The 72,089-nt window shown below is 30.0% G+C and overlaps 1 protein-coding gene and 1 long non-coding RNA gene across 2 annotated transcripts; both read right to left on the bottom strand.

Annotated features, from left to right (window-relative positions):
* Positions 1-51,102: 51,102 nt before the first annotated feature.
* LOC107439986 (dnaJ homolog subfamily A member 2) lies at positions 51,103-71,709 on the bottom strand. The gene is made up of 10 exons (XM_043040783.3): positions 71,556-71,709; positions 68,539-68,598; positions 68,368-68,467; positions 64,186-64,303; positions 62,312-62,392; positions 61,711-61,844; positions 56,720-56,862; positions 56,395-56,593; positions 54,156-54,283; positions 51,103-52,399 (listed from the first exon to the last, which is right to left on the bottom strand). Exons 1-10 carry the CDS (start codon positions 71,622-71,624, stop codon positions 52,211-52,213), a joined length of 1,221 nt encoding a protein of 406 aa, XP_042896717.2. The 5' UTR covers positions 71,625-71,709; the 3' UTR covers positions 51,103-52,210.
* LOC147810808 (uncharacterized) lies at positions 60,644-61,338 on the bottom strand. Its single transcript, XR_015432964.1, has 2 exons — positions 61,014-61,338; positions 60,644-60,975 (listed from the first exon to the last, which is right to left on the bottom strand). It is a non-coding gene; the product is annotated as an uncharacterized LOC147810808 (long non-coding RNA).
* Positions 71,710-72,089: the final 380 nt, after the last annotated feature.

The raw sequence follows: 72,089 nt of genomic DNA, 5'->3' as shown, positions 1-72,089 counted from the left end.
TCACATGATCATGAATTAATATAAATAAATAAAACAGTAGATATAGCTTGGTTTTGTGTACAATTTCAAAATTTATTTAAAACTTTATGTCAGTTATATTATGAGATAGTAGTAGTAAAATATCGCAGCACAAGTTTAAAGGTAATTAAGCAGCTTAGTCTTGCAAATTATTGAAAATTCATTTTATTGCCTTTTTCACAATATTTCACAGGAAGTAATAATTCGGTAAAAATTTAAAAATAATCATGTTTAAGTAATTATTTTACAGGCTTTAGATAAAACTCACTGACAGGTGAATAAGAGGAAACCAGACACAAATTTCGAAATATCCTCAGACGTTTTATTTTGCATTTTGAAAATACAACATTTGAAACAAATAGTCTGCCTTCTAATGTCTGATTGTGTAAAGCTTCATTTATTGTTCTATCAAAACCCACGCAAACTGTAATGAATGCTGCATAAATAATTAGAACAAAAAAGGCGTATATAATTTATGAATTATTCTTGTTAAGCAATTAATATCACATCAATGCTTCTCCAAAAGCAATCAAGATTAAGCAATATCATTATTTTCCAGTTCCTTCTAAACGGTAAAGGAAAACCTTACTCTGCCTCGAAGAATTCCCATGGTGTCGCAGTTAGGTCATCATTATCGTTTTCGTAGAACAAATATATAACGAAGAAGATCCTTGAAATGGTCATGGTCCTTATTTTTCAAAACCAGGTCAAGGGTACAGGGAACTGTCTCCGGTCGAGAGTGTTGAATCACTTTCTTTAATTTAACCTTTCTGTAACACTATCTTGTAAGTAGTTTTTGTTTGGTTGTATCTCATTTTCAGTTCTAAAGAAGAACACAGCAAAAGTTAGCTCGAAGCTCATTAAGCCCAAGGTAATATCAGGAACAAAATACTCTTTTTGTTTTCAATTTATCTTTTGAAATCGAATTTAGTATGCGTTTGGAATATTAGTTCATTCGAAAACAGGAGTGTCAAACGCGTGAACCATAGGTCAATTGTGCCCCCACTATCATAAGTCATAAAAAAAAGTCATAGTAAATTGTGAATGTCATAATAATAAAGTCATAATAAAATGTGAATATAAATAAAGCGATTGATATAAATGCTTTTTTAAAAATTTATTTCACCCTTGATTTGCATATTTACATATTGTATAAAAAATAAAGCAAATTAAGTAAAAATTAAAAAAAAAAAAACGATAAAGTATAACCATATTCTAATGCAAATTTATTATTACATAGCTAATAAAATTATTACATAGTTTTTATTAAGTGATTATTTCCTAATCTACTTAACTGGTATAAAAACAACAACCATAACACGTTGAATGCCATGGGGGTCACCGGTGACACGCGAAGCCAAGATTATTAGAAATATATAATTCGAGTAAATTTTTAATTTTTTTTATGTTATTACCGTTACTAAAATGGCTTGAAGAAATTAATGCAATATAGAGCACACAAAAATAGTTTTATTTATATACACAGAGATGCTAACTTGCTCCAGTCAGCGAATAAATATTTTCAAGTGGTATTTTATTAATTGTAATTATTGGTTTAAAAAATTCGATTTAGTTGATATTTGTACACCACTATTTCTAAACAATTCGTAGGCTTATATAATTCGCCATTTTTATTTCGATATGTCGAGCTAAACGTTTTAAAAAAATAACAAAATCTGTCTAATATTTGCAAACTTAGTTTGTAATTATTACTGTTTGGCCAGACGGACAAGCCATATAAAATTAGCGTGGCATTCAACATGTTAATTTTAAAAGAACTATATCTCCGTGTTTGCAGATTTAAATTAGAAGCATTTTGTTTTCAAGATTGATTTTTAATGATATAAAACAAGCAATTTGTATATGAAGGAATAAATAGAAGAAACAAATATATTTTTTATATATGTGTTGGAAGATTTTATTAACTAATTTATTTTTTAAAATTGTACTAGAATGTATGCCATAATTTTTTTTGTTGTTGTCTTAGTTTAACAAATTTGATTTACATTAACACCCATACTCATAAATGATTCAAATAACTATAAAAAAAGTAAATTCTAACAATTTCCAACGTATCCATTCTTTAAAAATATTAGGTATTTGCATGGTTTAAATAATATCTGCTTACAATCACAAAAACAATTGTTTTGTGTCTATCCCAGCAAGGAATTTTAAGCAGAAAGAGTAAAAAATGGTAGTTAATGTCAGTATAAGTAGGTCAACAGCTCCGTTTTTCGTAAAATGTTTTATGAAATGATACAATGCTAAACAGTAAAATTTTCAGAAGATAGTTGACCTTAGAATTTTTTTTTATCTTACCATGTAAAAATTGATAAAACGGGGGATAATATTTATATATGTTTAAAGTCTTTATGTGCAATGTAGTGGTGGGCACAAAAAAAAATTTTTTTTTTAAATTTACCGAAACAGAAATTAAATGTTTAACCACAAAGAAACAGGGCCACTACTTAGTCGGGAAATATTTAAACAAAATCTGTCCAACAAAGGATAGGGTATACCTTGTGCTATGTAGATTTAAGAAAAAAAATGTGAATAAAGCACAAATGAAAGTACATAAAAGGACATACTATAGTTTCAGTTTCATAAACAAGAACCGTCAGCAATTTCTAAACACCAAATGATGGTAACGAAAGTAAAGAGACAAACACGTGTAAAGTAGTTAATTGGTTAAAATATACTTTGCAGAGGAACATGTTTGATGTTTGGGGAGATAAGAAACAGGTGAGAGGGGATTTGGCGAGAACCCCCAAGGTGTAACAAATTAAATTGAAATTGACTTCCAAATATTGGGAAAAAAGGGTAACCTCGAAAGATTATTAGCTACATTATTAGAATTTTTAAAAATATAGAATGGCTCTCACAAGTCTAGTTAGAAAAATGAAGAGCAGTATTTAATTTTATATTTGTCATTGAACAGCCAACCCAATTTTTGAGTTTACGACTACTAATGTTCAACTCCGTAGCCTTGTAATCTTGAACCAATCCAGAAGACAAGGAAACTCCTGGAGCAGTACCATCACCTCCTATATCAGAAAGCCTCCACACGGTTTTTCATAAGTAGTCCGCGCAGACAATTTAAAAAGTGAACCGGTGGTGAGGAAACAACCCAAATTCTATTTTAAAAGTACTTGGGAGAAATTTATCATCTATATTTGAGAATTGAATCTGTAGTCGTATACTAGTAATTAAGTGAATCTGTAGTGGTATCAATCGTATTCATAAATTAAACAAATTTTTTGACATATAGTTGCTACCACTTTCTTATTTTTACTAGATTTTCTCTTAAAGTGCTTTTTCGTAAATTGGTATACCTTCATACTGGTCTGATCGGACTACCTATAAAAAACAGTATGGAGGCTTTCCGTTGTAGGAGGAGTTGGCAGTACCCCCAGAGGTATTGATTTGTTATGGGAACATGGAAGACTTTGCGACTCGACAGATTTAACGTGCATCAGTCACCATTTACTACAAGAGGTTTCTTCGGCCGACGGAGATCGAACCCACGAACTGTTGAACATGGGCCCAGTGCCCTACCAAGCAGGCTATCCCAGCCATGAGCAGTATTGAATGATTTTAGCAGAAGGAACTTGCAATTTGAATTCTAACGATGTAGAGCGATGGTCGGGATAGCCTGGTTCATAAGGCACTGAGCCCATGTCCAAGAGGTCGTGGATTCAATCCCCGCTGGCCGAAGAAACCCCGTGTAGTAAATGGTGACTGATGCACGTTAAATTTGCCGAGGCACAGAATCCTCCATGTTCCCATAACAAGTAATACCTCTGGGGGTATTGATCCAGGAGTTTCTTTGTCTTCTGGATTGGTTCAAAATTACAAGGCAACGGAGTTGAATCTTTGTAGTCGTAAATCCAAAATTGGATCGGCTGTTCAACGACGGTTATAAAATATGTAGAGGAGATCGATCAATGTCCTGATTTTGAACGTATCTTTCGTGTTCTTTAAATCTAAGTTTAAGGGTACGATTAGTTTATCCAACGTACTCAAGATCACATTAACGTGAAATTTCATAAATACCCCAGCTATTAATATCAGCAATAGGATCTTGGTTGGTTAAATTTAGTTTATTTACAAAGGAAAAAACGACTTTCAACTCAAATTTATTCAAAATCTTAGCAATTTGAGTGCTAATTTTCTGGTAATAAGGTAAAACAATCAAATTGTTAAAGTTTGAGTTAGTTTGGTGGATTGCGAGATTTATCTTCGATGGGTGGAATCAATAATATTCGAAGGAAAATAGCGGTCTATAGCAGATACTCTTCATTGGGGACATAACGATTTGAACGAATTTTGGAAGAACGGTAAACAAGTGTGCTAAGGGTTGGGGGATGAAATGAATGATTATGAGGGGGGGACTACAAATGGTTTTCGATAAACTGTTGTGAGAAAATTATCGCAATTATTTCATTTATTATTTTCTTGTTGAAACGCAAATTGTAGACAATGATTTACAGAATTCATAATATTAAGAACACAATCAATCTCAGCATTGTCCATCAATGTGAAACAATCGTCGACATATCGTTTATAAAAAGGGAACTTTAATAAATAAAGGAGTTTCATTTCAAAGTAGTGCATATACAGATCACTTAAGAAAAGCTGAAAGGATTACCCATAGCTAAGCTATCAATGATCCGATAAAATTTGCCATTTAAAGTATAGATGCACTGTTCTAAACAAATGCGAGTAAGATTTACTAGATCATCAATTTCAACTTGGTCAAAGTGGAACTCTTGTAAGCTCTTTTTAAGGCAAAAGGGCGTCATTAATGGATATGTTAGTGTAATAAAAATTTTACATTAAAAGAAACCATTTCGTTTTCTTAAAACCCTTTTTTAGGGGGTTAGAGGTTAGATTGTATTTAGCTATAAACAGTATTTTACGAGTTTCTGACAGCAAATGAATTCATACTAGAAAGTGGGGACAAAATTAAAACAAGATGCTTAGCTAAGTTACAGGAAGCGGTGCCAATATTAGAAACAATGGGTCTAAAAAGAGCTTTTTTAAATTGCTGCCCCATGCTTGTCATGCGTTACTGATAATTGGTCTAATCACTGAAACATTCAGGGATTAAACGAAATTATGGGATCACTTCCATACGCACACTTCGTAAACAATCTTTAAGTAGCGAATGTTTCGAAAGATTTTGCGTTGGAAAACTGTTCCACAATTTGAAAGATTGAAGCTTTTAGGAATGGAATGATGTCTTTTTATTCCATATAAAATTTGTATCGACCAAAATAAGCGCAGAGAACTTAGCAGTTTCTTTCCTTTTTCACTCTATATCGCTATAATTAAGAAAACATTCTAATATAAATATTGCAATCCTATACAAGTCTACAAACTTAAAGGGCCGCAAGGCCTCAGACGCCCAGTTCCATTACAATGAAAGAATGAACGAAGGCTGCAAACTTACGATGCTTTCTTTGAAAAACTTATTCCAGTGGTAGCTATGTTTATGTTTTAATATATCGTTTTTTATTCGTCTAAACTTGTTTTCCTATAACCCTACTTATGAGTGATTTAAAATCTCATATGCAACTTCGTTCTAGCTCTTACGTGGTGAAACTTAAGAAATGTTTTTCAATTTATCAAAAAAATTCTGAAAGCTTTGGTTTTGAAATATCTACCATTCTATAACATATTTAGCAAAAAGCGCAGTAGTTGGCTGGCCTGCATTCTACATACATGCCAACTTTTACGCATTTGGCGTAAAATTTTATTTCTATATTTAAAGTGGTAGTAAAAGGTATGCTTTCTATATATTCCTTGCATTTATAAACTTAATTTATAATATTTTTGATCCACCATTATTTTTAAAAAAATTACGCATATATATAAATATGTAATACAGTTGTAGTGGATAGCGTAAGCTAGTTCAAAATACAGCTTATTTTGCTGCCTATAGTTGCAATTTATATTTCATTTGTCTACCACTGGCGAAAATCATCCTTGAAAGGATTAAAAGTTGGCAGGTATGCATTCATTACTACTCCAAAATTGATGGTATTTTAACTAAAAAAAATATTATTAACTTCCCCTTCTCATTTTGGCAGATCCGACTTTTGCATGGGTAAATATGACACCATTTCTAAAAGCTTCAAGAATGATCTTTCAAATTATAACAACGGTTTTGCCATGTAAAATCTTCCAAAACATTTGTTTCTTTAAAAAAAGGATTGTTCACAGAGATTTGGTATAGAGGATGCTCCAGAATTTCGTCCAACCCTCTAAATTAGTGGTTTTAGCTTAATATCTAATTTCGATTTGAGGTGACAAAAGCTTGAAGTTTACTTATTGCTGCAGTTGATTTATTTTTTATCTTTTTTGCATGGTCATGCCAAAATAAATTTGACTTAAATGTGCCAAACCAATTCCTAGGAATACTGACATTTAAGAGAGTTGCATGCTTGTAGATTGATGATGAACAGTCTGGATTCTTGTACAATGATTTTTTATTTTCCAGAAGAATTATAAAATTTTCAGTTTCAAAAGCAGTTCGAATTCATCTTGCAGTTTCGAATTCATCATGTTTGAGTTTTTGAATTTGTCTACAACAACAGTTTCCTCGGCATGGAAGGTGGTGAGGTTTTTGATATCATCTCGATTTACTGATAACAAACATATGTGAGCAGGATATTGAGTATGGGGTAAAGAATGGTTCCTTGAGGCAAGAACATTTTGTATGAAAGGTTTTGTTTCATCAACTTTGATAATGAAATGTGTATAGGAAAATTTAGTTGGATTGCTTTTACAAATAAGTCCGTCATGCCAGATTTCCCAAATTTCGATATATGTTTTAAATATACGATATACCTATGCCTCTCAAAGTCATTCTAATTTAAATATATAAATCTAAGAATAAAAATGAAAAAAGTTATAAATTTTGCTATCGTTTTAAATAAAAATATTAATCTTACACTTAAGCCATAAACTTTTGAACTAAATGGTTTATTAACATAACTCTTTTAACCCTTTGCACTCCGATGTTTCCCCTGAGGCACCATCAACAGTCACCACTTTAAAATAAGGAAATTTTATAGCTTAATAATATTAGCAACCACATTATTTTAGGAATTTTCAAATTTTATAACAATAGTACATTGTGTATTCTAAATGCTATAGGGCTGATATTTGATCAAACAGCTTTTCAAAAAACTCGGAGTGCAAAGGGTTAAAAGTAAATTGTTGCGAGCTATATGTAGAATTTGAAGAAGTTTATGGAAATAACTAGTTGTGCTTCGTCTAATTGCTGTTGCGAACTATTCAAAATTTACTTACAAAAACTACTACGTTAGGTTTAAGGACAGTAGAACTTGTTTTTGAATTATAAGAGAAAGTAGGTCATAATTTGAATGCGTTATAGGAATCAGCTGTTTTTTACCTGACAAATATATTGAGACAAAAATGTATGATAAATATTAATAAATATCTTAGAAATAACTAATATAACAAGTTATAATTTCTAGTACTTTCCTATCTGTCCTTTAAACATTTACATCATATATCTTATTCGAAATTTCCACACAGTTAGCTTTATTATGAGACTTCTTAAAAAATCACTTAGCATTGACCCAGTTCAAAATACCCATACTTATAACTTCATCAAAAAAGGCCACGAGCAATTATTCCTAAAAAGTAAAAGTTCAGATTTAGTAACTTACAATATTATCATGTTCCTTTATTTGCTAATATCAAAACAACTTGAGTTTCGAAACATATTGATTCCCTTGAAAATGTAAAATTAATAATATGTCTTAACCCTGAATCCATCAGAAAACCAGGGTCTCGCCCTAAGGCCCCCATCACTTCTTCTGAAGCTCTGCCCTTTAACCCTTTCTAACAAGATTGGCTAAGAAAATGCCACGCCAAATCTACAATGTAACTGGCTTACGTCTCTAATGATATGCGTTTCTAGAATGAAAGTATTAGTGTTCGTGGCATTATTATGTCTCAGGGTTAAACAAATGTTGCGCAAAAATTGACCTGAACGAAGGTGAATAACACCAACATCTGTCTGCAGTTGCTGAGTAACTGTGTCAGTTACTTTGGCCAATTAATTACGCTCGTTGCAAAGGTGAAATCGTTTGAAAGTTTAATTTTTGAAGTCGTTAAGGTGACCGCGCAATTAAAAAGAGTATCTATTAAAGAGATTTATTTCACATTTTTATTTAGTGTGACTCAATTGTTATAAGGTATTTGTAATTCGCAGTTATCACTAAAATAACTTATGATTTCATAGTTCCTTTTACTTTTTTATTGATAGTAGTTATTAAAAATAAGCAAATTATGAATAATACTTTGTCAAAAGTACTTAATTTATAATACTCTTTATATGCTTTTTGTTGTAGACATTTTTTTCAAGATCAACTTTTGTTTTTAAAATGTCCTTAATTTTTGTAAACTTATAAAATTCTTTTAACTCTCTTACAAGAGCCTGTTAGCAAAGAAAGTTATTATTTTGGCACTAGGTCATTTAGCAAAGGTTTTACCCACTTTAAATTTTTAGAACTTTTCAAGTGGGAGGATGATAATGATAAGTAAGGTATAAAACTGGCAGTAAAAATATTTTATATCTAACTTGTTCTTGTAAGAAATGTAGAAACCTGCTGAATACACATAATTCGAGCAGCAAAGGTTACCCAAAAATACACATAGCAAAGGTTTTACCCACTTTAAATTTTTAGAACTTTTCAAGTGGGAGGATGATAATGATAAGTAAGGTATAAAACTGGCAGTAAAAATATTTTATATCTAACTTGTTCTTGTAAGAAATGTAGAAACCTGCTGAATACACATAATTCGAGTACATTTTTAATTTTTTTATTATTATTATAGTTACTAAAAAGGTTTGAAGAAATTAATGCAATATCGAACACACAAAAATAGTTTTATTTATAAACACAGAGATGCCAACTTGCTCCGGACAGCGAATGAATATTTTCAAGTGCTAGTTTATTAATTGTGATTGTTAATAAATTCAATTTAGTAGATTTTTATCCACCACTATTTCTAAGCAATTCGTAGTCTTATATAATTCACCACTTTTTGTAGTTATGTCGTGCTAAACCTTTTAAAAAAGTAGCAAAATCTGTCATATTTGCGAATTTAGGTTGCAATTATTTAAAATTAGCATTGCATTCACATACCTGCCAAATTTCACTCTTTCCAAGAACGGATTTTCAGAGTGGTTGTAAAACAATAAACGAAAAACAATCTGACTCAAAAATATATTTATATTTTGATCCCGTTGAAATTCGCTTGCGCAAGGATTATTATGCTTTCATATATTTATTGTAACTATTTATATGTAGTGGTGGTCAAACTCATTTACAATTACCATTATAATTCAAAAAGTTTATTGGAATAACCTGAGTTTTGCTACCACTTTAAATATGAAAATAAAATCTTCCGGAACAGTTGGCAGGTATGCATTCAACGTGTTAATATATTTGGTAGACAAAACAACTTTGTTTCTGGAAAATTAATCCTAGCAATGAACCACTACCACTTTTTTCATTTTTGAAAGAGTAACAATGCTTTTTAACGGATGCCAGTCAAAAATGGATTAATATATTTTTTAAATTCAAATTACTCTCTACGTTTCGGCACTTGCCACCCAGAGCTGCAAACTTCATAGCTTTTTTAGAAACATTTTATAGTTGCAGATAATTAGAAACTAAAGCATTCAGAATTTTCGGTAATTTTGAAAACATTTTTAAAGTTTAACCGGACTTAAAACAGTATAATTTTGTTATGAAAATAATTCTCTCTATTTCTATATTCTTTTTTCTTTTCTTTTTTTAACGCTCTAATTTGATTTTATGATGATGGATTAATTCAAGCACTAAACCTTATAAAAATTAGACATTAATTCTCATATTTTAAGAAAGTTCAGGCTTTCCAACTTCAGCGCTTTTTGCTGAATATTTTATATAGTGGTGAACAATCAAAAACTAGAGATTTCAAAAATTACGGTTAATTTTGATAACAATATTAAAATCTAACCACATGATATTTAGTTCAAAATGGCTTTTCATATGAAATTTAAAACCATTCACTTTCAACTTCAAAACCATTTACTATTTAAAACTATTCTTAATATGACATATTTTAACCGAAGTGAAAAAAAAAAAAAAAACAGAATGCGATGAGTAATACTTTGTTGTTTAAGAAAAACAAATTAATTTTTAAAATCAAAAAAATTTAGACAGCCTGAAATAGTTAAACAAATTAAAGGAAATGGAACGTAGTAACGGTAAAAATGAAATCGTACATTTAATTGCGTGTTCTTTTTAATATTAGAAAGCTTTATGAAAAAAAAAATTATTTTTTACTTTCTTTTTAAGAAAAATAAATTAATTTGTAAAATCAAAAAATTTAGACAGCCTGAAATAGTTGAACAAATTAAAAGAAACGGACGTAGTAACGATAAAAATGAAACTGTACATTTAATTGCGTTTTCTTTTTACTATTAGAAAGTTTTATGGAAAAAGAAAAATATTTTTTACTCTCTTTTTAATAAAAACAAATTAATTTGCAAAATCAAAAAAATTTAGACAGCCTGAAATAGCTGAAAAAATTAAAGGAAGCGGAACGTTGTAACGGTAAAAATGAAATCGTACATTTAATTGCGTTTTCTTTTTACTATTAGAAAGTTTTATGAAAAAGAAAAATATTTTTTACTCTGCACCGGACGCATTAGATAAAATCAATACAATACGCACGAAAAATTGTAGAAACAATGGAATATTTTCGACATGTACGTTTTTATTTTTATTTAGTTATAAAACTGATACCAAGAACTGTTTACACACAGACGTTATAAAATAAATAAGTTTACATTGTATCCCATTAAGAACGAGGATGTAGTTTTGTTTGGTTATTTGAAAGGAAACGGTATAGCAGTTAAAACAAAGTCTGTTTACATCTTATTCATTCTGTTGGTTTTAAAAGCAATCATTCACATTTTTCTAGAAAATGCTGTTTTTATTTTTGTATCAAAAGCTGGAAGGAAGTGACGACGACTCACTGTTATGTTCCTTATCATCTTCTGTTAGATAAGGATAAGTGATGTTTCAAAAACTTCCTGAATATAAGTTATAAATATACTGACAGATAAAGAATATTTTAATGAATGCAGAAATATCCTATTTATATAACGTATTGAATATAAAATAAGTAGTAATTAGAATAAGTTTTGATTGACTTTTACCAATTGAAGTGCTCAAACCAGCGAAGCTCTTTCTACAAAGAAAATATAAAAGGTGAAAGTTTTAATTTTAAGATATTTATAATACAGAGGTGCCAACTACTCCGAATTCTACAAAATATTTTGAAAAACTGTAGGAGCTATAAACAAAACTTTTTAAATCTTCGGTTAATTTTGTCAATTTTTTAAAAAACTCAACACGATATACACAATGAGTTAACCAACACTACACTCATAGTTGACATCCTTGTATTTCGTGTTTGCGCATGGCGCGTTAACGTTACAGCTTTAAGACCTGGATTTGCTATTACGCTGAAACAACGCCTCCTATAACTGAAAGCCTCCACACGGTTTTTTGTAGGTAGTCCGATCAGACCACTATGAAAGTAAACCAATTAGTGAATGAACCATTTACTATGAAATCTACTAAAAATTAGAAAGTGGTAGCAAATATGTGTCTAAAAATTTGTTTAATTTATGAATATAATTGGCTTGTTTTATTTACTTGTCAACCACTGCAGATTCAATTCTCAAATATATATGATAGATTTCTCTTAAGTGCTTTTAAAATAGAATTTGGGTTCCTGCGCATAAGTGGCTCGCTTTTTAAATAATCTGCGCAGACTACTTATACAGAGATGCCAACTTGCTCCGCTTTGTAAAATAGTATTTTCTAGTGGTAGCGAAATTTAAGTTACTTTTAGTTCAGTACTTTTCATTTTAAGTAATTTTTTCACCACTAAGTAACAAAAATTATAAGCATCATATAAAATGCAACGTTTAAGCATCAATCAACTGGTTACTCTATTGAAAAGTAGGCGTAATTATCCTTCTTCACCGAATTTTGCGACATAATTTGCTACCACTTTATTAAAACTATTCCAGAAAGCGGAGCAGTTGGCATCCCTGCTTATAAGAAACCGTGTGGAGGCTGAACCCATATTTCGATAATTTTTAATTGGATGCATGCAAGCAAACGTCACGCATGCAAATGTAAAAGTATTAATTTTTTATTCCTTTTTTAGCTATTACTTTTCAGAGATAAAGTAAGACCTAGCTGCAATAGACCTAGAGCATTGCCAGACTAAGAATTAAAACTGGAGTTTTCTGTTCCGCAGTTGGAAACCAATAAAAAGTCTCAAAGAGCCAGTACCCTCTTAACCCTGCACAATCGAATTAGCATACGGGTTAGATATTAACCCAATAATGCATAGTGGTAAGACATTCATTTTAAAACTAGTTTAAGCTAAGTAAAAAATGTCTTCTTTTAGCTTAGCTACCGTTTTAAAATAATAAATATCCTAGCTAAAAAAAATAAAATTAGAAATGTAACTTGATAGCTGCAGAGATGCCAACTGCTCCGTATACGCCAAAGTAATTAAAAAGAAACGGTAAATAACTACAAAGTAAATTTTGCAAATATTTGACAATTTTTGCTTTTAAAAAAAGGTATAGCATGGCTTAAGTACTTAGACTGACACTCCACTTCTTCATGATGCAGAGATGCCAACTTGCTTCGCACAGCGAGTAAATATTTTCGAGTGGTAGTTTATTAATTATGATTCTTGGTTTAATACATTCAATTTATTAGGTTTTTATCCACCACTATTTCTAAATAATTCGAAGGGTTACATGATTCCCCGCTTAGCTGAAACATAGTTATGCTAAATCTTTTAAAAAGTAAGTAAAATGAGTTAAATATTTGCAAATTTTAGTTAGTGGTTATTTACCGTTTTTTAAATTAATTTGGCATCTCTGATCATGTGATAGAGCCCGTAACAGCCTGACTTAAATACTAGTCCTAGTGTTTTGATTTTATTGGGCACCTGGGCCGCGAAGCGGCCCCTATCCCATTCATCTGGAATTTTTTAACAGTTTGGTTGAGCAATGAGGTGAGCAGGCAATGGAGTTGCTTTTATGAATGTTTCAAGCTCTTTGCTTGAATAACTAAAAAGGAATCAAAAATAAATTGAGCAGCTTGCTCTAAACTGTGTTTGTTTGATTTTGGAGTTGTTCAGAATTGTATCAGCATGAGTAAACGTTATTTTCAGAAAAGTTGATGAAATTATTTGTTTTGATAGTTATGATATGAGGCGTCGGAGGTGAAATGTGCAGCTATTGGTCTGTAGTTTTTATCTTTGATATAATTTTCAAATTTAAAGATTTCATTAAAATTTGCTGTTTTACATTCTATGGCTTTATCGAAAAAATCTGCGTTTAGCTTGTATATATGCTGTGATAGAGTTGGTATTTTGAGATCTGCATGTATATTGGTATTCCGGATGAACCATCTTGCACAGGTTATTTTTCTAAGGATCTTGTTTTGGCATTGGTTTAATTTCTTCAGTAGATGTTGAGGTATCGTTGTCCAGGCAGGTGAGGCATAGGTAAGTATTGGACGGATCATTGCTGTATATAGTAGCTTCTTTAGTTTAAGTGACATATTCTGATTATATATTAATGGTTGTATGGCTATTATTGCTGCATTTGCTTTATCTATTGTGCTTTTGATGTGATCATTCCAGGTGAGTTTGCTATTGATTATAAGGCCAAGATAATTTGCTTTTTTAACTATTGGTATTGGTATGTTGAACATTTTTGGTTGAAGTTGTGGAAGTATTTCAATTCTTCTTTTTTGTATAATTAATATTTGTGATTTTCCAGCATTTACTGCAGTCTTCTATTTCGTCTATATGGTCTTGTAGTTTTTGAAGAGCATGATTTGGGGACTTAAATACTAGAAAGAGGTGAATTATATAAGCCTACGAATTATTTAGAAGTAGTGGTGGATAAAAATCCACTAAATTGAATTTTTTTAAACTAATAATCACAATTGATAAACTACCACTTTAAAATATATATTTACTGCCCGGAGCAGGTTGTTATCTCTGTAGCAACCGTACTGTCTGCTAACCACAAAGGTGTGATGAATGGGATAGGGGCAGCTTCGAGGCCCAGGTGCCCAGATAAACACAATACTGGGACTAAGGCAAAACTTGATGATGTATTCTAGTACGCAAGAACTAACTTTAATTTCTAGATAAATTAATGTTACGTTTTTTCATTAAGTTTTCATTTTTTTCTCTTTTTTTTTAATTTTATTTTTTGACATTTATTTTTGAGCTATTTTATTGCTTGAGATTTCGATATTTTCAAGTCACTGATTTAAAATCTGACACAGGTTACTCTCTACAAACGCTGCAGTTTCTATACAGTTTATTAATATATTCCTAACCCGGATTTTTTTAAAATTCACTCGAGAGAATATTTAGTTCCACTTCTCTGCAACGTAGAGAGTAGTGGGAAGAGGACGATATTACATTTCAGTTTATAATGCAATACGCTAAGGTAAAAAAAAAAATTTCTGTCTAAATTTTCATTTTCAAAAGAGCAGACAAGTGTATATGTATATAAATCAATGCATTCTTTATTAACTTGTACATTCAGGGGGAAAAAATTAATTAAACGAAAAGTATCATTTTTATTCAAATGTGTAGCTTTCCGAACTAAACTTTGAGATTTGAAACTAATGCTCCTGAATTAAGTAAGATCAAGTACTTGTATAGATGCAACCAAAAAATTGTCATGAAGTCTTATTGATATAAAAATTTAGTTAGATGAGTCTAACCTTTCAATTTTCTAATGATTAAAAATTTATTTTGCTATGTTTTGTCGCAAACTAATGGCGGTTGCATGCTACAGGGAATTTGTAATTATTTAGAGCATGTGATATAATGCATACAAAGTATGTATCTATCTATTAATGTATTTTCCTTAAGATACAATAATAGTTAGATACATACTTTATAATTAATGTCAAGAAAACGAGTGATTCCAAGTTTGAATCAATCGTTCATCAAGGTTGAATCAATTGTGGTTGAAGAACTCTCTTGTGCAACTTAAAGGAGAAAAAAAAAAAACATGATTTCGACTGTTTTGTTTATTTATTTTTTAATTGTAGATTGAGACAAGCGGGGGGCTTTGGTAAGGAAACAAAACCATTTTTACCTTTTCTGCCTGCACAAGCTTAAATAACAATCTGAAAAATTTCAGAAAAATACTTTTCAGAAAAAAAAGGAGGGAAAGAAAGTTAATAAAAAATCTATTTTGTCAACAACAAAAAAAAGTCTCAAATATATTTTTTGTTGTTATAATTGTTTGTTAATTCGGGATTTATTGATTTTTATACAGAGGTTTTTGTTCTCACTGTAATCGCGGGGGGGGGGGGGAAATAATTCGCTAAATCGCGAAATTTAGTATTAAGTAAGGGTTCGACTGTGTTTGAATTTCAAAACCAAAAACATGATGAATGAATTAGACTCAAAGATTCCTTTTCTACAAAAATGTAGTAAATAAAATTCCTTTTAATAGCGCATGTTTTAAATACAGTAGTTCAGTCATTCAGAGAATATTCTCGAGCAAATGGCTGATCAAATAAAACTAATCCTCTACAAACAAGGTCATAAAGGTACTGTTTTTCTTCTTTTTTTGTAACTCTTCTCAGCTGGCGAAAGAACTTTCTTCCAGTTTTACGGTTATCAGTCTTAGAAAACAATACTCTGTTTGTCTGGAAGAATCATTCTTTAATGATTCACGTCTGTTTGTTAAATGCGCCACGCACGAGTACGGGATTCAATTAGAGTATTAAAATTCTAAAATCACGAATTTCTTTCAGTGCGCATGATTATCAAGAAAAAAATGCGCAGTTCAATTTTTCCTTTACCTCTTTCTTTATTGGATTTAGAAATAAAGCAAATGTTTATACTAGTACGTCTTTTGGAGAAAACGATATTTAGGTTTATAACCCCTTAATTTTAATGGGCATCTGAGAAAATGTAGATTGTAAAGTTCTTCAGATATTGTTTGTTTGCATATTTAATGTCCGCGATAATACTACAGGCCTGCCAACTACTAAGCGATTTGTAAGATATTTTATTGAGCAATGAACATTTAAAAACCAAAGCATTCAGAATTTTTGATAATTTTGCTAACATCAGGGTTCCCAACAGTCTTTGAAAAATTTTAGTAGCATACCTGCCAACTCTTCCGGATTTTCGGGAAGATTTTATTTTCATATTAAGAGTGGTGGCAATACTCAGGTTATTAAAATAAACTTTTTGAATTATAATGATAATTGTAAATGAGTTTGACCACCATAACATATAAATAATTATAATAAATATATAAAAGCATAATAACAGAGATGCCAACTGCTCCGAACACGCCTAAATTATTAAAATAGCGGTAAATAACTACAAAGTAAATTTTGCAAATATTTGACTGTTTTTGCTCTTTTTTAAAAGGTATAGCATGATATAATTTCTATTAAGTAGTGAATTGTATAAACCTACGAATTATAAAGAAATAGTGGTGGATAAAAAATCTACTAAATTAAATGTATTAAACCAAGAATCACAATTGATAAACTACCACTTTAAAATATATATTTGCTATCCGGAGCAAGTTGGCATCTCTGTAATAATCATTGCACAATCGAATTTCAACGGGATCAAAATATAAATGTATTTTTGAATCAGATTGTTTTTCGTTTATTGTTTTACAACAACTCTGAAAATACATTCTCGGAAAGAGTGAAAGTTGGCAGGTATGTAGTAGTGGTAGTAAATTTAGGTTAATGATAGAATATATTTCGTATTTTTATATACTGCTTTTCGTTAAGTGGTTGAACGATCTGGAATTTTTATGCATATATATTTACTTTGGAAAACAATTTTTAGTGGTGGTTACGCAGAAATTAAAATATTGATAAATGTTTTATTTTCTTTACCACTTTTTAAAATTTTCAAGGCCTGCGGGAACCCTGAACATTTTAAATGAATACTCATATCTGCCAACTTTTAATCCCTTTCATTTTGATTTTTCCCAGTGGTATTAAAATGGAATTATAATTTCAATTTTAAGCAAAAAAATATGTTGTAATTGAAAAGCTTAAGCAGACAAATATGAAAGTAACACAAACTAATATAGATGCTTAATTTTTTTAAGAATAGTGGAGAACAAAATCATTTAAAAATTAAGTTTATAAAAGAAAAAATAGTACATATTTACTACCACCTTAAATATAAAAATAAAATTTTACGCCAAATGCGTAAAAGTTGGCAGGTATGGACTTCCCAACTTATAATCCTTTCGAGGATGATTTTCCCCAGTGGTAGAAAAATGGAATTTTAATTAAAATTTTATGCAGAAACATTGCCGTATTATTGAACTTGAACATAAACATACGGAGTGCCTTGTATTGGATTCAGTACCTCCTATCTAAGCTGAATTAAAATGTAACATAATTAATTAGAGTACTTAAAACTTAATAATTTAAATTTACGTAAAATTAATTTTAAGAAATTAAAATAACATTGAATTTAAATAATTGATATCAGTTGCCGTATTATGCTAATACATATCAATATATATACTTCATTTTTTAAAATATAGTGGTGGTCAAAAAGATTATAAATTAAGTTTAAAAATGCAAAGAATATATAGAAATAATATTATACGTCAAATGCGTAAAAGTTAGCAGGTATGCAAACGCCATACCAAGAAATAAAAGTGGAGTTAGATATGAACTTTTAAATCATGCATATGTAGTGGTGTGGAAAATAAATTTAAATGAATTAAAAATAATACATTAAAACATTAACTTAGCTACCACATGATGAATTTCTCAAAAAGGGTTCTAAGTTTGCCTAGTTAAAGTCTTGAAATTAAAGCCTTAAAAATTAAAGTGCCTCAGTTTTTCACAACATAATTATTTGTATTATTAGCAGTGAATTAAACTTGAAATAAAAACTACTTTCACTACATATTTTAATTTTCTTCTTTTTTTAAAAAATATAACCGTCGTTGAACAGCCGACCCAATGTTTGACAATGATCAACTCCGTAGCCTTGTTATTTTGAGCCCATTCCAGAAGACAAGGGAACTACTCATTCAAGTATTGAAAGAAATTTGCCTTCGTTGAAGTCTTTCTTATGGAATCGACCAACATTTGCGTTACATAGGGAGGAAATCCACGAAAACCTTCCACGGTTAGCCTGTTGGCAAGAGGACTCTAACCCTTGATCCATCTACCATGGGGATATATTTTATGTCAGTACTGTGGTTGGTGCGAGCCAGGTGAGGAATTCGTATCGACTAGCCAACACTGGGATTCGATCCCAATCCAGGAGTCACCTCATTGGGAGGCGAGCTCTCTCTCCCCTGAGCCACAACGGCTAATCGTTATTTTCATAGTATTAAAATCGAAGAAAAATGTCGACGTGTATATAAAGGAGGTGGAATTATATATAGCCCTAGTTTATGACCTTCATCCGATATCACCGCCTCGTGCACTACGAAATATATATATATAATTATTCTTTATTCAGAAATATCGCGTTAATTTATACCAATAGATGTGTCTTGATAACGACTATTGGTTTTTCCCCATTTTAGTTTTCTCTTTATATTATTTTATTTTATTATTTGTGTATATATATATATATATATATATATATATATATATATATATATATATATATATATATATATATATATATATATACTTGCCACTTTTTGATCTGTTCTATTATGTTTTTTCTCAGTGGTAGTAAAATAGAATTAAAATTTCAATTGTAAGCAAAATAATACGTTAGATTTTAGCAAGCTTTAGCTAACAATAATGCTGGTAACGCATATTATTCTATATACTTAACTTTTCTAAAAATAGTGGTGATCAAAATCATTTGAAAAATAAGTTAATAAAAGAAAAAATAGTATATATTTACTACCACTTTAAATATAAAAATGAAATTTTACGTCAAATGCGTAAAAGTTAGCAGGTATGTATATATATATGTAATAACAGGGCTCCACTCTGTTATCAGTGTTGTATTTAGCTTGAAATAATTGCAGTCATAAGCCATCAGACGTTCTAAACAGGTTTATTCAAAGGTAGGCTGGTATTGCTAACAATTCACGTCCCCACTCCTGCAAAGGAGGGGGAGTGGACAAGACTCCGGACAATCCCGGAACAGCTTATCGGGTTCACATCAAGATGAAAAGAACACGCAAAACTATGAGTTCTTTCGTTTTATGCCAACATAGATTTGAAGTAAAAAGGCACATTCGTACATTCCTTGTATCCTTACGCATTAAGGAAAATCATTTCTGCTTCCTTATATGGAATTGAAAAAGGGAACGATTCTAAAAATAACTCTTCCCTTGAAATATAAATCTATTTATATTTCAATGGTATGTTTTCAGCCTTGAATTCCCAAAATAGAATCTCTCTACGCTTATTCTTTAACAAAGACATTTTATAAAAACGAAAGAGATTTAATTCTTTTATTAATACAAAAGTATTTACTTTTTGTATTACATATATATATATATATATATTCAACGAAACAATAATAAAAAAAAATAGAATCTATAAGCTGTATAAGCTGAATTTATGTAGCTAAGTTTAAATGCCTACACTGGAGCTATCAAATAAGCATTCTGAAAAGATAAAGATCTGGCAGTAAGAAAATTTTATTTCTGCCTTTTTATTTTGAAAAAAAAATAACTATTCATGATTTGCACTTCTTTCCCTTAAATAAACTTAATTGTGAAATTAATTTAATCATTAGGGGGCCTCCCTGGCCTAGCAGTATCTCCCGCTAAGGGATGTGAAAAGCGTGGAGGTAGTGGGTTCGAATCCCTCTGTTAACCTGGATGTATCTTCATGCTGTCTGTACTTCTATTTGACAAAGGTTTATAAACCTAAATTTAGCACACCAGCCTGCAAATGTAGGTAATTCTAATAAACCGAATTTTATCATTAATAATATGTGTATTGCTATCAAGTAATGGTAATACTTTGTTTTCTAAAATATTTTGCTTTTTCGTTTTAAGACTTCTTGATATGAAAAAAAAGTCTACATATTTTAATTGTTTGAATTATTGGCCCCCAACGAGGTCGATGAAGACTTTCAAAGGGCGCTAGTAGTGCCTACTGTACATCTTGAGTATGTTTTGAAAATTTTTCGTCCCTCAAAATGGGGTTGGCATTCGAAAAAAAAAGGTTAGGAACCTGTAATTTAAAAAATCACGACAGTTATTTAAAAAAAATAACAATTCTATAAAAAAAAACTAGAGTTTATCGAATTGCTTAAATATCCACTACGAAATAAAGCGAAATGAAAAAAAAAGTATTTCAAGAAAAAATTCGTTTATAGTTAAAAAACACAGTTTTTATTGCTTAAAACAAGGTAGTAGATACCTGGTTAAACTTAAAAAAAAGGTAGTAATATTTTAAAATTGTGTTTCATTATTCGTATTAACCAAAAGAAGTAGTAACTAAATACGAAGACTTCTGATTTTAAATTTTAATTCTAAAATGGAAGCCAATATTTAAATATTTTCGACTTTTAAAAAGGTACCAGTTTTAATATTTTGAAAATATGCTAAAATATTTCAAAAAGCTAGAGTTTTTTGGTTAGAGAATATACAATTGGTATTAAATATATTTACAAATTTTTTTGTAAATGGTCATTAAATTAATGGTGAAAGGATCAATCAGGGCTGAAAGTCTATATATAGCGAGACGGAAAAGAGTAAAAACTGGTACGAAAGGCATTTCATTGTAGCATTTTTTTAAGAAACATTACTGTAACTACCGTAATTTTTTTACAATTTTGGCATACATAAAAAACAGCTTCTCTCTTTATAGAAAAGTAGATATAGCTGAATAATTGAAAAAGAGAATAGTTTAACTCCTCCCGAAAACATGTTAAAACTGAAATGGGTTTACTACCAGCTTTTCCGTCTTGCTTTTACCCATGGGCTGCATACCTGCCAACTTTCACTCTTTCCGAGAATGGATTTTCAGAGTGGTTGTATAACAATAAACGAAAAAAAAACCGAACTCAAAAATGTATTTATATTTTGATTCTGTTGAAATTCGCTGGTAAGAATTATTAAGGTTTTAGATATTTATTGTAATTATTTATATGTAGTGGTAGTCAAACTAATTTATAATTATCATTATAATTCAAAAAGTTAATCCGAATAACATGGCTGAGTACAGTGGTATTGCTACCACTTTAAATATGAAAATAAAATCTTGCGGAAAATCTGGAAGAGTTGGCAGGTATGTAGGCTGCTATAAATATGGTAAAATTTACTTTCATCTGGAGCATTACAAAAACATTCCCTGAATTGTTGGGATCGATGCATATTTTTCCTTGAAACCGATTTTTTTGCAAATAATTTAAAACATTTATTTCTTAATTCTCAATTTTTCTACAACTTTTTTCTAGATCAACAACCTTGAAAAAATATAAAATGCGATAGTATCATGAATATTTTTAATAAATCTAATTATATATATTGTCATGTAGAAACGAAAATATTGATAATTTATCCATCCTAAATTATCGGTATTTCCTGACGATACGTAAGGAAATTAAAATTCCGATATCTCCAAATATTGCTAATAACATTTTATTTTTTTAGAAAATCCTATTATTTACATTTGCTACATAGTGAATAAATGAAAGATAAAATCAATAAACGGTAGCTGAGGTTCTTCAAGGCTACACAAAATTTTAAAATTTACCTTCCACTTGAGCGTAGCAAAAACCAACCGCTATTTCTTTTTTCTTCCTTTTTCTTTGCTTTTGCAGATGTATATCTTTCTTTTAAACTGATTTTTTGCGAATAATTTAAAACATTTATATTAATCTCAACTTTGCTACTACTTTATTCTATATCGTAACAAAATTGAATAAATATCAAGTACGATAATATCACAAGCTTTTTTAATTACTGTAATTATGTATATTGTCGTGGGTGATTATGCCGTAACTAAAATAATGATTACGCAAATGAATTAAATTTTATAAGTATCAAGATACATCCTAAATTATCGGTATTTTTTGACGATACATAGGGACATTAAAATTCTAATATATGTCAACATTACTTGTAACATTTTTTTTAATAATTTTTTTTAAAATCCAATTACTTACATTTTTTACTTAATGATAGATAAAATCAATAAATGATAGCAAAGGTTCCTAAAGGCTACAATAAATATATTTAATTTGACCTTCCCCTTCAGATTTTCAAAAAATACCCACAGTTTTTTCTTTTCTTTTTTTGCACTGATCTATATTATTCCTTCAAAGTGATTTTTTGCAACTTATTTAAAACATTATTTATATTAAACTCAATTTTGCTGCAGCTTTATTCTAGATTGTAACAACCCTGAATAAATATCAAGTAGGATAACATGACGACTATTTTTAATAACTATATTTATCAAAATTGTCATGTGTGATTATGCATTAACGAAAATTAATGCAACTTAATTAAATTGTATAAATATCACGATGCATTCTAAACTATCTGCATTTCGATACATACGAATATTGAAATTTTAATATCTCCCAACACTATTAATAACGTAAATTAGAAGAAAAAAAAGCGATTATTTACATTTTCTACATAGTAAAATCTCGTAGTACAACTCCCTGGCAAAATGCCAAAGCAGATTTGCATTTTTCTCATTCTTTCACGCAAAATGATAAAGTAAAAAGAACCTGAGTCGATTCTCAGAAAATGGAATTTTAAAGCAGTCGAAATAGGTCATGTAGTGTCTCATCGATTTATGAGAAAACAGCAAACAAACCTTTGGAACGAGTGAGTGCGTAAGCGAGCTATTTACCTGAAAAAACATTTTTATCTTTCGATTCTAAATCAGACTTGAAAGACCGATTTTGAGATACAATTATGGAAGGATCGAATACAATAATAATAATAATAAAAAACAATGGTCGTAAATTGTTCTTTATCTCTACAAAATCGATGTGTTTATGTTGGAGAATGTAAACAGAATGAAAAGTTATTTTTCCCCCGTCTGCTCATTTGGTTGCTTAAAATAAGATAGCATGTAAATACGCGCTTAGTTTTGTCTGGTTTTCTTCTTATGTTTGTTCGCGTACACGTAGGTTGTTTTTGTTATGTAGAAATAGTTCTTTCTTGACTCATAAATATTTCGCTGTTAGTGAAAAACGATGTTTTTTTAAGAATTAAGGATGTTGAGGTTAAAGCTGATGTAAAAATCATTGCCAGTCACTCTCTGTTAATGTAAGAAAATTTGAGTTTTAACCATGTTTTTAACGATTGAAAAATATCGTAGTGCATTGTTTTATTTATTTATTTTTCTTTTTAAATTTTCTCATCAAATTTTGCTTAGAAACAAATTATTTTTAAGGATGTGATTTGATTTAGAATGAACTAATAAAAGGAAAGAAGAATTCCTGAATAATTTTAGGATATTATGAGGCCATTTTATTTTTTCTAAACGTTAAAACACATCGAAAAACTTGCATTACTATTCAGTAATTCATCCAAATGGAGTTAATTGACTTAATAAAGTGGTTTAAGAAGTGTTCTTGATAAGTAATCAGTGACACAGCGTCCTATTCCTGAATAGAACTAATTAATAGTTAGGATTATATGAGACATTTTATTTATTCTAAACGTTAAAGCGCATCGAAAAACTTGCATTACTATTCAGTAATTCATCCAAATGCAGTTAATTGACTTAATAAATTGGTTTAAGAAGTGTTCTTGATAAGTAATCAGTGACACAGCGTCCTATTCCTGAATAGAATTAATTAATAGTTAGGATTATATGAGCACATTTTATTTACTCTAAACGTTAAAACGCATCGAAAAACTTGCATTACTATTTAGTAATTCATCCAAATGCAGTTAATTGACTTGGTAAAGTGGTTTAAGAAGCGTTCTTGATAAGTAATCAGTGACACAGCGTCCTATTCCTGAATAGAATTAATTAATAGTTAGGATTATATGAGCACATTTTATTTACTCTAAACGTTAAAACGCATCGAAAAACTTGCATTACTATTCAGTAATTCATCCAAATGGAGTTAATTGACTTAATAAAGTGGTTTAAGAAGTGTTCTTGATAAGTAATCAGTGACACAGCGTCCTATTCCTGAATAGAACTAATTAATAGTTAGGATTATATGAGACATTTTATTTATTCTAAACGTTAAAACGCATCGAAAAACTTGCATTACTATTCAGTAATTCATCCAAATGCAGTTAATTGACTTAATAAAGTGGTTTAAGAAGTGTTCTTGATAAGTAATCAGTGACACAGCGTCCTATTCCTGAATAGAATTAATTAATAGTTAGGATTATATGAGCACATTTTATTTACTCTAAACGTTAAAACGCATCGAAAAACTTGCATTACTATTTAGTAATTCATCCAAATGCAGTTAATTGACTTGATAAAGTGGTTTAAGAAGCGTTCTTGATAAGTAATCAGTGACACAGCGTCCTATTCCTGAATAGAATTAATTAATAATTAGGATTATATGAGCACATTTTATTTACTCTAAACGTTAAAACGCATCGAAAAACTTGCATTACTATTCAGTAATTCATCCAAATGCAGTTAATTGACTTAATAAAGTGGTTTAAGAAGTGTTCTTGATAAGTAATCAGTGACACAGCGTCCTATTCCTGAATAGAATTAATTAATAGTTAGGATTATATGAGCACATTTTATTTACTCTAAACGTTAAAACGCATCGAAAAACTTGCATTACTATTTAGTAATTCATCCAAATGCAGTTAATTGACTTGATAAAGTGGTTTAAGAAGCGTTCTTGATAAGTAATCAGTGACACTGCGTCCTATTCCTGAATAGAATTAATTAATAGTTAGGATTATATGAGCACATTTTATTTACTCTAAACGTTAAAACGCATCGAAAAACTTGCATTACTATTTAGTAATTCATCCAAATGCAGTTAATTGACTTGATAAAGTGGTTTAAGAAGCGTTCTTGATAAGTAATCAGTGACACAGCGTCCTATTCCTGAATAGAATTAATTAATAGTTAGGATTATATGAGCACATTTTATTTACTCTAAACGTTAAAACGCATCGAAAAACTTGCATTACTATTTAGTAATTCATCCAAATGCAGTTAATTGACTTGATAAAGTGGTTTAAGAAGCGTTCTTGATAAGTAATCAGTGACACAGCGTCCTATTCCTGAATAGAATTAATTAATAGTTAGGATTATATGAGCACATTTTATTTACTCTAAACGTTAAAACGCATCGAAAAACTTACATTACTATTTAGTAATTCATCCAAATGCAGTTAATTGACTTGATAAAGTGGTTTAAGAAGCGTTCTTGATAAGTAATCAGTGACACAGCGTCCTATTCCTGAATAGAATTAATTAATAGTTAGGATTATATGAGCACATTTTATTTACTCTAAACGTTAAAACGCATCGAAAAACTTGCATTACCATACCTGGTAACTACTCCGGATTTTCCGGAGGATTTTATTTTCATATTTAAAGTGGTAGTAATTATATACTATTTTTTTTTTATAATCTTAATTTTTAAATGATATTGATCACCACTATTCTTACAAAAATTAAGCACATATATTAATATGCGTTACTATCATGGTTGTCAACTTAAGTTTTCTCAAATACAACGTATTTGTTTGATTAAAATTGAAGTTTTAATTCCATTTTAATACCACTGGGAAAAATGATAATGGAAGGGATTAAAAGTTACCAGGTATGCATTACTATTCAGTAATTTATTCCAAACGCAGCTAATTGGCTTAATAGGGGGTAAAGTGGTTTAAGAAGTGCTCTTAATACTAATCAGTGACACAACGTCCAATTCAGAATAAATAAAAAAGTGAATGGAGGGTTATGATTTTTTTTATTAATTTTAGTGAAACACGGTTATTTTGATTACCAGGACAAATTGGTTAATAATTTAATTGATTATATTTAGTTCTTAAACTGTTAATTACAGTAAAAAATTGAAAATAGAGTGAAAGATAAAACTTTAATGTTTCAATTAATTAGAAACTCTTCATGATTTTTTCGGGGTAAAAGGAGGGGGCTATAAAACCCTAAATGAGAATTTTTATTTTTAAACAGCGGAACTGCTGGACTTCATGAATAAAAATCATTAATAATTATAAGCGAGAGGATTGATAATTTTATCTTTCAGCGTACAGGTGTCACTGGAGTGCAAAAGGTTAATAATTTTGATTGTCGCTGTAGCTCAGGAGGTTGAGCATTCGCGTCCCAATGAGGTGTTTAGGTTCGAATCCCAGAGGTTGCTGATCGATACAAATTCTGCTCCCGACTGGCACTGACTCAAAATATCCGCCGTGGTAGACGGATCATGGGTTCATGAGTCCCCTTGCGGTTAAACTAATCGTGGGGGTTAGTGGTTTTCCTCTCTATATAACGAAAATGCGGAATAACCTCAGTGGAAGAACAGATCAAGGGATAGGCTGTCGGGCAAAACCGTAGATAATTCTCTCGTGTTTTCCTCTCCATGTAACGCGCGTGAGGGTTAGTTTCATCAAAAAGACTTAAACGAAGGTTAGTTTGCCCCAATGTTTGATCTAATTCCATTGTCTTCTGAGTGAAGTTCAAAATTGCAGGGCTACGGTGCATATAATAGTCGTAAATTCGCAGTGGCAATACTAAATTCAAAAATTTAATATAAGAGATTAAAATCACCAATTTTTGTTAACATATTTTTTTCGGTTTATTACTGAAATAGCTGGGCATATGAGTCATAATTAACCCTAGCAAGGGACATACGCATACCTGCTAACTCTTTCGGATTTTCCTGAAGATTTTATTTTCATATTTAAAGTGGTAGTAATTATATACTATTTTTTTCTTTTATAATCTTAATTTTTAAGGGGACAATGGACGTTCAAAATACGAAAAATCCTTAAAATTTTGGGTTTTTGTTTTTTGTGATATTAAAAAAATCATGCTTTTCTGAATAATATACAGCAAACAGAATTCAAATTGGAGCTTTTGTTAACGAGTTATAAGAGTTTCAATTTGTATGTTGTAAGTCATTTGCATTGAAAAATATGGATTTTTCTCAGAATAAGATTTTTGGACGATTTTCTATCTTCGAAAAGTTCCTTGCGCATCAATTTTTGCTCTATTGCTCTGAAATTTTTTTCAGGGATTGTTTGATGTTTGTTCTAAAGATAGAACTACAATTAGTTAGCATTGCACAAAAATTTGTGTTGCTAATATTTAAACGAAAGTTTACGAATATTTATTTTTTGATGAAAATTTAAGAGCGATGTGTAAGAAAACTTTTGATACACATTATTGCTCTATATTGTACCTGAAACAAGTTAAATACATTAAAGTACTTATAACCTCCTTTTTTCTACAAAAATAATTTTGAAAAAAGCAAAACTGATGCGCAAGGGACATTTTATGTATTGCTAATTTATCGTTAATTAAAAATATACTTTTAGCTATAACTTGAAAAATAATTAACGTTTTCTTAAAAAAAATTATACACAGGCTTCTATTGAGCTTACCAACATTCAATAAAAATTTCATATGGCTAGGAGGAAAATTAAAATTTTTGGTTTTGAACGTCCATTGTCCCCTTAAATGATATTGATTACCACTATTCTTACGAAAACTAAGCACATATATCAATATGCGTTACTATCATGGTTGTGAACTTAAGCTTTCTCAAAAGCAACGTATTTGTTTGCTTAAAATTGAAGTTTTAATTCCATTTTAATACCACTGGGAAAAGTAATAATGGAAGGGATTAAAAGTTGGCAGGTATGCATACGTAGAAATGTTTGCATATAATAATTGTTTTTGTTTTAAGTTTTATATAATTTGAAATGCAAGTCCTAGTGGTAGATACGATTGAATAATTAAAGAGATTAAAAATAAACAAAAATGGATTGAGTTTCTACTACATTTTTAGTCGCTCGTGGCATTCCTGTAAATTCAAAATTGGGTCAGAATTCAACTCCTGTTATAAAATAAAACATAAAATAAAAACCCTTCATGAGGAATTTTTAAAGGATTTCATTTCTCTTCAAAATAAGGAAGGCCAGTTTTACAAAGACAGGAACTTAAAGAAAAGAAGAAGAAAAATTTACTAATTCGATTTTCCTCTACCTCTTTTTAAATTTTTACCGATTGTGATGATCCTGTTAAAACATAATTTTTGCTACCATGTAACCTATTGTTACCTATTTACCGCCATGTAACATGATTTTTACTACCATGTAACATCTACTGTGAATCCGCATTTTTAAGGTATGTACTTATATATATCAGGGCTGTTTTTTACGTCGAAAAAGATGTTAAAGTGATCGTAAACCCATCTAATATTTTGCGTCTCTCTGTGAAAGATAAATTATGAACCATGGCTACCGAATCATATTAAAAATTATGATGCGCCAACAAGACTTTTTTCAAAAATTGAGAGAAAAAAAAATATGTACATAAGTCTTGGTAAATCACAGGCTCTAAGATGAATTTGTACTTTTGTGAATGTTCACTTTAGGTAAAATTTTGCCTCCCATAGCCGAAAGCCTTCACCCGGTTTCTTGTAGGTAGTTCGATCAGACCACTATCAAGGTGAACCATTTTACGAAAGAGCCATTTAATTGAAAATCTAGTAAAAATAAGAAAGTGGTAGCAATTATATCTCTAAAAATTTGTTTAATTTATGAATATGATTGGTTTGTCTTATTTACTTGTCACAACCACTACAGATTCAATTCTCAAATATATATGAAAAATTTCTCTCAATTACATTTTAAAATAGAATTTGTTTTTATGCGCACAACAGGCTCAATTTTTAAACAGTCTGCGCAAACTACTTATAAAATACCGTGTATATCGAGACGGAAAAGAGTAAAAACTGGTAACAAATAAATTTCATTTTTTAGTTTTTTTCCGGGAATAATAAAAGTCCATAACTACCAATTGTTTTTAACGGATGCAATTTTTATATTGAATTGCTTCTTCAGCCTGACAAATTTCCTTACAGTGAATCGTTATTGTTGAGAATAGATTAACTCCTCCCAAATATTATCTAATATCGAAATAGTTCTTCTACCAGTATTTTCTCTTTTCCGTCCCGCTTTCAGGCCTGGGAGGCTTTCTGATGAAGGACGTGATGCCTGAGACAAACTGCCCCCCTTTAATTATCAGAATTTTATGAAATTTAGTTACAATAAGGAAAATAATAAGTTTCTTCAGGAAAAAGTGTGTTGACTGTTATATATAATTTAAGAGATTTTTTAAAATATTGCTGTTACACTTTATAACCTGTTCAGTCGTTCAAAAATTAAAAAAATTCCGTTTTTTTTCTTCCTGACTGTACACACTCATCATCACTTGTGGGCCGAGATTGTCTTGTTGGTAAGATCTTTGTGCCCATGTCCAAGAAGTCGTGAGTTCGATCTTGAAAGATATCGTCCTACCACTTTCAAATTTAAAATAATGTTTAGATTAAACAAAGCATTTATCATCAACTATCTTAAATTAGCATGCTATTGTGAAAAAACAGTCACGCATGCTAGCTTCATAGCTAGCGGAATTTTAATAGCAGCAGTCACCGGAGAATGGTTTGCCAAAACGCGTATTAATGGCTTCGAAATTCCACGCCGACTTTATTGGCATTCAAACAAAAATTTTAAAAAAATCCATCGTTTATCTTTTACGAAATGATCGCTATGAGGCTTTTTATATCTTTTATTTGAGGTTTGTGCAAAAAAAGTTTTTTTTTTCTGCAGTGAATTGAAGCAGAAAATTTTAAAACAAATATAATTTTTATGAAATTTTTAACAGAATTTTTTCCTTTGTCCTTAAGCTCGAACTAGAATAAATGGTCAAAATAAAATTGGAGATTAGCTACTGATAAAGAGATAAATATGTTGTTATTGTTTCTAATGCTACTTTCTATTACCAGCAAGCTTACTTTCTGAAACCAAGCGAATTTAAGGCAGAGGGTGCGTTTCTTGTTTTTCAGCTACTCCATTTGTGGCGAAGAATATGACTCCAACCACACACGTCACAGCCCGTTAATAGGGTGGGTTTATTCGGACATCCCTTCATACAAAAAAAAAAATATTAATTATTGTTCTCGCAACGTTTTTAAAAAAATTTCGCCCCGACCATTTTACACAGTCCAATGAATGAAAAATATGTACTAATTTCGCATATTTTTAGAAAAAATTTTACGAAACATTTCAAGATAAAAATATTATAAAATGCGGTTATTATTTTTTTTTAATACCTATGTTTCGTCAAAGTTAAAATTACTTTTTTTTTCTTTATGCTTATGATGCATCAAAATTAAAATTAGTCTTTTTGAAGAAAAAAAATGAATACTCATGTTACGTCAAAGTTGATTTCTTTACTTATGTTACGTCAAAATTAAAATTTATATATATCTATATATTTTTTTTCATAATTACGTTACGTCAAATTTAAAGCTAGTCTTCTTTTTTTTTATACTTATGCTGCGTAAAAATAAAAGTCAGTCTTCGTTTTTTTTTTTTTTTTTTGCAGTTTTGAATTTTTATGTTTGGAAATAATGAAGATTTATCATTTTGTTTAAATTTCAAATTAGTTTTGGAATTATTAAATAGATCATATTGACGATTTCTCGGACTGTTCGACGTGGAGCAGTGGTAACAGCGTTCTCCATAAATTTGAGTATGGCAGACGATTTGCGAGAAAGAAAAAGTTTAAAATTCTAATTCTTTAATTCCAAGAGAACTCTAGAGAAGAATTCAATTTAAAGCTAATAAAATATTCAATTGTTAGCTTTCATTTAAATTTAAAAATAATGCAATTCTCAGTTTTAGAACTACGTATAAACGGATTAAATTATTAATATACTGTGACAGTCAAAAATATATCACGTTTCGTCTAAAAGTATAAGATATAATTTTCCTTCCATTGTTTTAATTTTAATAAAACCCAGCAACCACTTTGTAATGGAAAAACTAATCGCTGTAAAATTAGAATATTTAGCTGCCACGTGCACTTTTAGCTGATGGTAGGAACTTACGTTTATTTTTAAAATTAAGAAGTTTTTCAGTCTAATTAAATAATTATTCGCACGCTTCTTAATTAGCTTAAAGACATCTACGCAGATTATATTAATTTTAAAAAAATAACAGGTAGATTACTGAAATTTTTCTAAATTAACCGGTTAACGCCCAGCGTCATATATTTAGGACAGTTCCTTTTTTCAAAGACATTCATTGTGGTGGGAAACTTTTTTCAGCACTTTCATTTATCTGGGTGAATTAAAGGATTCTCAGATACCACAATGATTTAGTTATTTCTGATTAGATCTAGAATTCTATGGAATAAGTACTTTTTGATCTAGCAAAGACTTTTTGAATGCCTTAACAGTAGAAAAATCAATTAATTTCGATAATATATTATACCATACCACTTTTACCATAAAACCACTTTTTGTATAATTTCAATTTATAAATTCGGGACAAAACGGGTTAGTCTGAAGTACTGCAAAATGTCAACGTTATTTGCAAAGAGCCAGATAATTTTACATGGCTTGTCCGTCTGGCCAAAAGGTAGTTGACAAATATTAGACAGATTTTGCTAGTTTTTTAAAAAGTTTATCATGCCTTTTCAGAAAAAAAGTGGTAATTTATATAAGCCTGCGAATTGTTTAGAAATAGTGGTCCATAAAAATCTACTAAATTGAATTTATTAAACCAAGAATCACAATTAATAAACTGCCACTTGAAAATATTTATTCGCTGTCCGGAGCAAGTTGGCATCTCTGTGTATAGAAATAAAACTATTTTTGTATGTTCTATATTGCATTCATTTTTTCAAAGTAATTTAGTAACGATAATAATGTAAAAAAAAATTAAAAATTTACTCGAAATATGTGTTTCTAATAATCTTGGCATCGCCGGTCACCAGTGATCCACGTGGCGCAACGAGCAAACTCAGTACCGGTCATCGGTGGTCCCCATGGTATTAAACGTGTTAATTAACCCACGACCTATACGAAACTGCTAATTTTCAATGAAATATGGGGAATTTTTTTCTTCTTCTTGTTTTAGCTAAGTTAACATGATTCCTTACTATGTAAATTCGATTTGAAGTAATTTTCCACATCACTAGATTTAAAAGATTCAAAAGTACATATAAAACGCCACTTTATTAAGCGCCTTCGAGAATTTTGGCTTTTAAAATGTCAATAAAATTACCAAAAATTTCAAAAGCTGTAGTTTTTAACTGTCTACCACTCAATAAAATATTTTTCAAAAATCATATTAGCTGCAGACCCAGAGATGCCAACTGCTCCGGACAAGCCTAAATAATTAAAAAAAACGGTAAATAACTAAGTAAATTTTGCAAATATTTGACAATTTTTGCATGCTTTTTAAAAGGTATAGCATGACGTAGGTTATAGAACGTGGTGAATTATATAAGCCTACGAATTATTAAGAAATAGTGGTGAATAAAAGTCTACTAAATTGAATTTATTAAACCAAGAATTACAATTGATAAACTACCACTTTAAAATATATATTTGCTGTCCGGAGCAAGTTGGCAACTCTGCAGATCTGCCAACTTTACTAAACTGGCCTCCCTGGCCAAGCGGTATCGCCCTCCAAACGCTTTGCAAAGCGTCCTTCTATTTGTCAATGATTTATAAGCCTAAAACTGAGCACACAAGACTACAAATGTACTTAATTCCAATAAACTAATAAATTGACCAACTTTCAACACTTGGGGCGTCCTTGGCAGCAAACGCTGTGCATGGAGGTAGCTGGTTCGAATCCCGCTGGTACCCCGGATGTCTCTTCGTGCTATCCTTCTCTGTATTGTGCTATTTGTCCTTCTATTTGACAAAAATTTGTAAGCCTATATTAAGTACAGAAGCATGAAAATGTATGTATTTCAAATGAGACCAGCTCTCTACGCTTTTTGGAAAAAAATCTTCTAGAGGTAGCTAAGCTTAAATTTAAAGTTATTTTTCATACCACTACCTGTAAATGATTTGAAAGGTTAGCTACTTTTTAAAAAGTTGACAGATATACCTGTATATAATTATCATATTTCTTGTAATAAAAAATGTTTTTAATTTATCAAGCAAAGAGATAGACTTTTTTAAAAAGCTACCATAATGTTGCTTAAATTAAAATGTTTTTAAATCAATGTACATTTCATAATGTATGAGATAAGCGCCTCTGCGCGGCCCAGGTGCCCAGTTTTTGGTTATAAAAGCAAAAGACAAATATACCAAGAAGCTCTGTATGCTTCAGTTTCAAATTGTCTACCATTCAATAAAATATTATGCGAAAAGCGTAGTAATTGGCAGCTTTACATAGCTATTATCATTTTCAAACCCTACGTCATTGCAATAAATATAGTATCAAGTCGAAATAATTTATATTTCCTTTTTAAGTATCATTGTCATGTTGTTTTTTTCTGGCTGATACATTCTAAATATGTAGCATCACATCAAATCGCTATTCGAAAGCAATTTACTTAAGAACGTGAAAAACATCACGATTATGACACTGCAATCCTCATTCATCCTTGTTTATGATTAAGTCAACAAAATGAAAACAAAATGAAATTTCATTTATTGAGCAACGAAAACAAACAAATGACTTTGAAATAAAAAGGGTGATGGACATGCATGACTGAACTCACGATAAAGAAACAAAAAAAAAAATTATTTAAAAAAAAATCTTCTTTGGGACACGATTATTAAAAAAGATGACAGATTTGAAAATCGGGTCAATGTTGAGAAAAGATTGTGCAATGGAGCATCTATAGTTAGAAGATTTCGAAACTGTTTTCTTTTTAACTAGAATGTTCTAACATTGTATTTAGTTCCCGCCCTAATGGTTTACACTTTTTATTCTTTATTTGCGCGAGGGTTAAATGCAAATGATTTCAGTTTTGCAATCGTTTCTTGACTTGGAATGAATCATTAAGTGTTATGTTTTCAATCATTAATTGTTCATTAGTAGGTCATAATCATGTTATGATTAAAGTAGCGTGATTCTTGAAAGTAAAGAAAAAGTCGCCAAAAGGAAATAGATTGCTTATTTGTCGACAAGCAATAAACTAAATCAAGGCTCAATGCTTACACTGTCATTTCAATAGCAAAATAACTTGTGGAACATTTCGACCAAATAAAAAAAAAAATAATAAAAATTATTTATTTTAGATAAATCGGATTTTTATTGAAGAATTTCTAGAAGAAAGCAAAAGAAGAATTAAAATGGTGAAATATTGATTAAAGGTTTAGTCTTAGTAAGGGAAAAGAAACAAAAACGTTCTATTTCTGATTACCTTATTTACATACTTATCAACTACATTATATCGTCATAAGCCTTAATTTTACCTTGATTATTAAATGATGATTAGAAAATACTCACATTATTTGAAGGCAAGTGTCCAAACAGACCGTTGATTGTGTTCAAAGCAGGGAAACCATTACGTTACTGTGGTAAATAATGCTAAGTATATAAATTTCCACAGTTTCGATAGCACTGATTAAATTTTAAAAAATTTCGTCATAAACCCATGCGCACTTTAAGTTGAATACATTTAGTTCAGGCTGATACAAGGAATTCTACTAGAATCTTAATTTTTTAAAATGTCGGCACTGTTATATTCAAACATTGAATTAATCGTAAATTCCTAAAAATTTATCAAAATAATTACCGATTACGATGTTTTATAGATTTTTAATTTCAAATTATTCTAATAAAGCATGTCTATAAGCTTTGCAGTTAGTAATATAGTAGAATAATGTTCAAGATATAAGAAAAGAAAAACGCTTTGAACAATTTTTCTTCCAACGATTGGATTTTTACGAACTAAATGCAAATCCTAATGGTTAAAAATGGTGATATCGCATATGCTTTCATTGGCGGAGACAATATTTTAAGTTACGAAATCAGACACATAAAAGTACTTTCTATAAATAAACACGTTCTTTCTTCTTTTTTTTTTTTTTTGAAGTATTAGGATTTTTTTACGAAATATGACGGGTAGCCGTAATCAAGTAAATATCTCAATAGTTCTCAATATCTCAATAGTTATCATTATCTCAATAGTTCAGACCGGAGAGCTGTCGAAAATTTCATTTTCGCCTATTTCCCCATATTTCAGGGCATAAAATTATAAAAAAATTTCATCCTATGATAATTTGTCCGAGAAAAATAATTGGTAAAACTTATTTATTGTTTCATTTCATAATGGTCTACATTTTATTCAACTGTGAGGTTTACAGTTTTTCACACCATTCTAAACTAAACAATTTTAAGCTACAAAATTTTAATGAAATTAGTTGAATAGTTTTATGAGAAAAAGAATTTTTAAATTGCATAACTTACTTGAAATTGTGCTACTCGGAAATTATTTGACCGAAGCAACTGCAAAATTCCAATGATAGCCAATAACATTATAAAGTTTAAAATTATTTAGCCTTGTCCGGAGCAGTTGGCATCTCTGAAACTAGCGAAATCTGTCTAATATTTGCAAATTTAGTTTGTAGATACTTACCGTGTGGCAAGACGGGGAAGCCATGTACAATTAGCGTGGCATTCAACGTATTAGCAAATTTAAATAAAATCTTGTTAGTTTTAATTTCTCTGGCAATTAAAATAAAATATCTGGCGGAAAGAAAAAAAACGAGATTGTTGTCAAGCCTACATTTGCAGTTTAGAGTTATTTCCTATTAAAAGCTGAAATTTACATTCAATATTTTTTTATGCATCCATACCACTTTTGAAGAAAAAAAAAAACAGAGTTCAATAAATAGTGATTAATCATCACTTTAGTGAACTGCGTTAATCACTGCGTAGTTAAACTATTTGTCAGAACTTACGAAATTAGAATACGAGTTTCTAGAAAGCAAAAGCAGTGATGTAACACTTCTTGTTGATATTTACCGTAAATAAACCGTTGCATGCTGCTTGAATGGAATCCCTGCTTAACAGTTCTGTCACATAATGGTCAAATAACGTATGCGATGAGATATGAAAGAATGTAATAATACAAGGTAACAATAAATGCACAAAATGTGTCGTTACTTTCTTAAGTAGAACAAGTTCATTTTATTTATATCTGGACATTTAAAAGACTCAGTCATTTGAAATCGTGCTTTTTTTATTGTTGTAATTAGCTATTTTCATAACTGCTGTAAGCTTACAACAGTTACACTGAAGACTGTTAGGTCAAGTTTATCTAAAGCCATCGCTGTCTACTCATATTTTGAAAATGGCGCAAAACGTCAATATGGAGAAAAGCCATACTTTAGTGAAAATGAAAAGCGTTTGTGGTTTAATTTTTTAATATTTAAAAGCTTACTCCAATGCTGGATTACCTGGGCTCATAAAAATTTGCAAAAACTGAGAATACTCCAGTGATTTGGATAATTTCCAACTAGGTGGGAAAATGTCGCCAAATTAACGATTTTTAAAAAAAGTTTAATAACTTTTAAAATATTTAAGTTGTTTGTCCGTTCTAAAGCCCGGATAATTCATCATGGCATGATGGTATATATAGTTTAAAATTATAGTTTTGCTTTATGTGTAAGGCACTTAAACTGTGACTTTTTTTTATTTTCCTTGGCGACAGAATTTCGAAAAACCTTGTTAGCGAATTTGAAATTATTCGCATAGTTAATCAATTCAGATGTTTATTTTTAACACTGTACAATGATAAAACTTTGAAATGAAATAACGATTATTAAATCTTTAAAAAAGAAATAAACGATTTTTAGCTTCAATCATGCATGCAGCATTAATGGTATCCTTGTTTAATAATTCTGTCACATAATGGTCAAATAACAAATAAGGTGAACTGTGAAAGAATGTAATAATGCAAGGTAAAAGTAAATGCACTAAATGTGCCGTTACTTTTAAAAGTGGAATAAGTCAATTTTTCCTATATCGCTATATTCAAAACGATTAGAGTTTGAATGAATTTAAAAATATTGACGAAGTTAATCAATTTGTTGAGTGTGTATTTTTAGCACTATATAATGATAAAACTTTGAAAAAAAAACAATAATTATTAAGGTCTTAAAAAAATAAAAATTTTCAGCTACAAATGGGCCTATTCCACTTTCAAAAATAACACGCCTCAAATGTCTCTTAAGTTCTTTTTTTTTTTTTTTTTTTCATTTTCATTTTTTACACAGCTTTTCGTCCTTTTGTTTGCATAATATTTTTAATTTCTTACATGGTTTATATGACTAAAGGAAAATACATGAACTATTAATTTATTAGATCGTGGATTTGTAAACAATCATCTTTCCCTATTTTTTTATTCTTGTGTTTATTCAGTTGAAAGAAGGGGAGGGGGAACGCTGAACTCAATTTATTTCGATAGGGGGGGGGGAAGAATCATTAAGTGAAACTTTTCCTGTAAACTGTTATTTGTTAAAGATGTAAACATCGCTTTGAATTTGTGCCAACAAACTAATACGGAAACATTGATGTTGGAGAAAAATTATTTGGTTTAAAAGGAATAAATCTTGACGTTCCGCCAAAAAAAAAAAAAAAAAAAAAATATTAACAGATGATATTTGGATGCTTCATGAAAAAAAGTTATCTAAATTAAGACCACGGTTTCCCTCTTTTAAAATAAATAAACTTGCCCCTTTTTTTTACTTTTACTAACTTCACAACAGCCTCCAGCTCAAAAATTACGTAATAACATTTCACGTTAACATCGCAGTTTACAAGTCGTTCACCTGCTGAAAAACGCCGTGTTTGTTACAATGTCGTTTTAAAGTGAAACATTGCGTCAGTGTTTGCGCGATACTGGGTAAAGGAAAAAAAAAGTAAGAATTTTTATACTTTTCTTTCTTTACTTTAGCATTCTTATAAACTTCAGCCAAGTTAAGTCATCGACTGCTAGGTAGTCAGTTCCGCATAGATATACAACCGCTATTAGGATAAGAATATATTATATTTAAAGAGAAAATGTCGGCCAAACAGGCGAAACCCCCACTGTGTTATCTGAACTCACTTGTTAAACCAAAACCATAAAACAATACGTAGACAGAATAATAGAATTCAATAAATCGACTTTTGCCTTTTCCGAGTACTTTAAAATACTATTTAAATTAATGTAAGTACTAATTTATTAAAAATATTTAATGCTATCTTACTGCATAACCAGGGTTGCCAAATGCTGCACTTTGGACAGAAAACCACAATCTCCAATTGCTTCAAAATGCCATTATTTATGCATTAATGTATGCCAGTAATTTATCATGTAAGCATTAATGTATATAAAATATATGACGCCATCTTACTATCTAACCAGGTTTGGGAAATACTCCTCTGTGGACAAAAAATGTTTATAACGCAGTGACAATAAATTTTGCATAATTTTGATTAATATGGAGAATATTTTAAAGGCTTAACCACTATGTAGCTGAACTGGTTACTCAGTACAAGCCCTTGTGGGCTCTCACTGATTCATCGGATCTGACACGATTGAAAGAAATAAGGTAATGACGTGTCTAGGCTTATAGTCGAGTGTATGGATAGCCCAAACAGGAGTTAATGTATAGATACTGATTCATCGGATCTGACATTATTCAAGGAAATAAGGTAATAGCATGTCTAGGCTTATAGTCGAGTGAATGGATAGCACAAACACGAATACGTATATACTGATTCATCGGATCTGACATGATTCAAAGAAATAAGGTAATGACGTGTCTAGGCTTATAGTCGAGTGTATGGATAGCCCAAACATGAGTTAATGTATACTGATTCATCGGATCTGACATTATTCAAGGAAATAAGGTAATGACGTGTCTAGGCTTACGAGTGTATGGATAGCACAAACATGAGTTAATATATACTGATTCATCGGATCTGACAAGATTCAAAGAAATAAGGTAATGGCTTATAGTCGAGTGTATGGATAGCACAGACATAAATATACATACATTAAAAAAATGACAATAAGGCACGGTTGGTGGACCCCCTCCCCCGTTACTGCCTGCAGCTGCTGATGGGTTGCTCCCCCATTGCACCAGTCTGATATGTGAATGATAATAAAATGAAGGGATAAAAAAAGGTTATATACAATATTTACACAATCTAGAATTCTTCTTAGATACTATAGCATCCGATAAGAAAAAGGCTGCCATTGGGCTGCGTGTAATATTTTCATTTAAGAATTCTTTGTTGAAGAAGATTACACGAATTTTGCTTTGTCACACCTTTCTGCTTTACTGAAGAAAAAAAAAAGGTTTTCAATGAGGTTCGAAGGTTTTAAACCCTATATATGATATGGTCGTGAAGAATTATCTGGGCTTTAGAACGGATGAATAACATAAATATTTTAAAAATTATTAAACTTTTTTAAAAAATCGCCAATTTAGCGACATTTTCCCACTAGATGAAAATAATCAAAATCCATGCCTTATTCTCAGTCTTTACAAATTTTTATGAGCCCAGATAATGCACCATTTAAATATCAAAAAATTAGATCACAAACACTTTTCATTTTCACAAAACTGTGGCTTTTCTCCATATTGGCGTTTTGTGCCATAAACATAGAGCTGGCTAAAGATAGGCTTAACTTGGCCCAACAGTCATAAGTAACTGTTGCTAAGTCACTGCAGTTATGAAAATAGCATATTATTTTCAAAAAAGGTGCATAAGAGTTACATAAGATTTCTCATTTAAGTAACGATCGTTTTATCCAAGGTAACTTACCTGTTCCACTTAAACATTTTAAATTTTACAACTCTCGCATTTTCTGCAGTATTTATAAGGATAAGAGATAACAAGGTAGATCCTTGGTCTACATTCTTCCGACAGGTAAGCAGGGGGAGAGAAAAACGTTCGAAAATAACCCTTCTCGAACTTTTTGTGAAGAGATGCGTGACAGTATGTCAGAGACTGAAATAACAAACAAATGAAAAGGAAGAGTTGAGGCAAGGTACCGTGGGACATTTTTAACCAATCTAGAAATGCGAAACCGCCTCTTTGATTTGTTTATTTATACTTTCTCTGCCCCGTTTCATCTAATGAGATTAAATTTTTTATTTCTACAGATAGGTAACATTCTTCAAAATAGTAAGTTAAATATATCCTGTAACGAATTAATAAGTATTTAGCACTTCTTCATTATCATCTGTCTTTCGTTCGTTTTTTTTATTTTTAATTTTCATAGTATAAAGTTAAAATAAATTTATAGTAAAACATGGTTATTGTTTTTCATTTACGTCGCACTGTTGCTGCACAATGGGCTATTGGCGACTTTCCGGGAAACATCCCTGAGGATGATCCGAAGACCTAACATCACAATTTTGATCCTCTGAAGAGGGGATGGCATTCCCCTCTTCGGTAGCCCGACGACATGCACGCGATGTCGAGCACTTTACGATAGAACAGTTTAACGAGGGCCAATACCGCACACCCTAGGTCCCCATGCAGACTGATCCAAGTGGTTACCCACCCGCACACTGTCCGTAGCCAGTGATGCTTGACTTCGGCGATATGCTGGGAACCGTGTCTTAACGATCAGTCCACTGCCGGACTAGTAAACCATGGAAAAGGTAGGTACAAAAATAGGGGAGGGCGTGGTAGCCCAGTGGTCAGAGAATCGGACTCCGGTCTGAAGGGGCCATGGTTCGATCCTCGACTCCGCTGAAAACTCAGACTACATGCGATATATGTACTGTCCCGCTGTGGACTGATCGTTAAGACACGGTTCCCAGCAGATCACCGAAGTCAAGCATCACTAGCTTGGTCCTCGTTAAACTGTGCTAACGTAAAGTGATCGACTTCACGTGCAGGTCGTTGAGCTACCGAAGCGGGGGTGTCATCCCCTCTGCAGAGGATCGAAATTGTGATGGCATGTCTTCGGATCATCCTCAGGGATGTTTCTCAGACCGTCGCCAATAGCCCATTGTGCAGCTCTAGTGCGACGTAAACGAACTACAACTACAACTGCGATATATGTACTCGTAAAATCTGTGGAATCGAAAGTCCCGTGATCGGTCGCTGAGCAGTACCATTGGCTTATGGATTTGGAGAAAATTTCCTTCCCTTTCAGATTTATGTCTAAATCGAGGAAGTGGCCTCCCAAATGAGATCTCGTCAGCAGAGTAGCAAAATTTTGATGGTTATGTCTTCGGATCATCCCCAGGAATGTTTCACAGACTATCGCCAAAATCCCCTTATGCAGCTTTAGAGCAACGTAAATAACGTACAAAAATTCATATAATAGGGAGAACATGGCAGTATTAAAGTGATGAACAGTCCACATTCACTGATGAAAAAATCTTCATTTTTGCCGCTGGCCCGAATTTTGAAAATACCTTTACCATTGAAGCGTGGTAGTTTTTCCTCTGTGAGTCACTCGGCTTCGTCGCAAAGTCCATTGCGAAGGCGAGTTGAACAAAGTGATTGATCAAAAAGTTTCCCTGTCTTCTGGGTTGCGTTTGAAATTATGAGGCTTGTGGAGTTGATCATTGCTAGTCGCAAATTCGATATGCTAAGTTATGAATATCTGGGATAAATCAGACTGTTTCCAATTCGAACAGTTTAGCTCCATCAAGCCTTCGAATCTCAATCTTCTCTCTCTCTCTATATATATACCCTAAGCAGCAAAATAACTTGGGCCCTCAGTGGGACAATATTTATGAATCTTGGCTCAGTAAGGGTCGTTATTTTTCTTGGCCCTGAATGGAATTTCCAGATTCACCCGATATTTTACAGACAATATCGATCCTATATAGAATTGCCAGATTCTCTCGATATTTTATATCCATTATTTAACGAATATAGGTTCTATATTGGCAAATATAAGTCCTTCTAGGACCAATATTAAAAAACCTAGACATCCCAATATAGGACCCATGTTGAGCTAATTTTGAGCCCAATTAGGATCAACGTAAAATTGTTGCTCGGGTACATATGTACATAAAACAACATTTAATATAAAGTTCAATGATCACCTTTAAATATAAATTCCATAACTGAAGTACTTTAACCTTTAAAATTCCATTGCTCGACTTTTTTATAGACGACGTTAAAATAAATCAGTCAGAAACTATCAAAAATAACTTTTTGAGTGTTTCAAGCACAGAGAGAGTCCGAATAAAAACAAAACAAGGCGATCGACCTCAACAGTTCCGTGCGCCGAAACGCAATCCAAATTCGTATTTTCGTCGCTGCTAGTTAAATAAATAGGTAATTTAATTTGTCATTTTTATGAAACTTTTGTTTACGGATTAGAAAATTTTTTATCGTTCGCATGTTGAATTAATTTATATTTTTTATTATGGGCTAAAAAAATTTCCTTCGTTGGTAGACTAATTTTTTGTAACGTGATCATATTTAATATGTTATAGATAGAATGTTCTTATTTTTATAAGAACATTCACTTATGATTGAGGTTGTGTTTACCAAATATTCTTGAAATACAAGTGAACTTCGAAGTTATTTTATGGTTATTCCGAAATCATGTTCAATGTCTGTCTATTCTTTTATAATGACTTTCTAATATTTACATGAACCAAGTGCCTAATATTTTTATGCAATTATAATTACTTGTAAAACATTTTTTTTACAGAATTTCTCATCTAGCTTTTACAAGACTGCCAATTAGTCCCTATTTTCACAAATTATTCTCAATATTTTTTTTTAAAATGTGTTCTTTAAAAGTCCCAATTATCAATAAGTAATCCCCTCAAGTCCTTATATGATTTTCTTGTAATGAAAAAAAATTAAATATTTTTCCAAAAATGTTCGCAAATGTTACTACAAGGGATTAAAAATTTTCGTTAACCATCTTTTGAATAACATTCATGAAAATATTCTCAACAATAATAATATTTATGTAATGAATAGTATTTTTCACATAAATTAGATTATAAATAAATAATTTGATAGTATTCTTTAAAAATTATAAATAAATGTCATTTAAGCTTTCTTTTCCAAGAAGAAAAAGCTATAAAATAATTAAAATGAAAGATTTTTAGAAAATCTCAATCAATTAATCTCAAAACATTAAAATACTTATTGTATATGAGTTAATATTCCAAAAATTAAATATATATGCGCAAGTAATAACCATAAATAGATTAATAAATATGATTAAATCTATAAGAAAAAGGTATTTCATTGAATATTGCAAAATAAATAAGTTATATCTCAATTATTAAAATAAAACAAACTTCCTTTAAAAATGGTTTTCAAAAACTGTTCAGAGTGCCAAATTTTGTAAAAACTTACCCAATTCTAGAACACAATTAAATCATAAATGATTCTTTCAAAATATTATACTTAATTTAGAATTTCTATTTTGTCTAAAGAATTATGTTATCAATCATAAAAGTAAAACAAGATTCTAACAAGGAAACTACAGTCAAAGAAGAGTAGGGGAAACGGCACCACTTCCGGTTTGGAAACATGTTAAAGTTTTAAAATGAAAATGCCTGTTCCTAATGATGCTGTCATGTAGTGACAATCATGAAACATTAAAGTTTTCTTTTTCCTTTAGAAAGCATTGTGTATAAAACTTATTTAATTCACTCGTCATTAAGAAAAAATCATTTAACTTTTTTTTTTTGAAAGTCGAGAAAAGAGAAATAACAGAATATTAAAAAGAAATTAGTAGGTACTTTTTTTACAACTAAAAATTTTTTTAAAAAAATCCTTTACCACTTAAAAACTTCGTTGAAATAATTGTAACTATATTAAATAAATAATCCCAAAAAATTGAAGCGAAAAGAAATTACTTGATTAAAAACTTCATTCGCATCAAAAACACTCTAATCGGAAATAACAGTCGACATGTTTCAAGCGCTCAAAAATAGGCACCCATTTACGAGACTCGGCAGAGAATTATTAATGCTACATTTGATCTGAACAAAATTAGGAATGGCTGATAAATGATGCATTTAAGCAAAAAATCTAGAAGATTAAGAAAATGCGATCGTCTGACAAGTCTTGAAATGGGAGCCTATTTTTGTGCGCTTGAAACAAGTCTATTGCTTTATATTGTAAAATTTTAATGTACATCCGTATTTTCCATAAAATACTTATAGATCTTTGTTGCAGGGATGAGAGTAGTCAGAAAGTAAAAAAGAGGAAATCCAAGAATGATATATATATATATATATATATATATATATATATATATATATATATATATATATATATATATATATATATATATATACACACAAAAAATTGACAAAAAGAGTGAGATCTTTAAACTTGTAAACCATGTGATTATAAATCCTGATGATTAATTTTAAAATTGTATGAATATATAAATATTAATCACATGCCTTATTTTTAAATTGAGACAATATGAATCCCGATAAGAGGCTTTTAAATCACGTGAATATGAAACTCTATATAGAATTTTAAAGTATGCAGAAATAAAAATCATGAGGCGTAATTTTTAGAGCACGTAAACACGAATCACGATGCATAATTTTCAAACCGCGCAAATACAAATCACAATGTCTAATTTCTAAAGCACGTTTAAGTACGAAAATCGATGTTTGACTTTACAAACGCAAAAACGTATCACGATATAGAATTTTAAGCTCGCATGAATACCAATCGCTACATAGGGTTTTAAAAAGCGTAAATACAAATTACTTTATTGGATTGGATTTCGTATAAATACGAAAATCGATGTTTGATATTACAACCGCAAAAACGAGTCACGACATAGGATTTTAAGCTCGCGTGAATACGAATCGCTACATAGGGTTTTAAAAGCGCGTAAATACAAATCGCTATATTGGATTTTTAAATCTCGTAAATAAGAATCGCAATGTACGATATTTAAATCGCCTGAATAAGACTCGCAACGTTCAACTTTTAAAACAGGCAAATACGAAAATCGATGTTTGATAATATAATAGCGATTTTAAAAATGCATAAATGTAAAACGCGATATTGGATTTTTAAATCTCGTAACTAAGAATCATAATGTGCGATGTTTGAATAGCGTAAATAAGAATCGCATAGCGCAACTTTTAAATCAGGTAAATACGAAATCGATGATAGATATTAAAATCGCGCCCAAATCCACCTCTATTATTTTATTTATTTATTTTTTTTTCGTTTGCTTTCACGCCAGACAACAGGGTCATGACGTCTAAATTGCAAAAATACGAGCTATCCGGCGGACGAATAAAAATACGGAAAATCTTATTTTCTGTGAAGAGAAAATAGCTAAAATAAGTAAAAATACGGAAGGGTTAGCAGCTAGGATGTAGTTTGAATTTTTTGTTTATCTTTGAAAATCGTAAATAAATATGATTATTTTATTTCAACGATTGAATTTTCAAAAAAAAAAAAAAAAAAAGCGGGATATTTATTTAAAAAAAAAACGAAACTTTTAGAGAATCCGAGTTTTTGATAAAAAGGCTGAAATTCGAAAGGCAAAAGCGAAAAAATCTCATCTCTGTATAAAGGTCAACCAGTTTTATCCCAAGGAAATGATTTTTTGAAAAACTTCAGAGGAAGGAATGAGGACTTCAATGCTTTCGCTCCGCGGAAAATTAAATTCCTCATAAAATATTTTAACTTGTTCAAAAAAATTTCCGCGGAAATTAGCGGAAAAAATGGAAAAATCTAAAAAAAAAGCGGAAATCCGCGGAAGAATCTCATCCCTGTTGTTGGATTTTTCTTTTATAAATTTTTTTTTTCCTCATTCTCTTTTTTTTTTTTACTTGATGAAATTGGAATAGGCAATGGCTTGGGACAGATAAGTCTGCTCACTGATGGTTTCAGTAAATTCTATATAAGTTATTTGGTTAGATTAAAATGTTTAATTTATTGTAAAAGTTATTTTTCTAATTTAATACAATATTCATTTCCATTTCACAAGTTGTTTCTATATCCAGGATATATATTGATTCGTTTATATTTAAAATATACATAATTTTAAAGTACCACTAAACACTTTCTTAATGCTACACGTTTTTAAATCATTGTGAAGCACGACTTAAATTCATCAATTCTAGTTTAACAAGAGTTCCAATTTTTATACTATTTTGGGCCTTATTGAATCGTAATAAAGCATCAGCTGTTATACATGTTAAAGGGCCTTATAATCTATATATCCGTGCATAAATTCAGTTAGCCTAACAAAACATTTTCGGTTTTGCGATGCTTTAGTTTACATTCTGTGCACGCAGGTTCACACAAAAATTCAAATATTTCCATAGCACCAGACTGTCGCAGACTTAGTGGCGGTCAGAGTACCTATCTTAGACAAACAGTAAATCCTACACATGCATTAAAAGTGATACACGTATATAAGCATGATGAAAAAAAAGAACAGTGTTCAATATTCTAAAATGTATAGAATAATAAAATTTGAGTTAAAGAATTTGAGAAAAATTGGATTTGAAGCTTTCCACTTTAAAAACTAGCTTCAAGCTTCCCTATCAGACCATATATGCCTCACTCAATGGACCGAAAAAATGCATTATTTTTACAGTTTACAACAACCATTTTGGAATTGCAGCAATTACTTCACTACTTTAATGAGACAAACTTACTAATGTAAGGAAATAATTATGAAATATTTTTTCATGTTGACATGAGCCTGTTAGTTACCTCCAATAAATTTCTTTTCGAAATAATTCCTTTAACCTTCAACTTTTTGCGACCTTTTCAACAGCGAATATTTAATTTAAGAAATGCGAAATTATCAAATACTTGCAATTTCTTTGTATTGTCATTTATTTCAACTTAAGAAATTATATACATCAAAAATACGTTCCCTTCCTTTGAAATATCCATATTTTTCGAGTGTACAATCTCAAGTATGACCGAAGTGATCATCAATTTTTCGTAATGGTTAGTTTGAATATTGGTCATATGTGATTCTAAATACGTAATTCCTGTTAACGAATGTCATTTTTAAGCATTCATTAATGAAGCCATGACGATTTGTACCTATCAAATTCTAAAAATGAAGCATTGTTGAAAACCTTGTTTTTTTACTAAACTAACGTTAAAAGTACTTTCCAGGAATAGCTACACTACTAACTACAAAAAAAAAGACTACAATAGTTTCACCACTAGTCTCACCTAATATATTCTCAGTCAATGCCATTTCTGCTCCAGTTGAAACTCAACAAAGAAAATGGTTCCAGGAAAAATGTTTTTGCAAGATTAGTTTACAAAAGTTAAAAAAAAAAAAATTTCAGTGGAGTTTACTTATAAATTCAGTATTAATTACAATATATGTAAAGATAGTCTCGGTAAGAATTTTCTACGTGCAAAATTTATAGAAATTAATATTTTCCTTGATATAAAATTTTGTCTTTAAATAATTCCATGCTCTGTAGAAATCAGAGGTCTTAGTTCTAATTTGTTAAATCTAAAAAAAAAAAATAAAAAAAAAACCCATCAAATTGTCTAAAATTTCTTGGCAAATTCCACTGAAATCCCACGCTCTTGCATAATTGAAAAAGAGTTATTACTTTAACTATTTCAGTTCATAATTTAAAACCCACAAGTTAGAAGGATTTCCATCAGAACCAGACTTTATTTTAACATCCTCAGAGTGATATTAAAGCTTAAACAATAGAGCTATGGCAAATAAACTGGTTTTGATACCTTTAATTTCTATTCCGTGATTGTCCTCGATAAGATTTGGACAAATTTTGAGAGTATAAATTTTTCAGTCTGTAAAATTTAGATTCAAAACGTATCCACATCCTTTATCACAAATAATTTAAAAGGGAAAAATTATATACTGCACACACTTAAATAAGGGTAGCAATTTTTCAATAAATTATAATGGATCCAAGGCGACCTGAAAGAAAAGGCACTCAGTCGGAGGAACTTTGAATGGTAGTGCAAGAGAATTAGACTTCTGCACGTCTTTTGCATCCGCAATGTGCAGCCAGCCTTAGAAACTAGATACATACAAAAATATGAGAAGCTACAAGCACGAGTATTCAACAGAATGAAATGGAGAATGTTAATCATGGACCATTTGTCGTACTCATAGCTGCAAACAAGGTTAAGAAAAAATCCAGCAGATATTACGAAATACTATAAATTTCATGATAATTGCTGTCTAATGTATTAAATATTATACACATAAGGAATTAATTTAAGGGATTTTTATAGTCACTAAAATAAAAACCTGCAATATTTTCCAGTTATTGACATCAAATGAACTTAATAAATATGTATATAAATCTTAATTAAAAGAAGACATTTTTAAACTATTAACAATCAACATAGTGCAGTACTTGCAACAGCACTAAGAGAAATATTTTTGCCACCAGCGGATATTCTTTCAGCAAAATTTCTTTAAAAAAATTGTCTTCATCATATATGGGTAAACAGGAATAAAATACAGGAATCTTTGTTATAAAACAGGGGACTTGGCAGGAATGGTATTATGTCAGCTTATAATTTTGAATAGTAATAGGCATTTAATTCATTAAAGATAGTTAAAAGATCTTTTAATTAATTTAAAAAGGGAGTTTTGAATAAAATAAAGTGAACATTTTTGAAAAAAAAAAGTTTTAAACTGATTACTATAAATGAAGCTAGCTTCATTATGTATTAGTAATACTTCTTTAAATATTCAAGTAAGCAATAATCTGTGCAAAATTTCTATTTAAATAGGAATTTTTTTTTAGAAAACTTCACAATTTCAGGGAATTTCTTAAAATGCACAAAAACCATAATTTTTATTAAACCAGTAGAGTTGGCAGCTATGTGTACAGTATGTGAAAAATCTGTGTTTGTGAATGAGAATCTAGATTGTTAAATATATTGACCTGAGGAATCTACAGAAATTACCCTAAGTAAATTTTGGAAGCCTTTCACAGTGAGCAAAAAAAGGATCAACCTGATTAATCTCTGATCTAATGATAGGATCTTCATGTTCTAGGACTTTAAGGGAGTAGCCTTCAAATATGCCATATAATTAGTGAAGACGATTTGCCATACACGGAGAACTTTTAAGCGAATCGAAAATTTTTTGTACAGAATTATGAAATTTGTTCATCCAGTGACAATACCACGCAAAAAATAACTTTTAGTAAATATTGACTGTCAATTTTTTTTCTTTTTAAACTGTAAGGTTTAGAATTTTTTACATTGATTTCATAGAATGTAATTCTACATGGCAAAATACAAAATTGGTTGAAAAGTTTCTGAGAAATCGAATTTTAAAAATATGACTTTTTTAGCTATCAGATTTGAAAACAAGCTAATAATTTGAATAATTTATCAGTTTGCAGACACTTATCCAATGGAAGAAAAAGGTTAATATGCTTATATTTAACTGGGAAATAATTATTTCCTTTGTTTGAAAAATTAATTTGAGATGTAACTGGTTTACTTGGCCAGATTTTCATTGTCAAGTGGTTACAGGAAAATTAATTGTAGGAAATTGCAGTATATGTGTATTAATCTCATACTAAATTTGCTTTCAGCAAATGGGTTAATGAAATATGTGTTTACTATTTTGGGTGTGTAGACTTAGTATTTGTTGAAGTACAGCCGTTTAACAGTTAATACACATAATAGTTGCATATGTTTAAGAGACAATAAGATATGAATATTTTCTTATAAATAATTTATAATTCTATATAGCTATTCAAAAACTGAGGCTGATTAATTAATTTAAACATCAATTTCCCAGCAAATAAAAGTATATGCTAAAATCAATAAAATAGTTATAAAAAATTTAATAAAATAAATATAAAAAAAAATAGTTATAAGGTAAATTTTTTTTTTTCATAGACTCTTCTTAAAAGAATTTATCCACGGATTAATCATGGGAGGTTTATGAAGGTATTTATCCATGTAATACAAATACATTTTAGTCTCAGATATTTTATCATGAAAACAAACAGTTGCTTTTATTTTTTTGGTTGCTTGATCTAAGAATTACTTAATCTTTGGGGAGGGAGGATGATTTCTACATATTGCTGACCCTACTATCACTAAAACCCACTCAAAAGCTCAAGAAATCATACAAAGGGGGATATCATTACACATAAATTACGCTTTTAGTTACAAATTGATTTAAAATTAAACCCCTGAGAGTTAAGAGGTGTTTCTTTAAACATACATAGCTGCCAACATAGAGAGAAAAAAATCCAGTAGATTTTACGAAATAATATAAATTTCACGATAATTGTTGCATAATGTACTAAATATTTTAGAAGTAGGAAATTCTAGGGATTTTCTTAGTCATCAAAGTAGAAAAACTGCAATATTCTATAGTTATGATTGGCATTAAACATACTTGAAATGTTATGTATTACGTTTACTCATAATTTTGAACATTAATAGGCATTTAATTCACCAAACATAGTTCAAAGATTTTTTAAAAGTAATTTAAAAAGATTACTGTGAGTAAAAATAAACTGAACATTTTAGAACAAAAAAAGTTTTCGACTGATTTCTATAAATGAAGTTCACTTCATTATGTATTAGTAATACTTTTTAATTATTCAAGCAATAATCTGCACAAAAAATTAATTTCAAAAGGGATTTTTTAAGGAAACTTACTCAATTTTTGGAATTTTCTAAATTGTACAAAAACCAGGAGAATTTCAAATAAACCAGTAGACCAGGAGATACTGGCAAAATCCAGTAGTCTACTGGAAAATCCAGTAGAGTTGGCAGCTATGAACATAGCATTGTTAAATACGTCTCACGTTTCACACCAGCTAGTCTACCACCATTGTGTATCTAAACTAAAATTAATAAACAGAATGATTTGTCCTATTATTATAGCTGGAAAAAAAAAAAGCCTGATAGTTTACCTTAATGGAATCAGGTGTTTCTTTATTATTTTTTGCAAGAGAGAGTTTAAATTGATCATTACTCTGTATATATTATATGTAGATCTTTTTAATCTATTCAAATGCCCAATTTCCAAAGTAAAAACACAATTTAAGATAAGAAATACTTTTAATTAACACTGTTTAATTGTAAGAGAAAGCACACCTTTTATCAAAAACATTAAACAAACTAAAAGAAAGCATGCTAGAATGAAGCTGACTTAATTATAAAAACAATTTAAAAGGGAAATATCTCCATAAAAAACTTAAATCTATGATAATGTTAGCTTTGTAATGTACAACTCACAGCCAGAAATAATGGGCATTAGTTACATTTAGAGCATTAACATTCATAAAATCAAATAAGCAGTCCACAGAGTATTTATTTTAAGATGAATTCCAAATTATAAATTTCTAATAATATTTAATCAGTTTTCCAAAGTAGAGTAACTCGTAAAAATTCTTCTGCCTCTGTATCAAAAATACAAAGGCAATCAGGTTATGATTAATCATATTCTATAATAACAGCATATGACTTCTTTCATAGGTACACTAAAACGCATGATTTATTTGAATGAAGCTTTCAGATTGTCAATCCTAAATATATTTATACTTTCGAAAAAGAGGAAGAAATTAAAAATTTATCTCCATATTTTTAATTTTACAGTCTATAATAAACATAAGATTAATTATACCCCACACACAGTGAATAAATTAACATAGTATGTACAAATGCAAATTCACTTCATTCAGCACTTAATATTTCAGTTTTTAAATAGCCAATAACCTACATATGAAATAAATGAAACAAAGTAATTAAAATAAATAGACCTGATTATAACAAAAGGCCTTTAATTCAACACAACAAAGGAAGAAAAAAAAGGTGAAATAAGGCTATACATAACATAGAGACTGCTATCACAGGACATAGCACACTATACAGCTAACTTTCCAATAAAAAAAAAAAGGTTCCTTTTTTTGTGTCGAGAAGAAATAGTACATTATATATAGATAGGTACAATACTATTATACAGAATATATTTCCCACACGACAAGCGTGTTGTGTGCATGCCTTGAAAAATTTGGAAAATGAGAGTATAAATATAATGGACGATGCACATAAATTATCCGTTTCTTCACAGTCTACGATATAATAATCCCAGAAGATAAAAGTCTGTTTTCTCCTCATAAGGTATAATTTCAAACTAAAACTTCAGATTTATTGATGTGCACACTGAACACCAGGGCCACGATGTCTGTCCTCGTCATCTGAATCGTAAGCTTCAGAGCGACTGCTGCCAGCCCCTCTATGGGCGTCAGGGTCATAGTCGTGTAAGTCAGCTTCTTCAACATTATCGCCAGTAGGCATTTCAAAAGGAGGTCTTGGAGGTAAGAGAAGCTCAAGGGCCTGTAAAATAAAATGCTTTTAGTCAATATATAGTGAATTCGTAACAGTATTCTTATGACTACAAGATTAAGTTTTGCCTAACCTCTATTGTAAATTACTATCTATTGTACTCTAACCTAATTAGCCAGTACCCCCATTGTTATTTTGAAAATACACTGGATATGTTGTACCTTTAAATATGATGGAAAAATGAAGTACCTGTTCATTATGGAACATTTAAGACTCCTAAAACTTTGCGGATTTGAACTTTACTTTATAAATTAAGTTTATGTATTATTATAGAACATAAAAAACTTTCATATATCAATGCCACCACATAGGTGGCATGGTACTTTTACTTTGCTCAATGAGCAAAGCCAAGTTTGCTCAATGTCTTTGCTCAATGCCTACAAATGGAAGTAAAAATCAATAAATTATTGTTGTCTTATTTACAATTAACTTAAAATATAAAATTAAATATTATGTTAAATTTAATATATTAAAATGACAGTACATATTGGCTGGTGAAGTCAACTTAGATTAAGGGTTAAGTGTCTAAAATATATAAAATCTAGCATACTTCACATCCAATTACTTAATTATTATATAAGAGATAAATTCGTACATTTGACAAAACAAACAAGAGGAGCATTAAACATTCCACTTAGTAAATACACTGCTGGAAAAAAAAAATCCAAACACCAAGGAAGATTTGTGCTAGATAAACTAAACCTGGTAGTCTTGTTAATACAATTAAAAGAAGTCAATTCAAATTTCACGCTTAGCACATACGCAGTCCAACGGTCACACAGCACTACTCAGGGGGAAGACCGCTGTGTGGCAGTCACGCATTGCACCGTGTCTGTATCAGAAATTCGATCTGCAGCTGGCGTTGCAGTGACACAACAAACTGTTACAAATCGGCTACTTCAAATACAGCTCCGAGTGAGACACCCCGTAGCTTGCATTCCACTAACTCAAAACCACTGCGGTTTACAACGTGAGTGGTGTCAAGTTAGAGCTCACTGGAGGACAGAGTGGAGAACTCTTGTGGAGGCAGGTGAGCACCTGCTACAGACCTGTCTGCAGCCCAGCCACACTAGACCTACACCCGGAGTTACGGTTCGAAGAGCAATTTCCAATGACAGCAAGAGTAGTCTCACAGTTATTCAACACAACTTGACTGCAAACATGTGCGTCAACCTGATTTGTGGCTATTCAAAAGCAGCACTTAAGGGGGGTACTTTCCAACAGGATATTGCTCGCCCTCGTGCTGCTGCTGCAACCCAACATGCAACGTCGACATGTTGCCTTGGCCTGCTAGATCTTTAACCAATTTAGCAGGTATGGGACATCATTGGACACAATCAGCATAATTAACAACCAGCGTTAACCATCCCCGAATTGACTGACCAAGTGCAGCAGACATGGAACTCTACCCCACAAAATGACAGACAGTATCTGTATGATCAATGCCTTCAAAATTCTGCTGGTTATAAATGAATCACTATTTTACAGTTGAAATTGTTTTTCTCTTAATTGCATAACCTATAACCTTGAAACTTTAATAAATTGAATATGTTACTCAGACAAACACATATCTGAAATTTCATTACTTTACAGTAACTTTTTCTTGGTGGTCAGATCTCTTTTCCATCAATGTAGAAAAATTATGAATGAATACATGAAAAAAAAAATAGATTTTTCTTTTCAAGAAATTTAATTAAAATTCTTTTAATGAACACAAAATACACTTTATGATAGTTGTTAAAATTACCTTGATTTTGGAAATATCAGCAAAATGATTATCAGGAAAAGTAACAGAAAACTTAATGTAAAGGTTTCCTTTTTCGAATGGATTTCTGTAGATAGGCATTCCTTCATTCACCACTCCTTTGACACTACCTGAAAGAAACAAAGCAGACACATTAAATATGCTGAACTATTTTTAATTATTGTATTTCTTTTATTGTTTTTAATACCCAAAAAGCAGAAGTTTATTACAGTGAGCAATTTAACAATTAGTACTACAGAGGCATATACTTTAGAACAGACTAAAATTTGTTAATCTAAATCATCTTTTATCTCAAAAAAATAAATAAATAAGATTAATTGGAAACAAATTTTTTAAAGCTTTATATTTAAATGAATATAAAATTTTTGTATTAAGAATTTAAATATAAAAGTAGAAGAAAAAAACATGGGTAGCAGCACAATTTTTTTTTAATTTTAGAAGTAAAATAAGATTTTGTCAGGATATAATAGGTTACACTGTAGTTTATTACATAATAACAGAAGATTATTTTTATCCGTACATATTTACATCTCAAAAGAGATTGTGAGTAAAAGTGAACAGTTTCAATTTTATACATTACCTTTCTAAAGTGCATAATCCTCAGATTAAAAACTAGAATGAATCGAAGAAAAGAAAATGCACACTAAAAAAATTTCAAAAACCAAAGGAATTAAAAAAATTTTTTATGGAAAAATAGTGATCTAAGTAACTAAAAAAAAATAAAAATGAAACTATAGCAAAAATTATTCAGCACTAAGAAAATATAACTTATAACACACTAATTGAGTCAGTAGTTTCGATTTTTTTTACAAAGAACAATTTCTGCATTAACAAATATAGAATCAAATTGATTAACATTGCCTTTCTCTATAATATACAGAAATTGTATCCAATAATACTAAAAGAAAGGTATTTCATAACTATTTGCCATTGTTAATTGTAAAATAGGGTTAAAAAATCAAGATAAGGAATCTGAAAAACAATTCTGCTGTATTAGCCCATTGTACAACATGTTTCAATAAAAACTGTGCAGTACCTTCTCTCATTTCCTCCATACATTCAAAATACACATCATTGACAAACTTATCAAAGCTTATTTTAATAACTTCAAAGGAACAATACAAAAACCACGCAATTACAGTTATTAACGGCAAAAATAGAGATAATAAAGGGGAAAAAAACTCATTTTGGAAAAGGGGAAATTAAGTACTTAAGACAATCTATCTTTAAGGCAAAGTAGTAAAAGTTGGTGCATCTATTAACCTAATAGGACATACATTGTTACAGTGAATATTAAGATAGGCTATCAATCTTTAAATTCTAAGTTGATCAGCATGCATTACATTCATATAAATGGTGAGATGGCATTTTAAACTTCATTCACATCTAAATGACAAAACTTCAGATTAAAATAGAGTCAAATATGTAAATTTGAAAGTATATGAACAGCTGTATACATCAAATCTACAATAATTCAAAAGTGCATCACATATATACCATGCAAAACACTGATTCATTAAATCCAGTCCTGCCAACTTCAGAAATTAAAATTTTGGTACCTTTGACAAAGACACAGAAGAATAAGCAAACAAAAATTAAATCTAGTTAGGCGATCCCTTTACCCCCAAAAATTAGTGACTAATATAACATCTTTGAAAACTTTAAATAATTTTTCGTTTTGATTTCTCAACCAACAAATTCTCATAAGTTTGTTTTGACAAGAAAACACAAAAAGTTAAGATTCCTTTATTGCTGTAAAGATGGCCCAGTTATTAATTTATTAGCTACTAACTTCAGATGATTTTTTATAGATCCCACCAAAAGAAGAAACTCGAACTAGCTATTTTAACCAGAGTTAGGGCATCATTCTAAACAGAAATCATTGATACACCCTTTACTAAAAACGTTATACTTCTTTTTAAAATTATTAAAGAGTTCAATTAGTTTTGGGGCTGTATGCAAAGTGTGCCAGGGTTCTCCAATTCATAGTTACTTGGGAAAAAAAAAAAAGCCTGAAAAATATTTTGTTAGTCTGAGGTCTGAAATAGGACAAAAAAAGCCTGAGCTGACAGGTCTATACTTAAAAAAAAAAAAAAAAAAAAGACATTTCCACTCTACCAAATAAAGGATGTCTCATGAATAAGATATGAATGAACATTACGCAAAACATTACATCAGGCAATCTGTGAGGCTTGTAAATACAGATGAGTTAATTTATTACCTGGTTCGATTACTTCAGCAGGAGCATGACGAACCACAATGTCTCTTCCATCCAGATGTTTTATAACCATGGAAAATCCACATAAAGCTTCAACGAGAGTTAGCGTGTAAGGCATAAATAAATCATGGCCAGACCTTTCAAACAAAGTGTGAGGCAACTGCTGAAGAACTATAATGACATCTCCAGGTTCAACCCCAGGCTAGAAAGGAATACAAATCTTAGAATTCTCAAAATTAATATATACATACATATTAAATCAAACACACACACACACACTTAATAATAACAGTTAAGAGAATAATGAATTTGAAAATTAAATAAATACCATTTGATTGCCATCTCCTCTAAAGTATATTTTCTGTCCGTCTTGCATACCCTTGTCAACGTGCACTTCGAGACGTTTTGTCTCCTGAACTATTTTCTTTCCTTTGCACACTTTACATCGGTCTCTTTCATTTAATACTTCTCCTAATCACAGAAAAGAGAAAATTTTTTTTATTCACAATCAATAGAACTCTAGAGACACAGAAATATCAATCTATGCAGCATTAAAATCATTTTCTTTAAGACAAAACATCCTTGTCAAAAATGGATCTTATATGACAGACAATATAATTTTAAAATAGACCTACAGGACATTTTTTGGCAAATAAATATTGACAAATTCAGAGGAGTTTGGTAAATGTATAAGGAGGGGTCTGTCTAGATTTTTCTGAGAGGTACCTATTTTGTGAAAATTAAAAATTATATGAAAAAAATCAACACAAAATAAAAGAATTTTAAGAAAAAGTATTTTGTGAAACTACTGTTTTTCCTAAAGTTGAATTTGTGAAGGTACTGCTAAACGGTAGTAAATTTGGCCCATACAGACCCCTGATAAGCATATAAATATTTAGATTAATTTTGTGAATTAGATTAATTTTAGAATTATAGCAATAAAAAATAAAATATATAAGTTTGAAACCTCAGCAAAATGTGGGCCAGCTTTATGTGAATTAAAAGCAAGGAACTAACAAAAACATGTTAAAAATAATCATTTAAAAAAGAATAACGTTTTCATAGAAATCTAATTAAAATGTTAAGACAGTACTTCATAAAAATCATTCAAGTAAAACACCAATTATAACATTTCAATCAGAATACGAATAACTCAGTTGATAACAAACAAACATTTGGATAACAAAAAAAATCGAAAATTTTCTATAGTTGTGGAAATATTTTTTCTTGTTGCAATAACAGAGACAATATCCTGCATAGAAATACAAAGTGAGATATTCAATCAATAACTCGTAAGCTAGCTTTAAGCTTTACAAACACTAAATAAGCTTTAATATACTCCACTATACAAAGATAAAAAATTTGAGCCCCAAAAAATGTGGGGATAGCAAAAATAAAGCTATCCTACATATAAAAAGGGGTGATATCGGCACTAAGTGAAAAACACGGAAAATTACAGGGCAGTGCACAAACTCAATGTCAAAATATCCAACTATACACCATACATGCTTCATATTTAACATCTTTTTGAGAAAAGATTTAAAATCAAATTACTTACCAATGAAACATATTACACCTTTATAGCAACTATTTCCAGAAAAACTTAGCTCTTAATAATAGTAATACCGGATTTTCAAATCTGAGAATATGAACTGCGATACTGAATTTAAAATAATAAATATGAATCAAGATGTACAATTATTAAGTTGCATGAATACACATCGAAACATGTAACTTTTAAATCAAATAAATACCAAAATTGTGTTAAAATTCTGCAAACATGAATCTCGATATTAGTGGAATCCAACATAGTTCCAAGTAAATTTGTCAAAACAGAGGAATTAAATTGATGGAATTGCCACATGGCAGAAGAATCACACGCATGCAAACATCTTGTTAACAAAATTTACACTTCAGATTGCGGAGCTAGTCCAGGAAACTTCATGAAATTTGCAGAAAAATCACTTGGCGTTCCTAGTTTTTAGAACCAGAAGATAAAAAAATTTAAAAAAAAAAAAACGGAATTCCAGGATTACAATTACCCTTGATATTTAAGTTGGGAAGAGAAAGATAAAATTGCAAAAAGCAAGCGACCAAATTTCCAAAATAAGATAAATTTTTTTAAAATAAATAATCTTGCAAATAAAATTTAAAATAAGTGTAAAAATACTTGAAAGAATTTTTTTTAAATAATATATGATGAATATGAAAGACTTGGTAACATAACAAGCTATTAAAAAAAATTAGTAATTGGAAATTCTTCTTAGCTTTAACTTAAGAAAGGCTCAGTGAGAAGATTAAATTGATCATAGCAGTCAACCTAAGTTACTAGCTCTCAAAAAATTAACCTTTTATCATCATAGCCTTTAAATAATTTTCATACCAGCACCTCAAAAATAATGAAAATTTACACTTTTCATATAATTGTTTGCAAAACTGTAAAAAATAAATACATAAAGTAAAATTTATGGAATTACTGACATCCATTGCTATTAATAGTGTTACATACCAGGGATCTGTTTAGAAGAAATTTGGGCCTGCACAAAATATCTTTTCATAAAAACGGACACTTCACAAATTTATTTATCTTCATTATTGTTTTGTTAATCGAATAAACCCTTTCCAGGGCAGAAAACAAGCAAGATGTAAACAAATTTAGTTTTGTCTTCGGCAGACGATTCTTTCATCATTCGTCCGAAATGAATATTCTGCGTTCAGGAGTATAGGCTAAATACCAAATATTTGCATTAGAAGCAGCAATTGCTGTTTATTTTTGAAAATTTAATTTTTTTATTATAATTTTACAGTTCCGAGCATAATCTTGCATCTACTTAGAATTTCAAAACTCCTTGAAAAACTTTTTTGCAATAACCGGACCCTATTTGCACAAATTCATAAAAGCGGGGTCCGCTTTTATGAATTTGTGCTTGAAAGAATGTGAGCGATTTTTTCACAATTTCACGAAAAACGGACCTTTCACAAAATGTCTAGATAGACCCCTCCCTGCATACATACTGCTTCCACAATAGGAAACCAAAAAGGCCTAAACATTAAATGAAAATGAAGAATTTGTTCGACAAAATGGCTGAAACTTGCACTGCAAATCATTAACATAAATGGCAGAGGGGTTTAAAATGGACCGCTTTGTTTCTATCACAATATTGACTCATATTTTTATACTTTTTGATAAAAATGCATGCACATTTGACACAAAACCATTCAATTGATATACAATTTTCCATTTAAAATTTTACAGCTTAATTCCCCCCTCTTTAGTTGTTTAACTTTCTAATGTGTTAGCATTGTGCTAACACATTAGAAAGTGAGTCCCATTATTCTAAGAAATATTATTACACAAGAAATAAAGGTAGCATAGACAGAGATAGCAGGGGTCTGTCTAGGTTTTTCTGAAAGGTACCTATTTTGTGAAAATTTAGACATAAATTTTGAAAAATGTCAATTAAAAATCATATTAAAAAAATCAACACAAAAACATGGTAAAAATATAGATTTATTGTTTCTTAAGGGATACAAAAATACAATTTTAAGAAAAAGTATTTTGTGAAACTACCATTTTACCTAAAATTAAATTTTATGAAGGTACCGCTAAACGGTAGTAAATTCGGCCTAGACAGATCCCTGGATAGTGATAAGTTTAAAAAGGATGCTTTTATTTTGCTAAGTGGAATCTATTATGGAACCCATGTAAAAACAAAACTTTAAATTTCAAAGTATTTTGAGATGTATTTCTTTTTCCCCCAAGGGAATAGTTAAAGATAAAACTAAACCTTGATCACTATATTGGAATGAACAGTTCAGTGCATACTAAAATAACATTGCATCAATGCAATAAATCAAATGATAACATAATGAATGATTCAGTTGTGATCATGGAAGATCATACTCAAGTACATTGACTGTATTAAAAAGAGAGAGTGAAGCTAGCATTTTGAGAGGAATTAAAAAAATAAATACACCTAAAACAGCAACTAAAAAATTAGCTTTACTTCTTTTAAACAAAAGACAGAACATTCTTTCACTAAAAATTTTAAGTTAAATTTAACTCTGATTTATGCTTAGAGTTCTGAATTTACAAACATATTGCTAACTATAAATAGCAATATTTTTTAAAACTACACAGGATGTAATCAAAAAAATTATATATATGTACAATTGCTATTTTTTACCACTAAATTAGAATTTAGTTTGAAGATCTATTTTTTATTGTTCTGTAAAGCTTAACTCTTTTCACTTTCATTTTAACAGCCTTCTATCAACTATTTATTTTTTAAAGATTGTTTACTTCACCTGGTTTATAATCAGCATATTGTTCTCATTAGCTTTGAAATAAATAGATAATGGTTTGAATTAAATATGTGAACTAACACAACCTTCTTACCAATCCCTACTTAAAAGCTCATATTGCATAGGTAGCGTATCTACCTCTACAAAATCAAAACTCCAATTCACTAGTATATAAGACATGTTAACTCGATTCTATGGTGGGCTTCATAGATGAAGGTTGACGTTGTCAATAACAACTCCAGCCCTCATTGGCAACCTTCGGACCAGATGTGAACACACCTACATTGGCAGTAACGCCCACTGCGATCTGTACACACCTACTTCGATGGATGGTCCACCGGAACAGTTGACTTGCTACTTGTGACTGTGCCATTATCTACCTCCTGTTGCTCCTCTGATCGCACACAACATCAACCTGCATACACCCAGCTGCTAAAGGCAACACGGAAGCGACTAGGACCATGATCTGAATACAGCCTTCATGAGTAATGTTTAAAACCCGGTGACCCTAATCCAGCTCTGTTACAAATGCAGCAACTAGTGGTATCTATGTATCGAATTCTATCACAGCTATAATTCTGGTGGGAGAGTACTGTAGCGTATCTACCACTACAAAATTACAACTCCAATTCACTAGTATATAAGACATGTTAACTCGACTCTAAGGTGGGGTACCTTTTTATAGATGAAGGTTGACACTGTCGATAACAACTCTAGCCCACACATACATATATAAAGTGTTTATTGTCTTTTTGTCTACTTAATTAAGTAGACAAAGAGACAATATACATTACAAACTGAAATACATGTAAATGAATTGTTAGAAAGATTAATATAACATTACTTAACATAAATAAATAAGCTGTTTTCATTAGAGGAATTTTATCAACACATTAGAAAACTTTTTCTCCTCACAAAAATGTTTACACAGTTTCAAATTTATTCTGGAGTTGAGAGTTGGGTATGATCTGTAAAGTAATAGGTTTTATTTATTAATTAAAAACATAACCATACCTTCACCATTACAATCAGAGCAAGCTGACTGCATATGCTGTACCATACCAGGCCCTAACTGACGATAAGTCACTTTGATACCACGTCCATGACAAGCTGTACATTTATTAACTGCACCTGGTCTTCCACCCAATCTGTGGAGAAAAACAATTTTTTTTATTTACACTATAAGCATTTCTAAGTTTCAAACTTTTTTTTTTTTTAAACTACCAGTTACCATAAATTTCTACCAAGCGGATATAGCTCAATTTTGTTAACAGTATATAACAAAAATCTAAAATAATATTATTAATTTCCTAACAAATTAAAGACAGGGTTGGTAAGTTCCTTTGACAATGAAAAAAAAAACTCACAAATGGATTTCTTCTAATCCAGGTGAGAGAAGAAAAAAAATCAAAACGGTTTTTTTTTCCTAATTTTTTAACTGCTTTAGTTTAAAATTTAAAAAGTATAAAATTAAAATCTAAATTTTCCTTTTAAATTGACTCTGGCAAGATATGTCCTACTTAGATTACACCTCTATGATTTCATAACATGTTTAAATGAACAAAAAATAAGAACAAGCAAAGACAAACAGGAAATAATTTTAATAAATACTTACCCATCACAAGCTTTACAGATAACAGTTTTATTGAGGTTTAATTTGGATGTTTTCCCGTTGTAGAGATCCTCTAATGTTACCCTACAAAACATAAAAATATGAGTTAAGTTTTGAATACTCAGCATAACACTGGAAGCATAATAATACAGAGGGGTACACTTGTAGTAACATGAACTAATAAGACAAAAAGCCCCCTAACTAAAGAGCAAAATCGGCCGCAGCCATGGAGACTAAATAAAATAAAATGACTACCTCTGCCCTGCCTGCCCTTTGATCCCCATAGAAGCGCCATCTTTGCCCTTTTCATAGCAAAAACCCCTTAAAAACCTTCATCCCTTAAATACCCACTTAAAAACACTGCCTTTTTATTGGTATTTTATTTTTTTAAAAAAAGGACCACACTGGTAAATAATAAAATAATTACACACTGGTAAATATAGGTTTATTTCTGATTACTATTACGAATATTCACTTTGTAAGGATTATTCATAACCAACTCAATTTTTATAAAGAAAACTCCTTTAAAAAATGAACCCTTCGAAAAACTTATTTTCGCATAATTAATTTTCAGCTTAAAAAACAGAAAAAAGCTTTCAAGGTGTAAGTTGTTTATCAATCAATAATTCTTTTAATTCACATTTTTTTAAAAAGGTATGCAAAAAATTTCTTTTAGCCATTATTATAAGCTTTAAATTTTTCTCCTTTTTCTTATAATGAAATTTTTTTTAATACATACTTAAAATTGTATAAAAAGGTATTTTAAAAATTGTGTAGGACCAAATTCAGTCAATACAAAATATTACACATTTTGATAATTTCTTACGGCGTTAAGCGAGTGCCCTTTTCTAAGAGAAAGGAGTCTTGCCTTTTTTAATCCCTTGGGAAAAACTCTGTTTAAGATAATGAATCCCCTTTGAGGAATCTTTAAATAGGCTAAATTAAAGCCCAATAAAATTCTATCCCAACCTTTTTTTCAATCTATTTAATGAAAGGATATTTTTCTTTATTATTGTCTGGGATGACCCTTGGCTTTTTCTGCCCCATTGTATCAAAAGTTTGTTCCAACATCTTTTCAGATTTAGCTAACTTAGTTTTTTACCATTTTCTGTTTGGTTAAGAGATTTAATTCTTCAGAGTTAGTTATTATATCTCCTTCTGATACAGAAATTAGAAGATGTTTACGAGAAAACAAGACTGAGGTTGAACCTATTATCCTTTTTTTTAACTGTTATTTTCCCTTAAAATATGATCTGCAATAATCTATTTAACAGAATATTTTTTCAAGACCAGCCGAGAGAAAGAAGTGGCTACTCAGTCTTGCCCTGTACTCCACACCTTTAACTGCTGTATTTTAAGGTTGGCAAAATTAAATTTTAACATAATGCTAAAATACACATGTAATATAAAATTATGAGTAAGTTCTGATACAAATATTTGCAATTGCCTGTCGTAACATCGATACTGCAGTCTATTTCAAATTTTGTCATTAAGGGTCAAGAATGTGGAGCATTGTTACTCTAAAATCTCTCAATATTTTAAAACCTTGCAATGTTTCATTACAATAATGTTTTACATTTGGTATTAGGTAACTTAGAATTCTTACAATAAACTCAATTCTCAAGTTACCTTCCAAAAAATGCTACAATTTTGTCTAGTTAACAACATTTTTCTTTTTTTAAATCAATAATCACATGAGTGATATATTGACACCTTGGGAATAAAAATAAATAAAGCAGAACAACTAGAGTTATTATAAACAAAACTAACATTAAACAAGCACTTATAAAAATCCTCACGCACAGAAAAATAAAAATTTCGCTAATGGATTGAGAAAGATAACTAAGAATTAATGACAATACAAGATATTATCTTACTTTAAAGGATAAACAGTGTCCTCTCCACGTTTGCGTCGCCTGCTTCCTCCCATACCCCCCATACCAAATAGACCTCCTCCAAACAAATGACTGAACAGGTCATCAGCAGACATTCCACCTAAAATTATAAACAAAAATGTACCTTTCTGGAGTTTCAAAATGTAGATGCAATAGTTAATCACCACGAGCAAATATATGTCATCCTCGCTCACGCTAATCTTTTGCTAAGTGTAAGCGTTAACTACTTTGCAGCAAACAATTGGGTAAGAGGATAAAAATAAGAAAAATAATAGTGGATGTCAAGAAAAAATACATTTTTATCTATTTAGTTAAATAAGATGCCTAATTAATATCCGATGCATTTTATAAACACACAACATATAAAAACAATAAATATATAATTTAAAAAGACACTATAAATAACTTGAATGGACAAAATTCACTTTAATACAAATAAATTCTCAACATAGTGGATCAACCATAATATTAGGGATCACACCACGATGGTTACATTAGTTGCTAAGTCATTAACAAATCCTGCCAAAATCATACACATAGATACTGGTCTTGATACTCAAAGTAAGACTTACATTTATCTATTCCATCATTCAGGTAATCGTATTTAAAAAATATATTTATCACAATGTTATAACATTTATGTGAAATGTTCATTATTCTTTAATACTGTAGAAAAAGTAGATCAGACATGTGCTTGCTGGAAGAAAATATCTGAAATTTTTCCTCAATGTGTAGTTTTTTCTTCTTTTTTTTAGTACCTGTTTTTTATCTTCTTTTCTTGCACATAGAAGATATTTAAAAAGCTTGTCACTCTTAGGCTTAAAAGTAACACACACAAAATTTAAAGAAATTTTTTTTCACTATACCTAATAAGATCGAAACACTGATTTCAATGTTTTCCCCACATTAAAAAGAGATTACTAAAAGTTGCGATTTGAGTTCTCCAAGCCGTAATATCATGTTAAAATTAATTTGATCTAATTGTAGCCAAATAAAAAAGGGATTAAAAAAAAACCACATTGATGAAACAATTTCATTGTTACAAGTCGTTTCTTTTTTTTTAAAAAAAAAGGAAAACCTAATTATTTTTTAGTGGACAATCTTTTTTTTTTGTCCATTTCAGAATTACTTTAATTTAAACATTACCAATATTATATTTTGTGATTGCCTCAGTAATTTATTAATGCTAGACAAACTAATTATGGAATCTTTTTCGTCTAAATTTATCCAAAGCTTCATTTTTCTCAAACAAATCAACGTAAAACTGAGAACTTAGAAAAAAAAAAGAGGGTGCTGGTAATGCCTCATTAAGGAGATTTTGTGTAACATAAATTAAGCTTCAGATTAGCGGAATTCTGAGAAAATTTTGTCAGAATATAAATTGCTTAGCGGAAATCTGTGAATCGATGGCCTTGAGACTCTCGGAGTTCTGCAAATTAGAAGAAGAATCACATGCTTGTTAAATACGCTCAGATTTAGATTAAAATCTTCACAAGTCAAGCACTTTAAAAAATTATTACTCTAAAGAACAATTCAAGATTAACTTCATATGCTGCACACATACTATATTAAAAAGATTTAAAGTTTAAAAAGCAGGTGGAAATTCATTGCCATTAATTGGTGATAAACAAGACCACATGAGTTTGCACATAGAATCATAGGAATCTATTTTGGAATCCGGGCAGTAATTCCTGAAAAATAATCAATGACCAAATTGATATTAATTAAATGCATGACAAACATTATACATTACCAGGGGTCTGTCAGGGTTCCCACCAGGGTTGGCAGGTTTTTGACATGTGACAGTTTTTGACAGTTTAAACCATGGTTTAAACCGTCATGTCAAAAACCTCACTGTCAAAAATGTCGAAAATGTCAAAAACCTATATTCATATGTGAAATTTAATTAATACATAAAATTTATATATTTTTTAAAGGATAGTGTTTCTAAATATGTTCTAGAAAAAATAAATTTAAAATTTTGAAGAAACACTTATATTTTGAATAGTAACCAAAATCTTGTACTTTTGAAAACTCACATCTTTTGTAATATTATGTATTCATTTTCATGTGTTATTGAAAATCTGCAGTGATATTATTAAGAAATTTATTTATAACCAAATTTAGTGTATAGTATAGATTATACTAAAAATTAGACATTTTTAAAGATAAACATTAGCAGTTTTGTACATTAGACATCTACTTTTAAAGAAAAATCTTTTTAATATTCTTTTAAATCTTCTTAATAATCTTTTTAACATAAGACAATACAAATTTAAGTGCTTTCTGTTAAATACACAGAGTAGTTAGTGTCGATTTACAGTATATTCAGCCTATTCATTTACTATGCTGAAAATTTAGTTTATCCAAATACTTGTGAATTTCATTTTGCTGAATACGATATAGTTTTGTTGAATATCTAAATATTCAGCTGTTGAATAATTACTTCTTGCTTTCAAGATATGCATTATTTGTATTCTTAATACAAGTGGAGAAAAAAAAATTAAGAGATAAAAATTTTTTTAAAATGATAAGTGTAATAATTATAAATAAATATAATAAACAATATGAATTATATTTATCATTATTCATAAATATAACTACTTTTAAATTCAAATTAACATACTGGATAATAAAGATATCCGGTATAACATTAAAAAAAAAATTTTTATACACTTGTATCTTATATCAAGTTTGTATTTATACAGCATAACTTGTAAGTTCCTTATAAATATTAGTTATATGTTCCTTATATGTCAAAAACGCATAGTAATAAACTTTTAATTTTCTTAAGTATCAAAAAGAAAAAAAAAATTTTTAAATATAAATATTTAAGCAATTTTTGTGCAAAATTTTTCTGCACATGCATTTGAATATAAATTTCTGAGATTTTAAATCTGTTATTTTACCTTAATTTTAATTAAAAAATATTTTAAAACCTGCTGATTACCTATAGTATAATTAAATTTCAATATAATGCATGGCAACTGTTGGTAGTTTTGAAGTTTATATATTTTCTTGGCAAACTTCAGTTTTTGACATTTTTGACGGGTTTTTGACGGTTTAAACCAGTATTATACCCTTGTCATGTCAAAAACCACTTTTTGACGTCAAAAACCCAACCCTGGTTCCCACTCAATTTCAGAAAAAAAATTCCATGACTTTTCCAGGTATATCAGGTAAATTTCAATGAAAATCTATACCATATTTTATCTGTGCTGCAAAATTTTTTATCAGAAAACTTTCATTCTTTTATTTGTTATGCCAAGTATTAGATTTTCTGCATAAAATAAATATCATTATATGAGGAAGGAAGCATTTCAGTTAGTCTAAAATGTGAAATTTTTATAATAAATAATTGTAATAGATGCTAGAATTATCTAGCTCGAATCTCAATAACTGAGTACTGTTACTGACAATTTTAAGACTGGTTATTTTCCAGGTATAATGTAGGAATTTTCCTGTTTTTTGTAAAATAATTGCAACTTTCCCTGATTTTTGGAGTTGAAATAAAATTCCCCGACAATTCCAGGTTTTCCCTGACCCGTGGGAACCCTGGTCTGTCTAGGTTTTTCTGAGAGGTACCTATTTTGTGAAAATTTAGATATAATTTGTAAATATTAAAAATTATAGTAAAAAATCAGTACAAAAAATATGGTAAAAATGTGGATTTATCGTTTCTCACGAGATACAAAATTTTTTTTAAAAGAAAAAGTATTATGTGAAACTACCGTTTTTTCTAAAGTTGAATTTGTGAAGGTACTGCTAAACGGTAGTAAATTTAGTCTGGACAGACCCCTGATTACTATAACGTTTAAAAAAATTTAAGATTTGGAGCCCTTGAAGTATAATTTACAATAATATATATAAATTATTAAAATTTAACCCAAAAAGAAAAGCATGCAATAGTGAGAAAGTATAAGTTTTGCATAGAATTTTGAAAATATGAAACCTTAAATAATAAAATTCAAATAGACATAAGACCCTACAAAATATTTTAACCATTCATGGAATCTAAATTTGCCAAGAAAAATAACAATTTTCAAAGCTTTGAAAACAGAAAGAAAAAAATAAATAAATACATAAAGTTAAACATATTTTGAGATTAATAGCATTGCACACGGACAAACCAGACACACATACAAATTGAAATCTCAGACTTACCATCTGAACCACCTTGTAATCCTTGAATTCCTTGTCGATCATAGATTTCTCTTTTCTTGGGATCCGATAATACTTCATAGGCAAACGAGATTTCTTTGAACTGAAATGAAGCAAATATTAATAAAGATTCATTTTAAAAAATTAAAACTTTTCTTTGAAGTAAAACATTACCTTTTCTCCTTCAGTGGGATTCTTATCTGGATGATATTCCTTAGCTAGTTTACGGTAAGACTGAAAAAAAAAAAAAAAGAATTGTGAGAAATATATTTGAATAGCATTTGTTTTTCAATAATTCAGATTTTTATACAACTTACAAACTTGGCAAAATTGTTAGTATATTTTTATGAGCAAAAAAACATATTTCAAAAAGTGAGGTTTAAATTATTTCTAAGTACTGACAGGTATATACATAGGATTATAGATTACACATATCTTGTTCTTGTCCAAAAACGAGTTTCACGACATAACATTAACCCTGGTTTCATTTACGCAATTTTAATCATTCATGAGAATAATATACATAGATATTTTAATTTTTAAAATAATATTTGTTGCCTAAGTTATAAATTTAGGGAATAAAAATAATTTTATAGTTAAAACTTGGCTTCACTTTTAAAGATCAGTATAGAATAAGTACTGAACTAGGTGAACAATCTTTTATCTTATCTAAATATCAGTCAAGCAAAACTAAATTATCAATTAAAGAAAGAAATCAAATTCATAATTAAAAAAAAGTAAGATAAAAGCTGTTAGATAAATTCACATTAAATCACTTTAATATGGGAAGTATCACATCCGAATTTTAAAATATTTGAATTTTCTCACTTAGGAAATACAAGAAAGCTTTTGATTATTTTTAATGCATTCTGTGCTTTTTGAACAACATTATTCTGAAATTTCTTTTCCAAATTTGCCAGAAATGATTTTTTTTTTTGTTAAATTATCAACAAAATTATATTTCAAAACTGTTTTTACACTTTCTGCCAATGGAGCCAATAAAACCTCTTTTATAGATATTTTACTAAATTTAAGGTTAATATTATTCTTTAATTGAAAATATAAATAATCTTGCATTTAAAATATTACTTGACCTTAAATTTGTTATACCCTATTAATGAAAATCAACAGATTATTTAAGACCCTGAAAACTATCGTATATACATCAATCTTTTCTTTACCATATTTATTTTTTAAACAAAGATATTAATTTTACATTTGAATACTTCAAAACACTGTAATTGAACATTTTAGTTGTTGACTAAAAATAAAAATGCAAAATAATAAAAAAAATATTTTTTTTCTTTTACATCGTATAATGTTTTAATAGCGCAGGCTACGCTAAAATAATTGCTGATATTTTATGAGAAAAAGAATTCTCAAACCTTACTTTTGAAAATATACAATACCTTTCTTACAGTATTTTAATATTATAAAATCTACAATTTAAACAAAATATTTGATGAGTTATAGCTAAAAATAGAATGTCTAGAATGTGGCAGATTTCAGCATGCTACTACAAATATGTTAATTATATTAAAAAAATATTCTGATAATAAACTTTAATAAAAGAGATTTTTAGCATTACATCATTATATGACCCTGAACTCAATGTAGAAACAGTGTTTTCACTACAGCGCGAGAACGCGAGAATCTCGCATATTTTTTTCTTTTCTCGCATTAAAAAATGATTACCGCGAGAAATACGCGCATTCTATAAAGCAATTTCAAAATTCGCGAATTTCTTGCATTTTGAAAAAAATTTCTCATTGCGCCATTTAGAATGAAATCTGTTTCACTTTTCTTCCTGGATCTTTCATTATTTTCAACATTTGCTCCGTTATCTAGCTTCCCTATTTACCAGTATTGTTCAGAACCTTTAAGAACAACAGAACACCATCCCTCCGAACCTCTTTCAGAACGCATTTCTCTGCAACCATGTGTTTACCGTAGGTAAGGTTTCTCCATGTAAGAAGTTCAAATTTTTTGCTCATTATTGTAAGATGGACAAATACCTTGTAAAGGCAATATCTTCTACTCCGAAACGGATAAATGAAAATGAAACAAATGTGGGTAGAAACGATCAAAATGAAACAAACACGCATTTGAGCAACCTAATGAGAATAGCTGATATAAAAGCAGATGTAGAACATTTTCCATATGATGATGCAAAAAAAAAATATTCAATGCTTTAAGAATTAGAAGATGTTAAAAATGTATTATAATTAAAGAAATTATTTTTTTTTCTCACTTAACTTTTTGAAATCTCACCCTGTTTTTGAGAAAGGGTGAGAAATTCTCACCCATTTTTTTTCTGCGATGAAAACACTGAGAAATAGTGTGAAGATAGTTTACAATGCGAAAAAGGTGAGGATTACAACAATACATGATTAATTTATGAAGAATTAATGAAATGAATTCTAGAATTAAACTATTAAATATAACAAACTCAAAAGATTATAAGCAAACAGCTTATAATCTGCCTAGATATATTAGTTACACATACAATTGCTATAAACAGACTTTTAGACTGAATGGTTACAGTTCTTGGTAAAATCCCAGTTCTGATGTAAACAATTAAATAAAACTAACTTTAAGTCACAATAGTAAAAAAATAAAAGCTAAAAGATATGGCAGTTATATTTTCCACATAGAATTGAAGTTATTTTATTTCTAAAATATTTAAATATTCACAAGAACAAGATTAAGAGCTTGGTAAAATACAAAATGATTATATAAATTCTGAAAAGGAAAGTACAAGTGCGTCCACGTGACTCAAGAATGATCACACTGCGTAACATAGGTTAATTATTAAATATTTTAAAACCAATAATCAAAATACGAAAAATTTTAGATTGAAATTTGCCAAAAGGAAATTTCTATAAAAAAAACAACAAACTTTACTTACTAAAACTTTAAATGGGAGGAATTGAATAGAATGGATTTTAAGGGGACAAAAGATAATCAACAATGCGATTAGATCTCATTTCTTACCTTGAATGGTCAAGAAAACTTTCATTAGGATATAAAATAACACACGCAATATAAGAGTAAACAACAATTTATAATAAAAATATCGCAAATATGAATAGCAGATTGCAATTATTTTTAATAGACGAGGAAATTTATCAGATATTAGGCTAATCTAATGAGAATAATAATTAAGAAATAAACTTATTTTTATTATTTACCTTTTTAATTTCTGTATCAGTTGCATGTCTTGAAACTCCTAATAAATCGTATAACTTAGAATCAGCCATGGCGTTATTTTAAACAATGATTCAACTTATTAATTTTCTAGAAACTTGGAGTACTAGCGAAAATGCTAGTCGCTGTTTTCAAAGGAGTGAAGTAGAGTTGTTCGAAACAAAGAAATACAATATAGGACCAAGTTACAATTGCAAAAGTACAGCGATCTACTGTATTTTGGGTGTTCTATCAAAACGTGCTCTGATTCGCTAAAGGGCCATTCACATCGAGTTCGATATTGGTCAATTTTTCATGATGGTTAAATATTCCACCAATCCGGTTCTAATTAGGGTGTAATTTTTTGCATTCGGTTCGAATTCGTGGACATTTTTTTTTCTTGCTAAAAATCGCCCGCAAAGAGAATGTTATTTGTTCACAACCCGCTGCGGACTGATAGTAAAGATACAGTTCCCTGCAGAACACCGAAGGCAAGCATAACTGACTGCAGTCAATAAGCGGGTGGGTGACCACTTTGA

The sequence above is a fragment of the Parasteatoda tepidariorum genome, chromosome 4 (genome assembly GCF_982258835.1).
Source record: "Parasteatoda tepidariorum strain Cologne lab strain chromosome 4, Ptep-v5.0, whole genome shotgun sequence".
Classification (NCBI taxonomy): domain Eukaryota; kingdom Metazoa; phylum Arthropoda; class Arachnida; order Araneae; family Theridiidae; genus Parasteatoda; species Parasteatoda tepidariorum.
The sequence above is the reverse complement of the archived record's forward strand: the minus strand, read 5'-3'. Positions and strand labels throughout refer to the sequence as shown.

Coding starts and splice junctions, on each gene's coding strand:
- LOC107439986 (XM_043040783.3), bottom strand. CDS start 71,624: ATGGCTGATTCTAAGTTATACGATTTATTAGGAGTTTCAAGACATGCA. Junction 56,594..56,719: donor GAGGAGATGGCAATCAAATG/GTATTTATTTAA, acceptor ATTCCTTTCTAG/CCTGGGGTTGAACCTGGAGA. Junction 54,284..56,394: donor TGCTGAAGTAATCGAACCAG/GTAATAAATTAA, acceptor TGTTTCTTTCAG/GTAGTGTCAAAGGAGTGGTG.